At 40.2% G+C, this 72089-nt stretch overlaps 1 protein-coding gene across 13 annotated transcripts; it reads left to right on the plus strand.

Annotated features, from left to right (window-relative positions):
- The first annotated feature begins 14916 nt into the window (after positions 1-14916).
- Positions 14917-53792, plus strand: LOC130743298 (retrovirus-related Pol polyprotein from transposon RE1). Of its 13 annotated transcripts, none has more exons than XR_009021432.1 (15): positions 14917-15405; positions 17250-17359; positions 17840-17902; positions 17992-18181; positions 21237-21341; positions 21434-21564; positions 21683-22250; positions 23004-23069; positions 23241-23317; positions 23668-23940; positions 28239-28563; positions 28652-28801; positions 32665-34012; positions 36053-36223; positions 37887-38018. XR_009021432.1 is itself a non-coding variant. In XM_057595487.1 (15 exons), the coding sequence occupies exons 1-15, from the start codon at positions 15148-15150 to the stop codon at positions 53627-53629; spliced, it is 2949 nt and encodes a 982-aa protein (XP_057451470.1). In that variant the 5' UTR covers positions 14924-15147; the 3' UTR covers positions 53630-53792. The 13 variants fall into 13 exon arrangements, 11 of the variants coding, with proteins under 11 accessions (XP_057451465.1, XP_057451466.1, XP_057451461.1 ...); XR_009021433.1 differs by lacking the exon at positions 36053-36223 and adding an exon at positions 38113-38251 and having other exon boundaries at positions 14918-15405; positions 37887-38019; XM_057595487.1 differs by lacking the exons at positions 32665-34012; positions 36053-36223 and adding exons at positions 38113-38423; positions 53441-53792 and having other exon boundaries at positions 14924-15405; positions 37887-38019.
- The last annotated feature ends 18297 nt before the right edge of the window (positions 53793-72089 follow it).

Raw genomic sequence — 72089 nt, forward strand, 5'->3', positions numbered from 1 at the left:
GTGGGTAGCCATCGACGTAGATTCGCCTCAGAGCCAACTCATCAGCGAATTCCTTGACTAGCTTTACAACAACTTTCTCAATCAGCTTCATGTTGTGAAGAGTCTTGGCATTAATGGTGTAAGACCTGGATTTTCAGAACAAGTTAAGTTTCCGACTCACACGTAGAATCAGTGTAAGCGTGACAGGAGTTTGACATTTGAGAAAGATTAATGAAGAAGAAAGTTCAGGAATTTCTTGAGGAATGTTGCGTAGTTGTTTTCGGAGTTAGTGCGAGTCGTCTGCACACTTGCCTTAGGGCGAGCGTGTCCAGAATAGGCTATTTCGCTCTTAAAGCAACGTTTTGAGTGAGATTTCGAACTCAGGGAAAATTTAAAGATTCTCTTTATTTTTCCATCGACCAGCGTTTCATTTCGGAACTCTGGACTGTACGCACGATAGGTCTCACTTTTCGGATGTCCGCCGACGCTAATTTCTTTGCTTCGAAACCCTATTTTCGAGCAATGGATGAAGACTTTTTCTATTCGGGACTTCTAACAAAGATTCCGTCCGCGTTGTCAGACTTGTTTCGACATTTCCAATCTTTCTTCTGTTGGAAGTTTTGTCGTCTGAGCATCACAGCAAAAAGTAGTTTTTCGGGGCAGATTAACCGACACCGCTTTTGAGTTTTTCGATATCGTTTTTCCCAAATCCTAGATATTTGTTTTGAGTTCTGGAATTCTGACGCCAGAATCTCTCTTATAATTTCTCGGTGATCGTGCTGCAAAAATCGGAATCGCGAAATTTTCATTTTCCCGCGATTTCGCCCGCCTATAAATAGGCGAAAAAGCAAAATCCTCTTCATTTTGCACCATTGAGGCCGCGGTTTGTAGAGAGAGAGGGAGAGGAGAGATTTTCGCGAAACCTTGACCAATCTTCGTGCAGTTCGTCCCTACTTCTAGGTATCAAGGTAACTAACACGATTCCTACCTCTGATTGTTGTTTCTGTTGCGTTTCTGAAGCCGTTTCTGTGCTCTAAGTTTTGAGCTTTTTCTAAAATTGTCCGATTTCTCTGATTTCTCGCTTGGGTTATGTTCCTTATGTTCCCCTGAGTCTAAAACCTCTGTCAGTAAACTCTGATTGCGATTCAGTTGTCCAGGATCTGAAAAATTGACTCAAAACTCTTTTTGTCTCACATTTCGAAACTTTATTGTCGAAAAGACTTAATCTGACTTCGTGCCTTTAGGATTTGTTGTCACGGATGTCATGAGGATCGTTGCTGTCAAATTTGTTTTCAGAACTGATAACTTTGAAGTTTTGAGCCTTTATTTTGGACCAAAATGCCCCTGCGTAGTCGTATTCCGGCCCGATTGTCCGAAAATTGTTCTGACAGTTTCTTTGCCTTAGTTTTACCCTAAAACTACCTTGTGAATTGATTTGATCAAAGAAAAAGAGCCGAAGCCCTTTTTCCTTTGAGGCCGTGGACTATTTCCTTTAGGGGGGAGTTTTTCGGTTTCGAAAACTTGTCTTTTCGTACCTGATTGTCCTATTCTGAAGCTTTAATGCTTTGTCTATCGTTTATGTATTGTATTGCGATCGAACTAATCGATTTTGTTTGGATTCTGCTTTGTTTTTCTCCGAGGTTCAGTTGAGGGAACTTTGGAAGACTCAGAGCAATTGTTTGAGGAGAACTTTGTTTGCGAAGCTGGAACAGCTCGAGGTTAGGGCAACTTGCTATATTTAGCTATGATTGCATGATAGGCGTCGATAAACTAGACCTATGCTTTATCTGATGTTGTATATGATGATGATTTCTTGTTATGATTGTTTCATAACTTATGATATTGATGATGTGTTGAATTGAGCGTTTTGACGCAACTTCGGAGTGGGGGTTCATTGATCTGGGGATCTTTGACATTTCGGGTTGGATGAACAACCCTAGGCAAGTTCAAATGTGGGGTTTGAGACTTAGCCATTTGTTGGGATTCGTTGGAATTCCTAGACTTTCCCCGGGAAATGTATTTTGGGTGGTTGATTTTTGGAAACTTAGAATGATAGAGCTTTCGAAAAATAAAGACTTGGGAAACTTAGACTTTGAGAAATAAACTCATAACTTGGCTAATTCGAATTGAAACAATTTTTATTAACGTTTAAGCATAGGAGAACTGAAGGGGAAAATATTTACGAAAGGCGGGGAAAAGTCGACTTATGTTGTGGGTTTGGAGAGTTTGGAATTGGGGAAAGCCACTGAGGTGAGCTATGGTGATGATTGAAAGTCACCGAGTACTCTAGTACTCCTGGTAGTGTTGTTCGAGTCGTGTTGTATTGACCGGCACAGACTCTGGGTTTTGTTTGTGGGTTTTGTGGTGGGAGTTGTGTTGTATTGACCGACACTAACTCCAAGTCGTGTTGTATTGACCGACACTGACTCTGGTTTTGATAATCATATTGCACACGTGCATATACGCGATGAAGTGCCAGGCAGAGTACTTCGGTATAACAGGAAGTAACGATCAGCCATGCAGAGTTGAATCGGTCCTGACTATATCTGGCACAACAGGAGGTAACGATCATCCATGTAGAGTTGCATCGTGCCTGTTGATGTTCGGCATAGCAAGCAGAAATGGTCAAACCATGTAGAGTTTGTACCGTCTTGACTATAGCCAAAGGTGATAAGCGACGCCCGAGCAGAAATGGTTAAACATGAGGCCAGTGTTACGACCGTCTCGAGGTGCCCAGCCTATAAGTGGCAATACCGTTGGTTTGTCCCGTCGCCAAGCAGAGTGACGTCGTTGTTTTGTCCCGTCGCCAAGCAGAGTGACGTCGTTGATTTGTTCCGTCGCCAAGCAGAGTGACGTTGTTGTTTTGTTCCGTCGCCAAGCAGAGTGACGTTATCCGGGTTGTGTCAGCATATTCCGCAGTGACACAATGCATCTTATTATGATTTGATGTTGATAAACATCGTTATGTGTTTTGATGATTGAATTGTGTAAGAGATTCGATAACATGCTATGTATATACCTTAGGGTAGGCAATACATAACTTATATGTATATATATACAACATATATATATACCCCCTTTATCGCATGTTGATTGTATACCTATTGTATTCTGTAAGTTGACCCTAGCGCCTTGGCTTTGTTTGTATGTTTGTGCTTGGGCGGTCGGCCTGCCGCCAGGCGTCCGTCAGCCGGTTCGTGATGATTCGTTGTGCGGGAAAGAGCCGGAGCGGAACGACTATTACTGAAGCTTTCGACGAGGACCCGGACTTCATGACTGATCGAGGGAGGGTCGATGATAGTAGTGTGGGTTATGGGTGGTTAGAGTCTTTTGAGTTGGTTGTTACTGTAATAGCTCTGATTCGTCATTCATATTTTGGGACAGGGTAGGTTCCCGACGCATGGCTTTTGTGTGGCTCTCTTACTGAGGGATCACAGTGAGTCAGTCGGACCATAGGGGTCTTTGCTTAGGCCATTTTGAGGCCGACTTCCTCCTAGTGGTTTGTAATTATGATTTTCTCACTCACACATCTGGATCTGTAACTATTTGCCTACGGGCACACTACTTTGGAGTCACTGCGAGTGCGCGTGACATGGGAGTGCAGCTGAGGCTGTACATGTGTAAATATTTGTGTGTTGGTTGGGTTTTGTCTTTATTTTCTATTGCTTGATTTAAAAGGAATCAAACGAAAAAAATTACCTGTTTTCCGCGTAAAGTTTATTTTTGGTTACTAAAGTGACACCTGGAAATCGGGGTGTTACATTGTGGTATCAGAGCTTAGTCGAGTCTTTTGGGAGTCTTTGGGGAATAGGTCTTCTGTGCTAGGTTGTGTGACTCTGCAAAGAGTGAAAATTGATTGTCTGCAGAGCGATTTTCGCTCTAATTGTTTGCGTACTACTTAATCGGATTGAGTGGTTTGTCTAGTGCTACCGTATGGTTAGTACTAATCGGACGTTTGATGAGACATAGGATGGTGGACCTTAACCGGATGGCGGAGGCAATAGCTACACTGATCGAGGCAATGATGAACCAGGCTGCGGAAGACGCTTACATGCGCGCTGAAGAGGCTGCACGTGAGCATCATCAACGACTGATGGCGACAGCAATGTATCAACAAAGAGGAATGAACCGAACAAGAGCTGGGGGACCAATAAGGTCAGGTTCCCAAGGCTATAACGGAAGGGAGAGTTACAGTCAGTGGGGACCGTATCAGCGTCCCGAGGGAAGGGATCTTATCTCAAGAGCGTACGAACCAACAACTGCTGATACTAGAGGGAAGCCAGTTGGTGACAAAGTTGTGATATGTTTTCGTTGCGGAAAGTTTGGGCATTTTGCTAACAAGTGCTCAGTGATTGGACGGAGATGCTTCAAGTGTAACCGAGAGGGGCATCTAGCTGTGAACTGCAAGACACTCCAGGGGGAAATGTCTGATAGTAAGATGAAAGGGAATGATGCTACCGAAGGGACAGGAAACAAGACTTCGGGAAGAGCAGTGACGTGTTACAGGTGCAGGGAAGTAGGGCACTATGCTAGCAAGTGCAAGATCAAGGGAAAACTATGCTTTAATTGCAACCAACCGGGACATTTCTCCAGAGATTGTAAGGCACTCAAGGGCGAATCATCAAGGAATGTTGGGAAAGGAAAACAACTTGCTACAGAGGAAAGGATTCATATCAAGGAAGGAGCAAGAGTTGAGGAGTCGAACGAGGAAGAACGTGGGAACGATGATAATATTTTAACTGTTCTCGTATTCTAGAATAACTTACTCTTTTCTCTTCGAAGCGAGTGTGACGCGCCTAACTTGTATTTACGACCTAGACTATGATCCTATGATTATTATCCCTAGTAGGACCTTATTCGAAGTTGCTCGTGTTTTAACTATAGGAGTTACACGAGGTTGGGAATAGCACACTAAGTCTAGAAAGTAGCCTTCCACCGATGCGATTATGAGGAAGCTAGTAGCTGAAGAACGAATCTTAGGGAGATTCCGTATGGGTAGTATACGTGTCATGTTGAGGGTGTGTAGTTCCGTAGCGGGATCATTAAAGGATTTAGTATTAGGATATTTGTGACTACTGGAGGATAGGAACTCATTGACTGTTCCAGTGGGTTTTTCTAAATTTCCACCTTCGATGTATTAGGCCTGATCAACCTAATATTGAGGGGGTGATATTCGGAATCACAGCTGGTTATGGACTTTGATAGAAGGACGGGTAAGATGAATTTGAATTGATTGAGGATTAGTCGGATTTGGGAGGAAAGTTCGTGTTAAGCATTTGATTGTAAAAGATTAAGATTTGAATCTGTGGAAGTCGATGAGTGTCGTATAGACATTAATTGGTTAGTTCGTGTGATTACTCCAAGTAGAGGTAGACTAAGTCAAGAGATTTAATGCTGGAAAAGTATTAAGTAGTTTCTCGGAAGTTATGAAGTCATAGGTTATGTGATTGCTGAGGGGAGTTATTAGAGACTAAATAAGTTTGATTTAATCAGGTTTTAGATGATAGCTTGATGGTAGCAAGAGTGAGAAGAATTAACTCTGAACTAGTTTGTTATAGTCGAGTTCGAGGAATAAGTTTTGCTAAGCGTTTGATTAATATGTGGAGACATTATAGTCTTAAGAGATGAATTTTCACTTGAAAAGTGTTGAATTAATGATTAAGTTGGAGAAAGAAAGTTTTAGCATAAGTTGAATACTTGAGGTTGTTGATATGGATTCCAAAGAAATATGCTAAGATTACTACGTGAGATTTACTAAGTTGGATTGAAATCTTAGGGTTAAGATTGATCTTGAGAGTCGAGAATCGCGTACGAGTAGAAGATCTTATGGTTGTAGGTGTGACAATAGGAGTTGAATCTTAGAAGATTGAAGACCTGAAGGTGAGTTTCGGGTTAAGACCATTGAGGTGTAGTATAAGAGAGATCCTGAAGTAAAGGAATTCTGGGTGGTGTGGAGTGTTAAGGTCGGTGATCGATTGATGTTGATTATGAGGTTGCGGACATAATGACATGTGATAAGATTTGAATGATGTTAGCATAATAAGTTATGATTATGGATATCAGGATCAGGTGGTGAGTGTGGAAGCATGACGACACTTATCAGGTCGTTTGGGGTAAATGAAGGAGTTATAGTTTTAAGAAACGGATATTCATTTAAGAAGTATTGAAGAATTAAAGGTCATTAGAGGACCAAACTTGGTGAAGGTTTAGGTTTTAAATCTATGAATGTCTGTCTAAGGTGTGTAGGACTCGAAGTTTGTCAGAATTTGATTGAGAGATTAAGAAGTTGATTGACGAGATGGTGATTGAGTCACAAAAAGGAAGGTGTTAGTATTAAGACGAATACCTGAGGTTGTTATATTTTGATGAGTTTCGCAGAGTTTAAGAGTCAATGGGACTTTGTTATGGATTTTGATGATGCATATTACGGTTAACCAGAGAATTTTACTAAGTTGAATGAGAATCCTAGGGCTAAGGTTGACCTAGTGAGCTGAGATTTATGTACATTTAAGAGATTTATTGGTGTTAGCGGTTACGATAACAGTTAAATCTCAGAATGTTGAAGGATCGGATGATAAAATGGCTAGTTAAATCCCTTGAAGTATAGTTATGATTTAATCATCTAGAGGATAAGTCTCGATTTGTGCGAAGTGTTAGGGATTTCAGTAAGTGTAAATAGGTTTGAGTGAGGGAAGTTTTGAGGAAGAAGACGATAATAATGGATTGTTAGATATTAAGAGGAGGATTATCTTTTAAGTTGTTAATAAATTGATGTTGAAGGGGATAAGATTAGTGAGGGACAAGAAATAAGGACATAAGTCGAGTTTTAATTCGAATGGTGACCAAGTAGAAGTTCGATTTCTTGGTGTGTGTAAAGATAGTTACGAAGTTGGAGGTGTTTTAATGGACTAGCGGTTTCCAAGGGGAGGATTCGTCTAGGAGTTATCGAACGGACAAGTGGAGTTTTGGACTGTAGATGAAGATCACGAGGACGAGTTGAGTATTTACCTTAAGATGACAGAGAGGCACCGAGTTTAAGAAGAATTTCGGACGACCGAAAGTAAAGAAGTAAGTGGCTAAGATGGTGCGACTGCACGGAATGCCAACCGATATCATTTCAAGCAGAGATCTGACGCATGTAATCGAGTCAGACGACATGAGGTTGAATGATGTTTTGTCTTTTGAGACGCCGATAGTTAGCAGTGGGGATAGAAGAGTGAAACAGTTAAGGGGAAAGCAGATTGCTTAAGTAAAGATTATGAGGAACGATGACACAGGCACTACTACATGAGAATTGGACGATAAGATCGAGGAACTGTATTCCGGACTTTCTCAGAACTCTGAGTTTCGAGGACGAAACTTTCTTTTTGGAGGGGAGTATTGTAAGACCTGGATTTTCAGAACAAGTTAAGTTTCCGACTCACACGTAGAATCAGTGTAAGCGTGACAGGAGTTTGACATTTGAGAAAGATTAATGAAGAAGAAAGTTCAGGAATTTCTTGAGGAATGTTGCGTAGTTGTTTTCGGAGTTAGTGCGAGTCGTCTGCACACTTGCCTTAGGGCGAGCGTGTCCAGAATAGGCTATTTCGCTCTTAAAGCAACGTTTTGAGTGAGATTTCGAACTCAGGGAAAATTTAAAGATTCTCTTTATTTTTCCATCGACCAGCGTTTCATTTCGGAACTCTGGACTGTACGCACGATAGGTCTCACTTTTCGGATGTCCGCCGACGCTAATTTCTTTGCTTCGAAACCCTATTTTCGAGCAATGGATGAAGACTTTTTCTATTCGGGACTTCTAACAAAGATTCCGTCCGCGTTGTCAGACTTGTTTCGACATTTCCAATCTTTCTTCTGTTGGAAGTTTTGTCGTCTGAGCATCACAGCAAAAAGTAGTTTTTCGGGGCAGATTAACCGACACCGCTTTTGAGTTTTTCGATATCGTTTTTCCCAAATCCTAGATATTTGTTTTGAGTTCTGGAATTCTGACGCCAGAATCTCTCTTATAATTTCTCGGTGATCGTGCTGCAAAAATCGGAATCGCGAAATTTTCATTTTCCCGCGATTTCGCCCGCCTATAAATAGGCGAAAAAGCAAAATCCTCTTCATTTTGCACCATTGAGGCCGCGGTTTGTAGAGAGAGAGGGAGAGGAGAGATTTTCGCGAAACCTTGACCAATCTTCGTGCAGTTCGTCCCTACTTCTAGGTATCAAGGTAACTAACACGATTCCTACCTCTGATTGTTGTTTCTGTTGCGTTTCTGAAGCCGTTTCTGTGCTCTAAGTTTTGAGCTTTTTCTAAAATTGTCCGATTTCTCTGATTTCTCGCTTGGGTTATGTTCCTTATGTTCCCCTGAGTCTAAAACCTCTGTCAGTAAACTCTGATTGCGATTCAGTTGTCCAGGATCTGAAAAATTGACTCAAAACTCTTTTTGTCTCACATTTCGAAACTTTATTGTCGAAAAGACTTAATCTGACTTCGTGCCTTTAGGATTTGTTGTCACGGATGTCATGAGGATCGTTGCTGTCAAATTTGTTTTCAGAACTGATAACTTTGAAGTTTTGAGCCTTTATTTTGGACCAAAATGCCCCTGCGTAGTCGTATTCCGGCCCGATTGTCCGAAAATTGTTCTGACAGTTTCTTTGCCTTAGTTTTACCCTAAAACTACCTTGTGAATTGATTTGATCAAAGAAAAAGAGCCGAAGCCCTTTTTCCTTTGAGGCCGTGGACTATTTCCTTTAGGGGGGAGTTTTTCGGTTTCGAAAACTTGTCTTTTCGTACCTGATTGTCCTATTCTGAAGCTTTAATGCTTTGTCTATCGTTTATGTATTGTATTGCGATCGAACTAATCGATTTTGTTTGGATTCTGCTTTGTTTTTCTCCGAGGTTCAGTTGAGGGAACTTTGGAAGACTCAGAGCAATTGTTTGAGGAGAACTTTGTTTGCGAAGCTGGAACAGCTCGAGGTTAGGGCAACTTGCTATATTTAGCTATGATTGCATGATAGGCGTCGATAAACTAGACCTATGCTTTATCTGATGTTGTATATGATGATGATTTCTTGTTATGATTGTTTCATAACTTATGATATTGATGATGTGTTGAATTGAGCGTTTTGACGCAACTTCGGAGTGGGGGTTCATTGATCTGGGGATCTTTGACATTTCGGGTTGGATGAACAACCCTAGGCAAGTTCAAATGTGGGGTTTGAGACTTAGCCATTTGTTGGGATTCGTTGGAATTCCTAGACTTTCCCCGGGAAATGTATTTTGGGTGGTTGATTTTTGGAAACTTAGAATGATAGAGCTTTCGAAAAATAAAGACTTGGGAAACTTAGACTTTGAGAAATAAACTCATAACTTGGCTAATTCGAATTGAAACAATTTTTATTAACGTTTAAGCATAGGAGAACTGAAGGGGAAAATATTTACGAAAGGCGGGGAAAAGTCGACTTATGTTGTGGGTTTGGAGAGTTTGGAATTGGGGAAAGCCACTGAGGTGAGCTATGGTGATGATTGAAAGTCACCGAGTACTCTAGTACTCCTGGTAGTGTTGTTCGAGTCGTGTTGTATTGACCGGCACAGACTCTGGGTTTTGTTTGTGGGTTTTGTGGTGGGAGTTGTGTTGTATTGACCGACACTAACTCCAAGTCGTGTTGTATTGACCGACACTGACTCTGGTTTTGATAATCATATTGCACACGTGCATATACGCGATGAAGTGCCAGGCAGAGTACTTCGGTATAACAGGAAGTAACGATCAGCCATGCAGAGTTGAATCGGTCCTGACTATATCTGGCACAACAGGAGGTAACGATCATCCATGTAGAGTTGCATCGTGCCTGTTGATGTTCGGCATAGCAAGCAGAAATGGTCAAACCATGTAGAGTTTGTACCGTCTTGACTATAGCCAAAGGTGATAAGCGACGCCCGAGCAGAAATGGTTAAACATGAGGCCAGTGTTACGACCGTCTCGAGGTGCCCAGCCTATAAGTGGCAATACCGTTGGTTTGTCCCGTCGCCAAGCAGAGTGACGTCGTTGTTTTGTCCCGTCGCCAAGCAGAGTGACGTCGTTGATTTGTTCCGTCGCCAAGCAGAGTGACGTTGTTGTTTTGTTCCGTCGCCAAGCAGAGTGACGTTATCCGGGTTGTGTCAGCATATTCCGCAGTGACACAATGCATCTTATTATGATTTGATGTTGATAAACATCGTTATGTGTTTTGATGATTGAATTGTGTAAGAGATTCGATAACATGCTATGTATATACCTTAGGGTAGGCAATACATAACTTATATGTATATATATACAACATATATATATACCCCCTTTATCGCATGTTGATTGTATACCTATTGTATTCTGTAAGTTGACCCTAGCGCCTTGGCTTTGTTTGTATGTTTGTGCTTGGGCGGTCGGCCTGCCGCCAGGCGTCCGTCAGCCGGTTCGTGATGATTCGTTGTGCGGGAAAGAGCCGGAGCGGAACGACTATTACTGAAGCTTTCGACGAGGACCCGGACTTCATGACTGATCGAGGGAGGGTCGATGATAGTAGTGTGGGTTATGGGTGGTTAGAGTCTTTTGAGTTGGTTGTTACTGTAATAGCTCTGATTCGTCATTCATATTTTGGGACAGGGTAGGTTCCCGACGCATGGCTTTTGTGTGGCTCTCTTACTGAGGGATCACAGTGAGTCAGTCGGACCATAGGGGTCTTTGCTTAGGCCATTTTGAGGCCGACTTCCTCCTAGTGGTTTGTAATTATGATTTTCTCACTCACACATCTGGATCTGTAACTATTTGCCTACGGGCACACTACTTTGGAGTCACTGCGAGTGCGCGTGACATGGGAGTGCAGCTGAGGCTGTACATGTGTAAATATTTGTGTGTTGGTTGGGTTTTGTCTTTATTTTCTATTGCTTGATTTAAAAGGAATCAAACGAAAAAAATTACCTGTTTTCCGCGTAAAGTTTATTTTTGGTTACTAAAGTGACACCTGGAAATCGGGGTGTTACAAATGGCTTCTTCAGTTGCCACAGCCAGATCCTCTGTGCAGTTGGAGTCCTTCATGAATTGAACTAGCCCATCCTCAATGAAAATATCTGAGAGCATCCTTCCAAAAGGGATGTACTTGATGGAGGTTTTGTCACAGAAGGAATACCAAGGGGTATTCATCTTCTGATTAAGTGACCTTCTAAACTAGACAACTTTCGATAAAGAAGCATCATAGTCAGAGGTTCTGAATAAGTCTTCACACTGGAAAAAAGTCCATGTTCAGATTCTTCAGAATAAACTTAAATCTATCATCAGCTAAGGGCTTTGTGAAAATATCTGCCCATTGATGGTCAGTATCCACAAACTTCAGAAGAAGTACGCCCTTCTAAACATAATCTCTAATAATGTGATACTTTACCTCAATGTGCTTGGCCCTTGAGTGTAAGATAGGATTCTTACTTAGAGAAATAGCAGCAGTGTTGTCACAATAGATTGAGATATTGCTCTCAAAGATATGATAATCTTCTAGCTGATGTTTCATCCAGAGCATCTGAGTGCTACAAATAGCAGCTGAGATATATTCTGCCTCTGCACTAGATAGAGCAATTGTAGATGGCCTCTTGCTTGCCCATGAGACTAAGTTACTTCCCATAAATTGAGAATTTCCAGAAGTACTTTTCCTTTCAGTCCTATCTCCAGCATAGTTAGCGTCACAATAACCGAAAGCTTATACTCTGATATCTTTTTATACATCAAGCTTAGGTTAGTAGAACCTTTCAGATATTCGAGAATTCTCTTAACAACGGGGGGTTGAAAACGTACACTTCTTGAGAAATGTAATCGTTGAGGAACGCGCTCTTGACATCCATTTGGTGAAGAACTATGTTGTGATTCACCGAAAATGAAATCAACAATCTTATAGCTTCTAACCTTGCTACAGGAGCAAAGGTTTCAGTGTAATCTATGCCTTCTTGTTGACTTTAGCCCTGTGCAACAAGTCTTGCCTTGTTTCTGTCTACTTCTCCCTTTTCATTGAGTTTGTTTCTGAATACCTACTTGGTTCCAATGATATGGGTATCCTTGGGTTTCTTGACAAGGTTCCAAACGTCATTCTTGGTGAATTGATTCAGTTCTTCTTCCATAACCAGAATCCAATCTTTATCTTAAAGAGCTTGATCAATAGAAGTAGGTTCAATCAGAGAGACTAAACCCTTTAAGCTTAGGAGAGTCTCTTCAGAGGGTTTGAAAGCAGATTTGGTTCATCTTTGTTTCCCAGAATAAATTCTTCAGGATGAGAGGCAATTACTCTGCTCTTCTTATGACGTGGTGGATCAGAGGTTGTAGCAGCATCCTCTGATGTAGTTGCTTCTGGATCAGCAACTTCTGAGTCTTTGTTCTTGTATGAAATGGTTATACTCATATCTGCAAACTTTTCAGCTAGCTTTGACTTGTTAGAGTCAAGCTTATCATCAAATCTAACATGAATAGATTCTTCAATAGTCTTAAATTCAATATTATAAACTCTATAACCTTTAGAACGTTCAGAATATCCTAGCAGATAACATTTCAAAGACTTAGAATCAAATTTATGCAATTTATCCTTAGTATTCAACATATAACAAACACAACCAAATGGATGAAAGTAAGAAATGTTGGGCTTTATATTCTTCCACAATTCATAAGGAGTTTTATTCAGAATTGGTCTTATGGAGATTCTGTTCTGAATATAACACGCTGTGTTTACTGCCTCGGTTCAGAAGTGTTTAGCCATGTTAGTTTCTTGGATCATGGTTCTATCCATCTCTTGAAGGGTCATGTTCTTTCTTTCTACAACACCATTATGTTGAGGAGTTCTAGGACAAGAGAAATCATGTGATATCCCAAAGGTATCAAAGATTTTCTCAAACTCCTCATTCTCAAATTCTCCACCATGATCACTTCTGACACATACAATTCTGCAAGCCTTCTTGTTTTGAACTTGAGCAACAAAGGTAGAGAACACAGAGTGAGACTCATCCTCGTGTCTTAAGAATTTTACCCATGTCCAGCAGCTATAGTCGTCAACGATGACCATCCCATATTTCTTGCCACCTATAGACTCAGTTTTCACCGGTCCAAATAGGTCAATATGCAGAAGTTCCAACAATCTTGAGGTGGAAACAACATTCTTTTCCTTGAAAGTGACTTTTGTAAATTTGCCTTTCTAACATGCTTCACAAAGAGCATCTGAAGAATACTTCAGACTGGGTAAGCCCCTCACAATGTCAAGCTTACTTAGCCGAGAGATCTTTCTCATGCTAGCATGCCCTAACCGTCTATGTCATACCCATTGCTCCTCATTAACAGAAAGAAGGAACTTTACTTTCTGAGTTTCCAACTCAGATAATCTGATCTTATAGATGTTGTTCCGCCTCTTGTTTTTAAACAGAACAGAACCATCAATCTGACTTACAGCCCTGCAAGACTTTTGATTGAAAATAATGTCATAACCCTTGTCAGCTAATTGACTTATTGACAATAAATGATGCATTAAACCGTCAACTAAAAGAACATTATCAATGCATGGACTCTTACCAATACATTGTAGGAACAACAATCTTACCCTTCTCGTTGCCACAAAAACCAACTTCACCTCCAGGTCTAAGTTTTAGGTCTTGGAACATACGCTTTTCTCCCGTCATGTGTCGCGAGCATCCACTGTCCAGATACCATGATTGGTGTTTCAGTAGAGCTATCAAGGATATTTGCAACATATACAATCTTTTCCTTAGGTACCCACTTTCTAGGTCTTTTCTTGTTAGTTACCCCTAAGTTCTGACAACTTTGGGTCTTCCAACATGATAGTGCTAAGGAATTTGAGCATGATATCTTGACATAGAGAACGTTTTTTCTTAATAGGTACAACAACTTTAGAAGGTAAAGGTTCAGGTATAATGGTGCCAGAAGGAACAAAATGTTCATAAAGAGATTTAGGTTTAGGCATAGGAGGCTCATTTCTACATGGTCTAGAATAGCCTATATCATTCATTCCATTTCTGCTAACATCATAGATCATTGAAGCCATTAAACTTCTATCTACGCTTTTAGCTAGGAACCTCTGAAAAGATTTTTCATATTTGGTTTCATTCTTATCATCAGAAGTACTCGATGCAATAACTTCTTCTTAAGGTGTGGCCCACGAAATCATCCTCGCCGACTCGATTCGCCAACTCGTCATTACGCTATTACAGTCAAAACGACCGTAATGACGAGTACATCGTCATCTAGATATTATTAAGGTCTAATAATGTCCCTAATAAAATAGTTGTCTTTTCTTAATGCATAATATCACATATAACACAAACAATTTCCTGAATATTATTTAATATTATTATTAAAATAATATGCCCTAAAACGGGGTCTTACAGGATACGTCCAGTACTTGACCACCACCAAGATTTCCACTAGCAAGTTTCAAGCACTTTTCCAATACAAGTATTCTCTAGGACTTCTCCAAGTATTCTTCAGGACTTCTCCTATAAAGTATTGTACAAGACTTCTCATGCAATATTTTCAAGATCGTTTAACTATACATGATTTCTCTTCTTACAAGAGTAGTGGTAGAGAATTTATGACATTAAAACTCTAAGTGTTTTGGTATAGATTTGACTTTGGATCACTCAAGAGTTCTAAATCTAAGAGAGAATAATGAAGAGATTCAAATCTTTAAGTTGTTGGTTCTCTCTTTCACTTTGCAGAAATAGTGAGTAAGTTTCCAGAAGGTGAAAATAGATGTGAGAATAAGAATTACTACCTCCGGTCCACAATATAAGTAAAAAAGTACTTTTTAGGTTCATTCAATAAATGATGTATCTAGCCATTTTAATGAATGAATCAAAAAAGTAGTTTTTTTTGCTTATATTAACCGGAGGGAGTACCTTATTTCTAGAGATATAACTGCCAAATCAAACTCCCACGAAGTGCAGGAGGGTGGCTCCCACAAATCAGAGTTCCGTTCTAAACTATTGGATATTCCTTTCTTTATCCCCGTTCTCGCCTCTCGGCATCAAATCTAATCTAATCCTAAAAGCAAAGGAAGCACATTCTTTGTCTCCTTCATTTTTTCCATTTTAATTTATTTGTTATAATAATTAATTATCTCGTCCCACGCCGCACATGCATTTTGGGAATCTGCAACAATAGGTATGGAGTTCATCCAGAATCGCGTGGAGCCATGGATGAGGGAGCAAGGAGCAAAGCTGATGAATGTGTCGTGGGGCCCACTACAATGGCGGATGCGGTGGCCGTGGTCCACCCACCGCGAGGAGAAGAAGCGGATGAAGGAGCAGTACGAGCGGCGGAGGAAGCAGCTCCACGATCTCTCCCTCGCCCTCAAGGCCGATTCGATCTCCGATTTGCAGGATCTTCTCTGTTGCATGGTTCTCTCTGAGTGCGTTTACAAGGTCTTTTCCTTCTAACGATTCTTTAACTTCCGCATTCACTCCATCGATAATTGTTATTTTATGTTCATGTTGAACTTCAATTTAACAAATCAAAAGAAACAGTTGTTTAATTCTCGAATGGGTTCTCAATGTGACGAAAATGACTGATTTATTACTACATTGGACCTTTTGAACTGTACTTATTAGCTTAGGGTAGGTAAGAAAGAGAATCTGAAAGGGAAAGGGTGTATTCTGTAGTCAATTGCTGTGTGATGAGTACAGTTCTAATGTATATAGTTGTACTGACCTGTAACATATCAGTCAAATTCAGTTAGGTTAGGGTAGTCGTAGGTGATACTAACAGGTAAACTAACTTTCAAGGCTAGAACCTTCTACAATACTCGAGTGCTATTCTGTATTACTCCTCCTGCCTCAAGATTGAGGAGGGTGTGAGATGGAAGCCAAATCACTCACATTGAGCCACTAGTAGGACTTCAATACTGACTTCTTGTGCCATTAGTTGGACTTCAATCTTGAAGAGGCTCAACTATACACTTCCAATTTGGCTGACCAGAATAGAGACTCATACTTCTCGGAAGCCTTTCAAGGTTCACATCCCACACTCTTATGGAGAGAGAAGGTCGGAAATTGCCAAGAGTGAATATACTCTCTTTAATTCGAAGAAAGAATTTCTAAACTGATTGATTGCCAAGTTAGGTGTTCAAAAACCAGTGCATAGTTGACGCATCTTGGTGTGAGTCCGCGAATGAAAATATGTGCCTATTTTGTCCTAGAGTTCCCAATATTAATTGCAGCCAGTGCACTCACATTTGGATAGGCCCCCCTGAGAGATGATTGAAGCCATGCGAGAAGGACGTCCATCTTGCCAAGAGTCACGATCTTCTTCGGAAGGTAACTTAGGATGAAATGATGAATGACCATCGATTTAACTTGTTGCTTCCAAAGCTAAAATTTCTTGTCATCAAGCTTCTTCGAGATGATGTGGCCTGTGGAACAAAAAAATCAGAATGAACTTCTGGTGAAGCAAATGATATCGGCGGGCGAGTGGAGTCATGGGCCTAGGAGTTGGGGGCGATGGTAGAGGGTTATAGGAAGCTATGATTTTTTATTCATTGACGTGATATGAGTATACTTCTTACATATATAGTTGGACTCATGTGTAGCAGATCAGTTACATTCTGTTTGAGAACTCTGACTGGTACTGACTGGCTAAGTAACATTCAAGGCTAGAACCTTCTACAATACTCAAGTGCTGTACTCTAATACAAACGTTGATATTCTACCTCTTATGGGTCCTGTCAGGCTAGATAAAGATTTATTTGAATTCTTTTTTTAAGTGTCCTTCTGGGAACTTTATTATGCTTTAGTTTCTAGTTAAGTACATCATCATTAGAAAATATGTCGTTAAGCAATGATTAGGTATGTACTTGCATAATATAAAATGTTATAAAACTTAAACCAATGATCGACTTAGTCGGGATATTCAGTCAATGCGTCATTAGTTGATATAGTGAGCGACTTGTTGAACCAGTGATAACTAAACACAAATATAATAGTAGAATGTGAATTTTTGGTAAGGGTTTCATTGACAAATGATTCCAAATCGGGTTCAACACAAACACCGGTCCAATGCTTTGAACATATAGACCATGGTCTTGTTCAAGGTTGAACAAATCAGACTGGCTGGTTCGGTTTAGATTATACAACATGATATTATATGCCCCCGTAGTGTTTTATACAGACGCTTAAAACAACTTTGGAACTTTTGTGTACAATTCTTGCTTGAATATTTGTACGTTCGCTACAATCAATATACGCTAAATTTTATCTATGACTTCAATTAGAGGCCTGCTTCTGAGATGATTCGAGCTATAAATAAATTTAAGGCTGATTTTGGAGGACAAGTTGTTGGCTTGGAGCGGGTGCAACCTTCATCAGATCATGTTCTTCATAGGTTTGTTATTTATTATTTATCCAATTTAATCATGTCAATGGAATCTTTCTTCTAATTATAATTTCATAAATACCGTTAAATATTTTATATCTAGAGACTCTTACCCTCTTCAATTTATTGTTCACATTGGAATTCTTGAACACATCAGATATATAGGATTGTATTTTGGTAGTTAAAGAAGTTTTTCGGATGTCTTGACATTATTTGGCATGTTCTTTGATTTTAATGCTCGTTTTTTGATGAAGTTGTTTCATTTTATTTATTTAGTTTCTTTTAAAGTATAAGTAAAGCATGTGAATTCCTTAACAGCTCACATTGCAAAAAAATATTTAAATCATGCAATTACTTGTTTGGGTTTTCTGTCAATGTCGAACTTTGCTTTCAAGTGTTTTATCTGTGTTTCTTCTTCTTAGATCTAGAAGATTATGTAGTTTAGGGTTTGACTTTTTGGGACTCATACTTTTTTGATTTGTGTCACAGGTATTTGTTGGCTGAGGCAGGAGACACTTTATTTGCTTCATTCATAGGAACTAAACAGTACAAGTAAGCTATTTAGTATTTATATATTTGTCTTTTAAGCCTTTAAAATCATTACAACTTCAAGAATCTTTACCTTTTTATTTTGCTGAAAGGGATATTATTGCTGATGCAAATATACTTCAAGGTGCCATATTTCATGAGGATGCTGTTGCAGAATCTGATGCAAATGCATCAACTGAATCTGATAAGGGTGAAAACCAAAATGGAAAAGAATATAACTGGAATCCTCTAGAATCAAGGTCTAAACAACTGAAGAGTAAATATAAGCCAGCTGCTCATAGGGTAAAATATCCTTTTCTCCCTCATGTATTTTTTTAATTAAATTAATTGCTAGATTCTTATACCCTGAAAAGTTTCAAATAGCCTTGTATAGTAATTGGCTAACATCAGAATTTTTTTGACGGGGTCCTTGAATTTTGATAGGAACCGAATTTATTACAGAATATTTATGGAAGTACTGGTGTTCGAGAGCCAGTTCTCTCCTACAAATTCTGGAATTTTGAGAGTCCAGTCTCTCCCTATGACAACCACCCAATTTCTGAATGTCTAAACTAACAGCCACAACTCCTATTTATAACTAGAAATTTAATAACCACCCCTAGGCAGTTTTGATAGAACATAACTAACATAAACTGATGTAAATAACTAACCCAATAACTACCCCAACAAATAATCAAATAATAACTTTCTAACTGCTACTGTTCACGAGCACTGTTCATGCGCACTGTTCATCCTATCAATACCCCGCCCTAAAAGATCCACCTTGTCCTCAAGGTGGGAAGTAGGCAATGCTCCTTCAATGTAGGTTGGCTGCTCCAAATGTTCTGCAGTTTTAATCAGTACTTCTGGAGTTTGACTCTGAAAAATACCTCCTCCTGGATCCCACTGTTTGAAGTTGGTCAAACCACTTAACGCAGCCCATTTTGTTCCTGTCTTCCCCTCTTTCAACAAGATCATCTCTGCAGATGCCAAGTGTTGCAGTCTGTTCAATGCCTGTGGTGGAAGATGCTTGATCCTTGAAAGACATTTGACCCACATACCATTCCTCTGTCTTGGCTCCCCTTCTTTATTCAGAGACTTGCGTCTCTTCATCGTCTTCGGTTGTTGATGGATCTTTCGATGCTTTCTCCACCGGGGTCCAAGACTCACTCCATCACCTCTTCTTACAACCTCTGCTTCAAGATTGGGTCTTTGCATCTCAAAGGTTAAGGATTTCTCCGCCTCTACTGTGGTCTCTATCATCTCTGATTTTGATTCTACTAAATGGCCTTCTCTTGCATTCTCCAAGACTTCATTTATCCTTGGGCTTTCTTCCTCTCTAGAATCTTTAACATATACTGGTATGTCAGGATCCATTTCTGGTTGGAATTTCTTCAGTAAAGCCTTCACAAAATCCCACCATTTTGCATTCTGGTTTCTTCTTTTCCAGAAATACCACCAGAAGAAAGCATCTCCCGTCAAAGCCATCTCAGCCTCCGAGAACTTCTTCTCTTCAGCCATTTCCATGGCCTCACAGTGCTGCTCCACTTTGATCAACCACCAGTAAGCCTCTTTACCATCAAAGGTTGGAAACGCCTTACCTTCCCTTTTCTTAATTGTTGTCTTCTTCTCCATTTCTTCACGATTCAATTGCACCACAGCACCTGGATGGTGCTCTGATACCAAATTGATAGGAACCGAATTTATTACAGAATATTTATGGAAGTACTGGTGTTCGAGAGCCAGTTCTCTCCTACAAATTCTGGAATTTTGAGAGTCCAGTCTCTCCTTATGACAACCACCCAATTTCTGAATGTCTAAACTAACAGCCACAACTCCTATTTATAACTAGAAATTTAATAACCACCCCTAGGCAGTTTTGATAGAACATAACTAACATAAACTGATGTGAATAACTAACCCAACAAATAATCAAATAATAACTTTCTAACTGCTACTGTTCACAGCACTGTTCATGTGCTTTGTTCATGCGCACTGTTCATGCGCACTGTTCATCCTATCAAATTTATCCTACTGTTTGAGCCCATACGGACCCAATTAATTATTTTATTGATTAAATTTTTAAAATAAAATTATAGGTCATGGGCTTGCTGTGTTTTTTTGTTTTTTATTTTTGTATTTTTTGTTTTTTAATATTTATATCTTATGTGGATGCCACAAGGAACATCCCATGTGTTATATAATGTGACACATGGGCTTTGCCGTTCCAGGGACGAACGGACAAAGGGGAAAAGGATGAACGTGAAATGACTTTGCAAGTTAAGGGGCTTCTGAGACTATTTTTCAAGTAGAGGGACCAAACTGCAGCAAGTGTGCAATTTCAAGGACCAAGTTGGGTATTCACTCGATTCATGTGGGATAGATATATAGAGGAGTGCTTTGGGTGTTATTTATGATAGAAAACTATCAGTCAAGTATAAGTGGAAATTTACCATTTTCCTGTAAGATCTGTGATGTTGCATGGGATTGAATATTTGGTGGCAAAGACCGATAAGAAAATAAGCTTTATGATGGAAATCGATGTATAGGACATGATACGGTTGCGAATGAATGCTTTAAAGAAAAAGTTGGGGTAGCACCTATTATGGGAAAGATGGTAGAATCTTAATTTAGGTGGTTTGAGCATATATGGAGAAGACTGTTATGAACCTTACTACAGGGTCTAGTCACGGGTCTGGACGCAGAGAAATTTTTCTTAGGACCCAATTTGTAGAAAAGAAGCGTGCTCATCCTTGACAGAGTCTCTTCTAATTTACGGTTCTTAAGAAACACTTGTTGATTTATTTTATTGAATTCTGAAATCCCCCTTTTATAAGGGCTGAAATACAAGGAAATAGGAAACTAGAAGTCTAGAATCCTACCTAATTAAAGAAAAAGATCCTATATCCAATAAGATAAGAAACAATCAAATCTTATCTAATTTAGAAAAAATAACCAAATCCCAACTAATAAAGATATAAAAATTCCTAACTAATAAGGATATTATAATAAAAATAGAAGTATGCTAAATTAACCTAACAAATCAAATCTGTCTAAAATCAGCATCTATATTATCATTATCGAATCAAATCTGCCTCCATATCAAAGACATGTAGATGCCAATAGTTAAAGACAACTTACTTAGAAAAGCTATATGTCAAAGCATTGCAGAGAATTTAATTTAAATGGAGTCTTTAGACATGATTTAGGATTGGATATTTAATGTTTTCTGATCCATACCGCTGAAGCTACCGAGTAGAAAGTTACTGTTTTTTTTGTTGCTGGATATTTTGACATGTCAATATCATTTATGTAAGTGTATTTTGGTTTCAATAATTTACTGCATATTTCATCTCAGGGTTTCATGGCTCGTGCTAAAGGAATACCTGCATTAGAATTGTATAGGCTTGCTCAAAAAAAGAAACGCAAGCTTGTTTTATGTGGCCATTCACTTGGTGGAGCTGTGAGTTTGATTCATCCGTCTGAATTTTAAAACATTGCTTGAAATGCATTTGACTATTTTGCATATACTTAAGTTCCGAATATTCAACACAGGTAGCTGCATTAGCAACTCTTGCCATCTTGAGAGTAATTGCTGCTTCATCTTCATCAAAGGAGAATGAGAATGTCTCTATCAAATGTATTACATTTTCTCAACCGCCTGTCGGAAATGCTGCCTTGAGGGAGTAGGTTTTCCTTGTAATTCTTTCTTCTATTCAAATTTGATTCGTTCCTGGTCCTTTTTTCAAGCAAGAAAAACTATGATTTTCATTAGTTATTATCCCTATATTGTTTTCTTTTCAGCTATGTTAACAGAAAAGGTTGGCAGCATTATTTCAAGAGTTACTGCATCCCTGAAGATTTAGTTCCCCGTATTTTATCTCCAGCTTATTTTCACCATTATAATGCGCAGCTTCAGTCAATTCCTTCTGAAAATGAAACTAACAGCTTATTATTGAGAAAACAGGAGCAAGGGGTAGGGAAGCCAAAAGAGAATGATGGAGAGCAGTTGGTTTTGGGGGTAGGTCCTGTGCAGAGATCCTTTTGGAGACTCTCAAGATTAGTTCCTTTGGAAGGATTACGAAGACAATTCAGTAAACACCAAGAAAGACGGATAAATTCTGTTGAAACAAATTCACTGCCTGATTCTCTTGCTAATACTTTGATTGAGGAGGACGTTGTTGAACCACAGTCGCTTGAAATACAAGAGGGTTCTGATGGCATATCACTCAAGCCTTTTCGTGAAACTGATAAACATTCACTGGAGATCCCAGCAAATGGGAAAACATATACGATGAGAAATTCCATGACTGAAGATGAAGGAAACTGGCGTAAGGTGCCTTATTTACCTTCATATGTCCCATTCGGACAGGTACATATATAGACTGATGCTTCATTTCATTTCAGTTTCTTTTGCATTCACGTCACCAAAGATGCTACAGATTTTTATTTTCTTGGTGCTTTACTTTCGCATGTTATTGCAATCATGCTCGCATGTAAAAGCTGATTGATGTGTCCGATGTCAGTTATCTACCTCTTTTGGTTTGTAGAATTGTTTAGGTTATTTTCTTATTTGATTTTATCCTTTACTGTTTAATCTTTTTCATGACTAGCATAAAAGTCGTGCTTCTGTTCACCCCACCACCCCATTCTTTTAAATAATTAAATTTAAGCACCAAGTTAGATAGGCTTGAGCATTCCTCATGCTTCAAATCCAAATGGCTCTTGCATTAGAGAACATGCTTAATATAAAACCACTCATATTCTTTTCAGGGTTGTTAATGGCGGATAGCGTAGTGTAGCGGCAAGCCCAAAAAACGCTATTTCAAGCGCTATTGTGGCGCTATAGCGGAAAATAGCGCAAATAGCGGTGAATAGTGGAATAGCGGTGAACCCCCAGGCCGCTACGCTATAGGCTATTGCGCCGCTATAGCGCGCTATTAACAAGCCTGATTCTTTTACCTAATGGCTTAAACTTAAGAATAGTAAGTTCATAACAATGGTCATATAAAAACTATTTTTCCTCAATAAATCTACAATCTTTCGCAAATTCTTTATCTTCTCACCATACTTTGTGTCTTCTATTAACTTTTGATCTCATCAGAACCTGTTTTATGTAACACAGCTTTATTTATTGGGAAATACCTCCGTAGAGTCACTATCAGGTGCTGAATACTCAAAGTTAACATCGGTATGAACTGCTTTTCATTGCTTACAAAGCTCCACTCTCCCTTTTGGGCTAAGGATTTATCATCCAACCTATCAATATCAATGAATGCAGTAGTGTTACTTCAAGAAAAATGAATGCAGTAGTGTAAGTTGTCTCATTTTGTTTGCTTTCTTCTGGCAAAGACATTTTCAGGTCAGATCAGTGATTGCTGAATTGAGGGAAAAATTTCAATCACATAAAATGAAATCATATCGATCTCGGTTTCGGAGGTAATTGCCTTTTTTATCATGGTATATATAATATATATTTTTTTGAACAAATCATGGTATATATAATAGATTAATAGAGTTGTGCATATATAGTTTTGAAAGTTTTTACACACTTAAATGACCACATCCTCACATTTTCCCTAGACCAAATCATGTCCAAACTAATTTGTCTTGTACTCGTGCCTGTTGTATTTGTGTCTATTTTCAAGGATACATCGTCCAAGATCCTTGAATCCCGAATTTGTGGGATAATTATTGGTTGTTGAAACCTCTCAAAATGCTACATCATTTACTGAATTATTTTTGTTTCAAATATATATAATCCTTTTCTTCCCCAATTTTGGTTGCAGAATCTATGACTTGTATATGAGTGATGATTCATCACCTTTCTTAGGGGCCGAACAGTTTCCTTATCTACAGCAATTGCTTGGCGTTGCAGCTGCAAGCACTGTGGAGGTTGGACATATAGTAGAGTCTCCCGTTATTCGTACCGCAACTTCCATTGTTCCTCTGGGATGGAATGGGGGGTCTGGAGCTAAAAGTGGAGAACCTCTTAAAGTTGATATTACTGGTCATGGGTTGCATCTCTGCTCACTTGTCCATGCTCAAGTGAATGGTAACTGGTATTGTCATTACCCAGTAAACTATCATGATTTATGAGTGTAGTTTTCTTTTAATAAACAATTATTTGAACTAATTAAATCTATTTTGATTTCTGGGTTAAAATTGGGGGCAGGCCCAAAAGTCCGGAATTATTAGTTAATATTTAACGATCCATTCTGAAGTTGTTTCGTTAGGAACGTTTACAGCACTGGAAAAATATCAAGGTTTTTCGTATTTCACCAATATGGCCCAGTTTGGAAGAGCTTATTTGAGCTTATCTGACAGCATAAGCTCTTATGCCAGTGTTTGGGAGGGCTTATGAAACCTAACCCAGAATCACTGAGATTCTAAGCTAGAGAGAAAGAGTTGTATTGACAATTTGGGGAAGAACACAGAATTAGGGTTAGAACTGATTCCCAATGATCAGCTTCTGGTTCCACAATCAGTTCCAAATTCTACGTCACCAAAGATAACTTCCTCTAGAAGTTATTGCTATTTATAGCCTTACTGAACTAACAACTCTAACTGCCAGCTAACAAACTCTAACCGCCAGCTAACAAACTCTAACCACCAGCTGTATATTAACTGGCTTATTACAAATAAGTCCCTGTATTATTTCATTGTACAGCTCTGGTCCTCTTCCTAACATACACATGCTTAAAAACTGGTTTAACCATAGTTCTATCAATACCCCCCCTAAAAGTTTAACCATGTCCTCTAGGGGAAACAAAGGGAACTTGTCCTGAATCAGAACAGCTAACTCCCAAGAGTTGTCACAAGTGGGCAGATTTTCCCACTTAATGAGAACCTCCAAATTGCCCTGGGAATCTTCTCTATGCTCAATCACTTCTTCTGGGACAACGTCCAATTCAAGCTCTTCATTCAGCACTGGAGGTAGAGGGTGTAGTTGTTGAGTAGGCTTCAAAGCATGTTTCAGTAGAGAAACATGAAAAACTGTGTGGATCTTAGAATGTGCAGGCAATTCCAGCTTGTAAGCCACTGGACCCACCTTGGTCATGATCTTGTAAGGGCCATAAAACTGAGGAGCTAGTTTAGCTCAGGGTCGGGTTGCTAGGGACTTCAACTGGTAGGGTTGGAGCTTAAGGTACACCCAATCCCCCTCATTTTTTTTTTTTGATAGGCAAATGTTAGTTGTTAGAAATGTTAGTAAATTAGTCTCTCCTCCAGGTTCGAACCCGGGACCCTTCACCCTCACCCCACCCAACCCTTAAGGTACACCCAATCCCCCTCATTAAACTCCACAAGCCTTCTGTGCTTGTCAGCTTGAAGTTTCATCTGGTGTTGTGCCTTTAACAAGTTCTGTTTAAGCTCCTCCAAAACCCCATCTCTTTGCTGATTTACTTCCTCAACCCTGGATGGAATAGCTCCAACCTTCAATAGTAGTGGTGGATCCCTCCCATATAAGGCCTTGAAGGGGGTCATACCAGCTGAACTGTTGAAGTTGTTATTGAACCAGAATTTTGCCCAAGGCAGCCAATCCAACCACAGTTTGGGCGTAGGCTCTACAAAGCATCTGAGGTAAGTTTCAAGGCATCTATTGGTAACTTCTGTCTGCCCATCTGTTTGTGGATGGTAAGAAGTGCTAAGCTTGAGCTGTGTTCCTGCCATCTTGAATAATTCTCTCCAGAAATTGCTCAAGAACAAGGGATCTCTATCTGAAACTATGGTAGTTAGGAAGTTAGGAAGTTACTACCTCCCTTTTGTAAAGGAAGACTAGTTGTTCAGTTAGGGCATTCTGTTAGAATCATTTGGTTAGGGAGACACTGGCTTTTCGAATTGCCAGAACCAGTTGTAACTTTCTCAGTCTCAGTATCAATTTCTCATTCTGTTCTTGGTTATCTCTTCCATTCTTATCAAAGAATGTGAAAAGGCCTGCTGAAACAGAGATTGAGGATACCAATTAAACTGCTGTGGATATGGTGAAGGCCTAGAGAACTGAGACTGGTTCTGCGAATTGTATTGCTGAGGATAAGGTTGATTGAAAACCTGAAAGTTAGACTGATTTGGGGGAAAATTCTGAGAAAATGCGTGGCCAAAGCGGTGGTAGCACACAGCAGCAGTGTGACCATACTTGAAGCAAACTTGGCACTGAACCAAATTCTGGCCCACACGATCACGTCCATTCCGGCCTCCGCGGCCGCGTGACTCATACTCGGTAGGTTATCCCTTAAGAACAATGTCAAGTTGCTCTATAGAAGAAGTTTGTTCACCAATCGCACACAGCGAATCAAAAACAAATTTGGTCTGAAGCAGGTACTCACCAATTGAACGATTCAAGAGAACTGTATTGCGAAGCTCACTGCAAATTTGGTGAGATTTTGCCTGAGTAACAGTGTGATAGTAGGCGTGAACTTTCTCCCAGAACTGATAGGAATGGCGACACCCTATCATTCGTGTGAGTACTGAACCAGAAAGAGTGGATTGAAGCCACGGCAGAAGGAACGCAGCTTGCTGTTCCCAAGCAAGATAGGTTGAGGACACAGTATCGGAATCACGATCGGCGTCAGAAGCGTACTTTGGTGGAATTGTTGGATTCACCAAAAGAAGATGAAGTTGATGCGCAATGATAACAGGCTCTACCTGCTGTTTCCAGAGAAGAAAATTCTTCTCGTCAAGCTTAACAGAAATCGCATGCGGAAGCGAAGAAGTTGGGAGAGATGAAAACGCTGCCGGAGGTGACGGAGAGCCGGTTTTGGCCATGGCTTCGCCGAGAATTAAGCTCTGATACCATGTTAGGTTTCTGTGAGAGAAAGATTGAAGAGATAGAATGCATAAACTATTAAACTGAAATTGTATATTGATTGAATCACAATATAACTACCCGTGTAACTAACTGAGGTAACTAACTGAACAGCCTCAGTTAGTTACACGAACTTAACTACCCGTGTGCATGTGCTAAGCCAAAGCTACAGTGGGAGTAGTACAACAAGGACTAACTTGAACCTGGGACATCTATGATGAGGTATCTCAGCTATAATAGGAGAGAAAGGTAAAGTAGAGGAGATAAACTCAGGTATGGAAGATCCACCTAGGATACTGACCGAAAGAAGGAAGCATCAGTTGAGTCCAAGTATCTGCCGTGAGTAGGAGACTATTAGCGATATCCCTTTTGGGATCAAATGTAACCATGGAAGATAAATTTGAGTGATTGGGCAGACAACTTATCAATTCCAAAACATATTTTATATCCTGCATTTGCACTTGAACTTGCTGTCATGTCTTTTCTCAATCGTCAAATCGTTGTTTCAAAGAAGAACTGATACAGTGTAATTTTCATATGCATTTAAAATCTCTGCAATATATCTTTGCGATCTTCGTTCATTAAGACTTTAACGTTGTACCTCATGAAAGAATCTTAGTTTCTTTATGAAAATCCTTTAATTGTGTTATAAACTGACAATTTTCTTTGATGCTGAATTATTTGAAATCTGTTGATTCATAATACTTTCCCATCTTTTTAGTGTTGTGTTTAGGTGATGATTTATGAGCACTTGGTCTTCTGTGGAAGTCTCCATGCCATTAATGTCTTCATTCAGGGAATTGAAATTTGACATATCTTGTCAAAATATGGATCTTTTGCCTTGAAATTGTTGAACTGTATTCAGAAAAGCATTTTTTTCCAAGTGTAATTATTTATTGCTATGTCAGTAATATTATGGTGAACAATTAATCAGATATCAGGCTAAGTGAGTTAAGGCTTCTGAAAGAGTGGAGTGGGATGGGCAGAAGTGGATAGCTAAAATTTTGAGATTCTCCTTATTAATATTATGTGTTTCAACAATATCTAGAAGTTAGAAGAGGCATTACATACTTTCTAAGTTGCTAAAAATCTCTTTACTATTCCCAGGGGGATGGGTTTCCCATGTTGGAGGATGCTCTAGCTCTCTTCATCCTACTCCACTGCATGATTAAATTTTACCAAAGTTTCCAACATCATCCCTCTCTGGTTTATTTATTCATGCAAAGCTGTCGTTACATTGACTGTAACAGATTATGGATGATTGGATAGACATGCTTCTGAAACCCTCAACAAACTAGTTTTATAGAAATAGAATAGTTTTGCCAATGTCTGTCTTCTGTTAAACGATGCAGCTCCTAAGTGAAATTGTGCATCATATTTTCCCCCATTTGATCTGCAAAATATAATCTAATATTATAATCTAGGTTAGTTGATTATTTTCAAAGGATAATGTGTTAATAGTGCACTACCACGCAACTTAGTACTTAAAATAGCAAACATTTACGTAAGCTGTTTCTCATTTCTTATGTTTCTGACGAATATGTACATCTTAATTAGGTTTTCAACTACAGTTGAATCCTTTCCTTCTGCACCAAATTACTCTTTGAATCAAGGAGTCCAGTCTGAGTTACAGAAGATGAGAATATCAGTTGGTGCTCCACTAAGAAGTCCTCCAAAGCATCAAACTGTGTTAGATTCATCGATGCTTGCTTTTACTTCTGAGGATCCAAAGACAGCTAGTAGTGCTGCAGCTATTGACAAGGATAAGTTCGTCCGTCCAGAAAGTTTAAATAATTTCTTAATATTCTGCACCAGTGATTTTAAAACTGTTTCCAAAGAGGTTCATATGAGAACTCGTAGAGTACGATTAGTTGGGCTGGAGGTATAGACAAGTTTTTCCTTGGACTTAAAGTATATGTAACTCTTTTTATTATTCATACAATGACTTACATGAGTTGGCCGATGTGCAGGGAGCTGGTAAAACTACTCTTCTAAAGGCAATCTTGACTAAATGTAAGCAAAATACTACTACCAATGACGATGAAGTTTCAGAGGTTGATGTGAAAGACTATATTGCTGATGGTTTGTGCTACTGTGACTCTGCCGGAATAAATATGCAGGTTTCCAGTGCTCATTTTCCCCCCTTCTTTTGTCTTGCTTTTTGATAGGAACTAATAATAGATGAAGTTCTATTGATAGTCACCGTTTCTGGTATTCGAGAGCCAATCTCTCCCTAGTGCCCAAATACATAATTCCCTGCCTTCTCTACAATGTCTTATACCTCTTATATAAACTGCCCAACATTCAGTTTCTAGTAAAAACTTAACATAACTGCTAACTGTATCATAAATAACTGACAATTAATTAACTAACCCAGACTAGAAACTGTCCTATGGGTTTACTGTTCACTTTCCCTATCAATACCCCGCCCTAAAAGATTCACCTTGGGAATGTTTCTTCTATTCTGGCCACAAATTCCCAATTGTTCTCACACAAAGGATGCCTGAATCCGGTGGCTTTGGCGGGGGTCGCAGGAAAAGCTTCTTGCACTCTGTCCACGGGATCCCAACTGTTCTTACATGAAGGAAGCTTGAATCTGATGGCTTTAGCGGAGGCCGCCTGGCCAGCACCTTGGTTGGTTGCGTCCGTTGAACTCCGAGATTCAGCCTAACACTTCTCCTTGCAAGTATTGTGATAGATACTCGGGGTTATCTAGTTAGTAGTTAAGCGGGGTCAGTAGTTTGTTACTTAGTTATAGGGTTTAAGAGGCATGTTGCCTATAAATAAGAGTGATTAGAGAGCATTAGGTTATCTTTGTATTCACTTCGAAATTAGGGTTTAGAGAGCGTTGGGTCTCTCTAGTTTTAGGGAGAGTGTTTGGGATCCCTTTCCTTGTACCTTTTCCCCAATTCCTATTTGGGAATTAGGGTTTTACAATCAAGTGTGTTTTGCGTTGCTTTGAGCTGGTTTCAGGGTTAAAGGTGAACTTCTTGAAGAGCAAATTGGCTGCGGTGGGTCTAGCAGAAGGTGTGGTCAATCAGTTTGCATCCTTCCTGAATTGCAAAGTTATGTCAATCCCTTTTACTTATCTAGGGATCCTAGTTGGTGGCTCACCTTCTAACCGTAGCCTATGGGACCCTGTTGTTTGCAAAATCAGAAATAGATTATCCCAGTGGAAGAAAAAGACAATCTCCTTTGGGGGAAGGGTTTGCCTAATTCAAAGTGTTCTTTCATCGCTACCGTTATTCTTCCTTTCCTTTTTCCAGATGCCAGCTTGTGTGGTGGATAAATGCACCAGTTTGACGAGGAACTTTCTTGGGGGGGGGGGGGTAGTGAGGAGGCGAGAAAAATTGCGTGGGTCAAGTGACAGGATGTCTGTAAGCCTAAGGACTCCGGGGGTCTTGGCCTGAAGAATATTTCTTGCTTTAACCGTGCCCTCTTAGCCAAGTGGTGGTGGCGGTACCGTACAGAACCGGGGAATCTTTGGTGTCAGATTCTGGAGAAGAAGTATGGGGGTGAGAGGTGGCTTAAGGAGTCTGCGTGGTGGAGGGGGGTACAGACCGCTTGTGGTGTCGGGGGAGAGAATTGGGTGGAGGCTGGGTGCTCGAAGGTTGTGAAGTGTGGAGATGCGACTCTATTTTGGTTGGAGGATTGGACGGGTAAGGGCTGCCTGAGCATCAAATACCACAGGTTATACAACCTATCGCGCCAGAAACGTGCTCGTGTATCCGAGTGTGGGTCGTGGGTTCAGCAAGATTGGCTTTGGGACTTGCGGTGGAGGAGGCCACTTCATGGGAGGGAGGTGTCTTGGCTACAGGCGCTGCTCTTAGATGTGAAGACAAGTTCTTTGGTTGAGGGAGCCCGGGATAAATAGATTTGGAACCCATCCCCCGATGGGTTATTCTCAGTGAACTCCTCATATCTCTTCCTGCAGGAACCGCAGGACTTGGTAGTGGATCACGTCATGGTTTCTGTTTGGCATTCGTTCGCTCCATCAAATGCCAAAGCTTTTGCGTGGTGATGCATTCTGGACAGGATTGCAAGTGGAGAGAACCTTCTCAAAAGAAATGTGTTAGGCTCTGTTAGTGATGCTTCTTGCAGGCTTTGCCCAGGCTTGATTGAATCGTGTTCTCACCATATCTGCACGTGTCCCTTTGCGTCGGCTGTGTTGAAGGGGTGTTTTAATTGGTTTGGGTTGGATACGGTGCTCCCTCATGAGCCACGCCCACACTATCTCCAATTCTTGTTTGGTTGGAATATGTCAACAGACTGTGAAATAGAGCATTTAATGCTCTTAATTAGCAGTTATATTTTTGTTTGTATATAATTATGTTGTTTCCTGTTTGTACTTAGTTTATTTTAGGTAGTTTCTTATTTTCATTCATTCTCCCTAATTCACTCTTTAGTCAAGGATTTCCTTCTTTGACTTTGATCAATCACATTATGTAATTCCCTCTATAAGAAGAGGAATCCCTGTACAGTTTTTCATATCAATAATATTACCAAATATTTCAACTTGGCATCAGAGCAAAGATCTCTGCGCATCTGATTTGCATCCATGGCTGACAGTTCCTCAGCCAGCGATGATCAGAATACGGAGGAGATTGTGGTTCCCAAAGTCTCGCAGCCTCCAAGGCAGGAGCAGCGAGTCCTGTTCGGCGAATCTCATTCTGTGCCTCCAAGGCAGGAGCAGCGAGTCCTGTTCGGTGAATCTCATTCTGTCCAAATCACCACTTTTCGACTCAATGGGTCGAACTATTTCCGGTGGTCCCAATCTGTCCAGTTGTATATTCGTGGCAGAGGAAAACTTGGGTATCTCACTGGTGAGAAACCCATGCCAGATATTGCTGATCCACAATATGCTGTTTGGGACGCTGAAAACTCCATGGTGATGACATGGCTGGTAAACTCCATGGAGGAGGACATTAGCAGCAATTACATGTGTTATTCCACAGCCAAAGAGCTATGGGATAGTGTCACGGAAATGTATTCAGATCTTGAGAACAAATCTCAGATCTATGAACTCACCTTGAAAGTCAGAGAAATTCGGCAGGGAGGTAATAACGTGACAAAATACTTCCACTCTTTGAAGCGAGTTTGGCATGATCTAGATCTCTTCAACACTTACAAGTGGAACTCTGCAGAGGATGCCAAACACCATCGACAAACCGTGGAAGAAGGTAGAATATTTCAGTTTCTTGCTGGTCTGAATGAAGAGCTAGATGAAGTTCGTGGCAGAATCATTGGGAGAGCAACCTTACCTTCATTGGGTGAGGTCTTTGCTGAAGTTAGAAGAGAGGAAACTCGCAGAAGTGTGATGATGGGAAAGACCAAAACGGATGCACCTCCTTCTGAGACCAATGCTCTTGCTGTAGAAACTGCTGCCCTTAAGACTTCTACTAACCAGAAGAACTTCTCAAACCGCTGGTGTGATCACTGCAACAGACCCGGTCATACTCGGGAAAGTTGCTGGAAAATTATTGGGAGGCCAGCACATCTAAAGGGTGGCAAGTCAGGTCCTAAAAATCAAAAATCTTTCCCTACAGCTCATGAGGCAGAAAAGACTTCCTTGAAAAAGGAACAAGTTGAGGAACTCATAAGGTTGTTAAATTCTAATTTTTTATCTGGTACTCCTAGTGGTTCTGTGGCACAAACAGGTAATTTTTCTACCCCTAGCTCCCTTAATTGCACCTCAAATATTCATGCACCATGGATCATTGATTCAGGTGCTTCAGATCATATGACTAGCCTTTCTCCTTTATTTAAAACCTATTCTCCTTGTTCTGGAAATGGAAAAATTAGAATTGCAGATGGTTCTTTTTCCGCAATTGCAGGGAAGGGGAAGATTACCTTATCCAATAACATTGACTTAGGAAAAGTTTTACATGTGCCCAAACTATCTTGCAACCTTCTTTCTATTAGCAAAATCTGCAAAGATTCCAATTGCAGTGTGACATTCTTTGACACTCATTGTGTTTTTCAGGACCGGATTTCGGGGAAGATGATTGGCAGTGCTAAGATGAAGGATGGACTTTACTACTTTGAGGATACTTTCAGAAATAAAGCAGCTCAGGGTCTTTGTGGTATGAGTTGCACCTCTGTTAGGGACCAAATAATGCTCTGGCATAACAGACTAGGGCACCCGAATTTTCAATATCTTAGGCATTTGTTTCCAGATTTATTCAAAAATGTTAATTGTTCTTCTCTTGAATGTGAAAGTTGTGTTCTTGCAAAAAATCAAAGAGCTCCTTATTATTCTCAACCTTATCATGCATCTAGACCTTTTTACTTAATCCATAGTGATGTTTGGGGGCCTTCAAAAATTACAACTCAATTTGGAAAAAGGTGGTTTGTAACCTTCATAGATGATCACACCCGGTTGTGTTGGGTCTACCTTATGCATGAAAAATCTGAAGTTCCTAATATATTTAAAAGTTTTTCACAAATGGTAGAAACTCAATTTGATACAAAGATCTCCATTTTGAGGAGTGATAATGGAACTGAGTACTTCAATCAAAATCTCAATGAGTTTCTGAAAAATAAAGGCATTCAGCATCAATCGACATGTCCAAATACTCCTCAACAAAATGGCACCGCTGAAAGAAAAAATAAACATCTCCTTGAAGTAGCTTGTGCCATTATGTTTGAGAGTAATGTTCCAAAGTATTTGTGGGGAGATGCTGTCCTAACAGCAGCCTATCTTATAAATAGAATGCCCACTCGTGTGTTGAATTATCGCACACCTTTGGAAAATTTCAAAACCATTTTTCCAGCATGTCGATTACATACTGATATGCCTTTAAAGGTGTTTGGTTGTACAGTTTTTATGCATAAACCTTCCACATCTCGGTCCAAACTAGACCCAAGGGCAGAAAAATGCATTTTTGTTGGTTATTCTCCAAACCAAAAAGGATATAGAGTCTTTAATCCTATCACAAAGAAGCTTTGTGTTAGCATGGATGTTACCTTTCTTGAACATCAACCTTTTTTTCAAAAAAATTCCCTTCAGGGGGAGAATAATAATGTGAGTGAAGACAATTTTTTGCATGAACCGCTGCCCATTCCTATTGTAGACACAGAGAATACAAATTTTATTGATGAATGCAACAAGGAAGAACATGTGGAAACAAGTTCTGAAATTTCTAAAGAAAATCTTATGCCAGACTTAGGTGGAGCCCAAACAGAGAAAGAAATACCACAGTCAAAAAAGGAGTTCCATGTTTATACTCGGAAGTATCCTAAAAGGACCAAAGACCAATCCATCATCTCTGCACCAAGCCAACCAGAAATCCCGGAAGAAGGCCAAGTAAGAATACCACAAGAAATTCGAGGTAACACTGACATTTTCACTTCTACTATTGAATTACCCATAGCTATTAGAAAAGGAACCAGAACCTGCACCCAAAAATCAGAAAAATCTAGCACAAACCATCCCATTTCCCAATATGTTTCCTACCAAAATCTTTCACCGAATCACAAAGCTTTTACCTCTAAAATAACAGATCTGTTTGTGCCTAGAAACATTGAGGAAGCACTAGATGATCCCAATTGGAATTTAGCAGTCTTAGAAGAGTTGAGTGCACTGAAAAAGAATGAAACTTGGGAAATAACAGACCTGCCACGTGACAAAAAACAGGTGGGTTGTAAGTGGGTATTTACCATTAAGTGCAAGGCCGATGGAAGTGTAGAGAGGTACAAGGCGAGATTGGTGGCAAAAGGGTTCACTCAAACTTATGGAGTAGACTATCAAGAGACGTTTGCTCCAGTTGCTAAACTTAACTCTGTTCGGATTCTTATATCCCTTGCTGCAAGTTACAACTGGCCTTTACATCAATTGGATGTAAAGAATGCTTTCCTGAATGGGGAGTTAGAGGAAGAAGTGTTTATGAGTCTTCCCCCCGGATTTGAAGAAGAACTTGGAAGAAATAAGGTGTGTAGACTAAAGAAGTCATTATATGGGCTGAAGCAATCTCCAAGAGCATGGTTTGAGAGGTTTGGAACAGTGGTAAAAGGGCTTGGATATATCCAAAGCCAAGCTGATCACACATTGTTCTATAAACATTCAGCAGATAATAAGGTTGCTATCTTGATTGTATATGTTGATGATATTATTCTGACAGGTGATGATAGCTTGGAACTCAAAAATCTGAGGGAGAAACTTGCTAAAGTTTTTGAAATCAAGGAACTTGGCCCATTGAAATACTTCCTTGGAATTGAGTTTGCAAGATCAAAGGAAGGTATCTTTATGAACCAGCGAAAGTATATTCTGGATCTTTTAAAAGAAACAGGATTACTTGGATGCAAAGCTGTAGAAACACCCATGGAGCCCAACTTAAAGCTGCAACCAGCTGAAACAGAAAATATGGTGGACAAAGGAAGGTATCAGCGACTAGTGGGAAGGCTAATATACTTATCTCACACCCGTCCAGACATTGCCTTTGCTGTAAGCATGGTAAGCCAGTTTATGCATGCACCAGGTCATGAACACTTGGAGGCAGTTTTTAGAATCTTAAGATACTTGAAGGGATCACCTGGGAAGGGGCTTCTTTATAAAAACCGTGGGCACCTTCAGGTAGAAGCCTACACTGATGCAGACTGGGCAGGGAGTGTGACAGACCGAAGATCAACATCAGGCTATTGCACCTTTGTTGGAGGAAACTTGGTTAGTTGGAGAAGTAAAAAACAAACCGTTGTAGCAAGGAGTAGTGCAGAAGCTGAATTTAGAGCAGTTGCTCATGGAATTTGTGAGGCATTATGGGTGGAAAAGCTTCTACAGGAATTAAAGGTTTTCAATTCTCCTCCAATAAAGCTTTATTGTGACAACAAGTCTGCAATATCTATTGCACACAACCCGGTCCTACATGATAGGACCAAGCATGTCGAAGTTGATAAACACTTCATCAGAGAGAAGATAGAAAGTGGGCAGATTTGTATTACATATGTTCCCACTGCAGAGCAATCGGCAGACATCCTAACCAAAGGATTACCCAAGAAATCCTTTGACAACATAACTAGCAAGCTGTCTATGGAGGATATCTTTAGGCCAGCTTGAGGGGGAGTGTCAACAGACTGTGAAATAGAGCATTTAATGCTCTTAATTAGCAGTTATATTTTTGTTTGTATATAATTATGTTGTTTCCTGTTTGTACTTAGTTTATTTTAGGTAGTTTCTTATTTTCATTCATTCTCCCTAATTCTCTCTTTAGTCAAGGATTTCCTTCTTTGACTTTGATCAATCACATTATGTAATTCCCTCTATAAGAAGAGGAATCCCTGTACAGTTTTTCATATCAATAATATTACCAAATATTTCAACTGAATAATACACAGAATGTCATTCTGAGTTCAATTTGGGTTGCTGCTGTGTGGAGTCTTTGGCTTCAAAGAAATGACAGGATCTTCAATGGAGGGCAGCAAGGTGTTTCAGAGACTCTGGAATTGGTAAAGTGGAGAGCTTGGCAGTGGATTAAAGTGAGACGGAGGGGATTTTGTTACTCTTGGTTTGAGTGGCTTAACAATCCGTTGGTCTGCATCCAAGCTATGTAATTCACTCTTGTAGCTTGCTTGTCTTGTCTTACTTTTGGTTTTTTTTCTCTTCTTTGCTTTTGTTTTCTATTGTGTATTGGGTTGAAGTACCCCTTGTACTTCCTATTCAATACAATTTGGCTTATCAAAAAAAAAAAAAATCAGATTTGGCTGGGTTCTATCATATTTTTCCATGTTTGATCCTCTGCGTCTCAAGGGCTAAGTTTATCTGAACCATTGAAGTGCCCCAAGTTTTCTACAATTGTAGGGCATCCCTCTTCTCTGGCCACCAATTCACCATCAATGGTACCTGTTTCACCAAGAAAGGGAATCTCGGAGTCCTTCTTTCCTGGTTCCTTTGGATTCTCCTTTGAAAGAAAACCTTTATCCATTGAATTAACAGAATCAACTTTTATCTCTGGTTTTGCTTCCACCAAATGACCCTCTCTTCCATTCTCCAAAACTGCATATGTTCTTGGGCTTTCTTCTTCCTCAGAATCCTGAACCCAAACTGGAATATCTGGATCGAATTCTGGCTGAAACTTCTTAAGAGCCTTCACAAAATCCCACCATCCCACCATGTTGCATTTTGGTTGTTGTTTTTCCAGCAGTACCACCAAGGAAGAGCTTTCCCTCTCATCGCCATCAAAGCCCAAGAAAGCTTCGCCTTCTCTGAAACTTCCATAGCCTGAAAATACTGCTCGACCTTAATCAGCCACCAGTACGCATTTTCTCCTTCAAAGGTTGGAATTGTCTTACTTCCCCTGTTGTATCTGCCATTTCTTCAAGATACTTGGTTCCACGGCACCTCGATTGGTGCTCTGATACCAAAACGATAAGAACTGATAATAGATGAAGTTCTATTGATAATCACAAAGTTTATAGTATTCGAGAGTCAGTCTCGTTAGAAACTGTCCTATGGGTTTACTGTTCATTCGTACTGTTCATTTGCCCTATCACTTTTCTTTGCAAAGTGACCTCTTCTTTATTGACTTGGTTATCTTCAGAATGATATTATTCATGAAAAAGAATCCAGCATTTTCTTCCTCATGTTTCAATTAGTGTGTACAACCTGTGTTGATAGTACTGGTTCCATTCAAAATTTTCTTGTACCCAAAGACATGAATCCCAATATGAATTAAAATTATGGCATCGATGCATCATCTAATGGATGTAACTAACCTTATCTAGTAGAAAAAGGTTTTTGTTGTTATTGTATATTGTTGATATTTGGTCATTACTTCATCTTACTTCCATAGTTTTCCATGTCGTGCTTCCTTTTTTTAATATGGTTGAAACACTTACGAAATATATTCATTTATGTATAAATATATATAATTTAATTCAGGAGAGTTATGGTGTTATAAGTCTATCTACTTGCATTATATTTTTATGACATGTGTATGTCTTTTTAGTCAAAAACGTTGATATAATGTCAATATCCTCTGTTCGTGTTCTTAATAGATAAATACTCGTAATGCATATAGGTACAATTTAATTGGATCCTGTAGAAAACTCCTATAGCCAGGTGGTATCAAATATTGTAGTTAGGCGAATATTTCCTATTTTTATGGTTTGGTTTTAAGAGCATGGCTTGGAGTACATGCAACTTTCTGTTCATATTATTAAAATTTATTCAGTGATGTTCATTTGTTTTTTCTCTTTTAATTGTTTTTACAGGAACTGACTATGGAGACCTCTCGCTTCAGGGATGAACTATGGCTTGGCATCCGTGATCTAAGTAGGAAGACAGATTTGATTGTTCTTGTTCATAACCTATCCCATAGCATACCTCGATATAACAAATCAAACGGTACTCAACAGATACCAGTCCTATCACTTTTCTTGGATGAAGCTAAATGTCTTGGAATTCCTTGGGTTCTAGCAATAACAAACAAATTTGCAGTTAGTGCTCACCATCAAAGGGCAGCAATTGATGCTGCTTTGAAAGCTTACCAAACATCGCCTAGCTCAGCTGAAGTTATAAATTCTTGTCCATATGTTATGCCTGGTTTTGCTGGGACTTCTCTTTCATGGGACGCAGCCAATGCAGATTCCAGTAGAAGCATTGGTGCTCAAAAGCTTATATTTGCTCCTATTAACTTCGTTAGGAGGCCTTTCCAGAAAAAGGAGATTGTCCTTCCAGCAGAAGGTGTCAACTCTCTCTGTCAGCAAATTCATCGTGTACTTCACAGTCATGAGGAGTCTTCATTTCAGGTAGGAAAATCTTAATTTGATTGTCCAGAAAATACGGTGTTTTCCTTAATTTGATTGATCGCAAGATAGTAGTATTAGACTATATGTATGACTGCTAAAAAATGATAAATAGGACTCAAGTCTGAAATGATTAAGAAAAATGAGATGGAAAACAGAGAAATATGAGTTGGAGAACAAAGAAAATCAGAAAAAGGAGAAAATAACAGAGAAAAGTGAAAGAATGACAGAAAAAAGAGGAGGAAGAAACAGAGGATGAAAATAACCTCAAACAGAAGCACTTTCTCGCAGGTGTGAGGAAGAAGGTACTTAGGAAGATCATGAACCTCTGGTCGCCGGCAAATCTGCCAGAATTCGTGCGGGTGTGGAGGTGAAGAAGAAACGTGAAGAGGAAGAAGAAACAGAGCGTGAAAGGAACTATAGGTTTCTTGTGAGCGGGATTAATTTCATTAACCTGGGGAGAAAATACCATTTTGCCCTCAATTTTTAAACTAATGTGTCTTAGGTAGGGCAAATCATCACTTTACCTTCTATCCATCCCGCTGAAATCGCGCCGCACCAGACGCGATTTTGGGCGCAATTGTGGGTGCTACAGCGGTCTGCGTCACGACCAACCATTGTGCCGCCACGCTTCGCCGCTATTGCACCGCAGTAGCGCGCTATGAACAACCCTGCTACTAGTATAAATAGGGAATTAGCCATTAGGGTAACCGTTGTATACTATTCTTGTCCAAGAAGATAAGGAGATAATCTCATCCCAAATTATATAGGGAATTAGCCATTATGGCTTATGTATTTGTTAACAGATAAAAGATTACGAGAGAGAGAGAGAGAGAGGAGAGAGAGAGAGAGAGAGAGAGGTAAATATTGTAATGGGATACATTGCTAGGTACAACCTCCCTCACATATATAATATTAGGTTAAGAGTCAAGTACAACGTGTAGTACAAAGTACGACCTTAAAATACACATGGGCCTGACTCATAGACTCTACGTCTAACACTAACCCCTAACAATCGCCCTCAAGCTGGAGCATAGATATTAATCATGCCCAACCTGTTACAAATGAAAATATGAAGTCATTACCCACCCCATTAAAACCCTTCCCTCTGTAAACACATCTGCAAGCTGACCACCTGTCCTAAACATAGGATGTGGATATAAGAATCTGTTGAAGTTTCTCACAGATGAAATGTAAACCCACCTCAATATGTTTAGTTCTTTCATAAAAAACAAGATTTGATGAGATATGTATGGCAGCCTGATTTATCACACCAAAGTTTCACCGAGATATACCTCTTTTTGGAGCTTTCTTCAAATACTTAATGGACGGGGCGGGACATAAGTATCCCTTATTCCCGCCCAAATCGAGCATTTAGATGAACGAAAGCAGCCATGGCGGGGTTTGTGGAACAACGTCGAAGCCCGCCCTTCTTTTGGATGGGTCCACGCGCCAGCTGGAAGTATTCCTTTAGTTTTGTCTTATATGTATAGAGGCTTGAGCCCCGATTGTCAGGCCCAAGTACTGAGAAAGTCCACGTTATGACCATTCCCTCTATAAAAGGAGAGGTCAACCCCTTGTAAAAAGCACCTTTCGAACATTTAATGAGAATATTTCTTTTGTGATATTTTTAGTACTCTGCTAGGGTTTACTTTCTGTCAGTTTCCGACGTCAGATCTCCCTAGTACGGAACATTGGCGCCGTCTGTGGGTCTTACTTCGATCTACTACTTGACATAGAAGGTGCGTTTTAAGATCCATGGAAACTCGTTCGTGTGGTGTGGGCCGCCGCGATCATCGCTGGAGGGGTGGTCGTCACGGGGGCCGCGGCGGTGGACAGTACAACAACCGCGAAGTACCTCAAGAGCCGGAGCAGGAGGCTTCTTCGGCGGGGGTTCACTCGGTGGCGCAGTCACCGGTCTCGTTGGTGAATGCAGCTCCAGGAAGACCTTCAGATCTGATAGCTAGATCAGATCCAGGAGTCAGGCAACGATCAGCGCCGCCTGAATATGTAAATCTGGATTACCTCAAAACCAGCGTTCCGAGAAAAGCGCCAGAGGTGGTGACGGGAATCACTCCGGCGGCCTTGCAACAAATGTTGGACACTTTGCAAAAAGTACAAAGCCAGAACGAGCAGTTGCAAGCCCAGGTGCAATACTTAACTCAGCGACAAGACTATAAGCAAGAACAACGGCTCAAGGCCGAAGACGTTGTTGAATTCCAGCCTTTTGTTCCCGCCATCACACGGGTGGGCATACCAAAGCATCTGCAAACGATGGCGTTGGACGCCTTTTCAGGCGACTCAGACCCCATGGAACACTTGCGTTATTTTAACACGAAAATGGTTATTGGAGGAGCAACAGATGAGGTGAAGTGTAGGTTGTTACCATCAACATTCAAGGGGATGGCGATGCAATGGTTCATCCGTCAACCGCCCTTCTCCATTGACAATTTTACTGATTTGTCCACAAAGTTCTTAACTCAATTCTCCGCCAATAAAACTACCAAGGCAACCATATTTGATCTTATCAGCATACATCAACAGCTAGGGGAGAAGCTCAAGAACTACATGGCGCGATTTAGTAAAATGGCGGTTCAACTGGAGGAGGGCAATCCGGATGTTTGCCTTGCGTCTTTCAAAAATGGTCTTCGGGCGGGTGATTTGAATCGGGACTTGACGAGGCGACCAGCAAAAGACATGATGGACCTTCGTGCTCGTGTTCAGGAATTCATATTAATTGAGCAGGATGATCAGAAAAAACAAGAAAGAGAGGAAGGACGCAAGCAAGCCCATTCCGGCGGGGTTTCGCAGGATAAACCTAAGGCGGGGAAGGAAACCAGGGTAGCACAAACCCCCCGTGTACCAAGACCGGGACCATATCAAAACTCCAAACCAGGATTTCAAAATACATGGCACCGCAATTCTCAAGGTCCCGCTGCAGCCACAACTGGTCAGCATGGTACTACGCCAGCTCCAGTTCCACTTACAAAGTTAAATGCGCCCTTAAGCACCATTTTAAGGGTCGTTGGGCAAACAAATGTTGTGCAGTACCCGCCACCACCGCGGCGACCGCCAGCTAATGTAGATACCAATAGGTGGTGCGAGTGCCACAAAGCGTTGGGGCATACGACGGATAATTGTTGGAATTTGAGGCGGGAAATTGATCGTTTGATTAAGGCTGGTCATCTGGCAAACTTCGTTAAAGACACAGCAACGCCAGAAGTCGCTAGGATCACCCAAGGAGACAAAGGCAAAGGCAAGGAGATAGTGGAAGAGTTGGGCGATCCTGTTGGGGAATGTTCATCTATTGCAGGAGGATTTGGCGGGGGTGCAATTTCAAGTAAGGCTAGAAAACGCTATGTGGCGGCAGTACACTCAGTACATGAGGCAAGCGAAAGTGAGTGTTGGGTGAATCACTCCCCTATCATATTTACCCCTCAGGATTTTGCGCACGTGATTCCCCATGACAACGATCCAATTGTGGTAACAATCAGGGTTAACAATTATGTCACGAAGAAAGTATTTTTAGACCAGGGGTCTTCGGCGGATATCATTTATGGAGATGCATTTGATCGCCTGGGGCTAAAAGAGTCAGACTTGAGGCCGTATAAAGGAACCTTGGTAGGGTTTACAGAGGACCGTGTCACTGTTCGAGGATATGTGGAAATACCAACTGCTTTTGGCGAAGGAGAGTTTGTAAAGAAATTTCAAGTGAAGTACTTAGTCCTGGCGTGCAGAGCCAACTACAATGTACTCTTGGGACGAGACACCCTCAACAAGCTATGTGCGGTCGTTTCAACAGCTCATTTGACTGTTAAATATCCAGCCTGCAATGGAAAGGTTGGGGTATTACATGTGGACCAAAATGCAGCAAGAGAATGTTATCTAAGAAGTGTGGCGCTTTATGGGCGTAAGGCCGCCAAAGAAAGTCACAGAATCACAGAAATCTTTCCGCAAGAGGGATTCAGTTTGGATCCAAGAGACGATGCTGATGATTTCCGCCCACAACCTCTGGAAGAAACCAAGCAAGTGCAAATTAAGGATAAAATTTTAAAGATTGACAGCAGTTTGACAAAGGAACAAGAGGAAAGGTTGATCACGCTGCTAGGTGATAATTTGGATCTCTTTGCATGGACCATCAATGATGTACCAGGGATTGACCCCAATGTGATCACTCACAAATTGGCTATTCGACCAGGGGCGACCCCAGTCATCCAGCCAAGGCGGAGAATGAGTGATGAAAAGAATAAGGCAGTACAATTAGAGACTGAGAAACTAATCAAGGCCCGCTTCATCCGTGAGGTGCAGTACCCGACATGGCTCGCCAATGTTGTGATGGTCAAAAAATCCAATGGGAAGTGGCGAATGTGCACGGACTACACAAGCTTGAACAAAGTGTGTCCTAAAGATTCATATCCACTTCCCAATGTTGATAAGCTTGTAGATGGAGCGTCGGGAAATGAACTTTTAAGTCTCATGGATGCTTACTCGGGCTACAATCAAATCATGATGCATCCATCGGATGAAGAAAGTACAGCATTTATGACCAATCAGGCGAATTATTGTTACAAGACAATGCCTTTTGGATTGAAGAATGCAGGAGCTACGTACCAACGGCTCATGGATAAAATCTTTTCAAAACAAGTGGGCAGGAATATGGAGGTGTATGTGGACGACATGATCGTAAAGTCCGCCAGGGCTAGTGATCATGGCGGCAATCTTAAGGAAGCGTTTACTCAATTAAGAACATATCAAATGAAGTTGAATCCTGAGAAGTGTTCTTTTGGGATCCAGGGAGGAAAGTTCTTGGGATTCATGTTGACAACGAGAGGAATAGAAGTGAATCCTGATAAGGGAAGGGCGATCTTCGAGATTAAAAGCCCAACAAGTGTCAAAGAAGTTCAGCGTTTGACAGGACGAATGGCCGCCTTGTCACGTTTCTTGCCAATGGCGGGTGACAAAGCGGCCCCATTCTTCACATGCTTAAAAAAGAATTCAAAGTTTCAGTGGACAGAGGAATGCGAACAAGCTTTTACCAAATTAAAGGAATCATTGGCCACATTGCCAGTACTTTCCAAGCCAACACCAAGCTTTCCATTAGTGCTCTATCTAGCTGTTACTGACAAGGCGGTGAGTACAGTGTTGCTCCAGGAAGATGGAAAAAAGCAGAAAGTTATATATTTCGTGAGCCATACTTTACAGGGGGCAGAGTTGCGGTACCAAAAAATTGAAAAGGCTGCATTGGCGATTATGAAAACTGCGAGGCGCCTTAGGCCTTATTTCCAAAGTTTCCAAGTTAAAGTTAAAACTGATGTCCCCTTAAGACAAGTACTTCAGAAGCCTGATTTATCGGGGCGATTGGTTAGCTGGTCAGAGGAATTGTCAGAATATGATATACAATATGAGCCAAGGGGCCAAGTCACAGTTCAAAGTTTGATCGACTTCGTGGCGGAATTAACACCCACGGAAGGCGAGAAGACTCGAGGAGAATGGGTCCTATCTGTGGATGGATCCTCTAATAAGACTGGAAGTGGGGCTGGGATAACAATTGAAAGTCCAGACAAAATGATCATTGAACAGTCTCTCAAGTTCGAGTTCAAGGCGAGCAACAATCAATCTGAGTATGAGGCTTTGATCGCCGGCTTAAGGCTAGCCATTGAGCTGGGGGTCCAAAAGTTATTTATCAAGGGAAATTCGCAGTTAGTGGTTAAACAGGTGAAAGGCCAGTACCAAGTAAAGGATCCGCAACTTTCCAAATACTTGGAAGTGGTACACAGATTGATGATGGAGGTCAAAGAAATTAAGATAGAACATGTCCCGAGGGGCCAAAATGAGAGGGCAGATGTGTTAGCAAAATTGGCGAGCACAGGGAGATTGGGCAATTACCAAACAGTCATTCAGGAAACCCTGCCTCGCTCGAGCATTGATTTGGTAGAAATAAAGTTGAAAGCAGTCAAGTCTGTAATTGAAGGCGAGCCTTCTTGGATGGAGTCAATCAAGATCTTCCTAGAAAACCCTCCAAAGGATGACGATGTGAACACGAGCGAAACGAAGGGAAGCTAGTTTTTACACAGTGGTGGATGGTGAGTTGTATCGGCGGGGAATTATGTCCCCTATGCTCAAATGCGTTGACACCAAGAACGCCCATGGAATAATGGCGGAGGTCCATGAAGGTGTTTGTTCAAGCCATATAGGCGGGAAATCCTTGGCGGTGAAAATTGTGAGAGCTGGATTTTATTGGCCGACAATGAAGAAGGACTGTCTTGAGTATGTTAAGAAATGTGAAAAATGCCAAGTCTTCTCTGACTTGCACAAGGCTCCGCCAGAAGAGTTAACAACCATGATGGCGCCTTGGCCATTTGCTATGTGGGGGGTTGACATTTTGGGACCATTCCCAGTAGCGAAGGCACAAATGAAGTATATCATCGTGGCGGTTGATTACTTCACTAAATGGATAGAAGCCGAGGCGGTGGCAACTATCACGGCCGCCAAGGTCAGAAGTTTCTTGTGGCGAAGGATTGTTTGTAGATTTGGGGTCCCCAGGGCGTTAGTAATGGATAATGGAACACAATTCACAAGTAATGTTACCCGGGAATTTTGTACAGAAATGGGAATCGAGATGCGATTTGCCTCTGTAGAACATCCACAAACCAATGGGCAGGCTGAATCGGCTAACAAGGTTATCCTGAAAGGTTTAAAGAAGAAACTGGATGAAGCAAAAGGGCTTTGGGCGGAGGAACTACCAGGCGTTCTTTGAGCATACAACACCACTGAACAGTCAAGCACAAAGGAAACCCCGTATCGTTTAACTTATGGGACTGACGCCATGCTCCCAGTTGAAATTGAAAACCAAAATTGGCGAGTGGTTCGGTTTAATGAGAATGACAACGGGGAAAATTTAATAGCAAATCTAATCATGCTGCCCGAGGAACAACGTGAGGCTCACATAAGGAATGAGGCGGGAAAAGTGAAGGTTGCAAGAAAATTCTCAACGAAAGTAGTGCCTAGAAAAATGAGGGTAGGAGACTTAGTGCTCCGAAAAAATACAATACCCGATAAACACAATAAACTTTCACCCAACTAGGGCGGGCCTTACAGGATTATAGGCGATGTTGGAGGAGGAGCTTATAAGTTGGAACAACTAAATGGTCAAAAGGTTCCACGAACATGGAACGCCTCTCATCTGAAGCAGTATTTTAGTTAATAGAAACAACCAAAGGTGAATGAAGCCGCACTCTTTTTTCCTTTCTTTGGAGAGGTTTTTAATGAGGCGGCATGTAAAAAGAATGGGACAATTGTTCTCACGTGAAAGAAAATTAATGAAAAGGTTATTTCAACAGAATCGCCTGTATTTTTTAATTCAATATAATTTATATTACGAGTTCATGCAATGCAAATCGTATCAAAGTATGCAATACTGCGAGTAAACCTTTCGGAATAAGAAAGTGTCGCCATCAAATGTTAAAAGTCTTGGCAATTCTAGTGGCCACTAGAAACCAAGCCTCGTCGAAAAATCGGCTAAGGTATGCAAACCAAAGTAACAACAAAAGTTGGTAACAACTCAAGGTAACAACGAATGAACTTAAAATGATATTCATTAAAAGTAAGGCAAAGGGGGCGACGCCCATACATGATTTGGAATGATGATAAAAGACAGGGCAATGCCCAAAGCAAAATTTTAACTTCATGAAATAAAAGAAGAAATTCAAGCCAGGTTCTCATTGTTGGCGTTGTTGCCCTGGCTTGTCCCAGCTTGAGGGTCTTCCTTCTCGTGATCCTCATTCTTGTGCTGCTCATTCCCATCATCGCCATCTTCTTCAGGCTCACTTTCATCATCGAATTGGGGAAGGAGGTCGAGGCTAATGTCATCATCACCAACTACTTGACCATCCTTGATCTCCTTCAGCCACCCAATACGGGAAAGATCAAAGCCCGGCTCAACCACACTAATCTGCTCTTTGGCCGCCAGAAAGCCTTGAGCAAACTGGAGAGAAGCACGCCCCAAGATGGAAGCATTTAGGCGTTCGTACTTCTTTTCCAATTTTTGGCACTTGGCCTGAACAGCAGTGTGTTTGTCGTTGATAGTTTCTTTCAGAGATTTGGTCTTTTGAAGAAGCAAGTCAGAAGCCGCCAAGTCATCAGTTAACTTAGCACACCTCTCCTCAGCAGCCTTCAGGTTTTTGTTGGCGGTCTCAGCATCGGCTTTTGCTCGCTCATAGGCAGTCTTATAATCAGCCGCCTTCTTTTCATAACGGTTCTTGGTTGCTATCAACTCCTTCACGCACTGAGCCATTCCCGCCACAGTACTGGCGGCAGAGAGCGCATGATGGATCGCCACAGAAGCAATGTTGGGGGGGCCTTGACCGGAAACATCCTTGTGAATCCGGTTGTCAAAGGTACGATTCATAAAATCCAATCCGTTGAAGCAAGGATCAGATAGGCTCAGCAAAGGGGGAAGAGCCTCGCCACCAATAGCTGAGCTAGGGCCAGCTTGGATGAATGGAGTTGATGGGCGGTTGATCAGTGCGCCTGAATCCGGTTGAGGTGGCGGGACATTGTCATGCCCCTTCTTTTTCTCAGTCGGACGACCTTTTGGATCAAGAGTTGATTGGTGAAGAGGTTTACCACCAGCAGCGCTCGAAGTTTTTTGGCGCTTTGGGTCCCTGGCGTTATCAGAGCCCGAAGTACCTTCATTCTTTTTCTTTTGCTCAGTCTCGACGGCCCTTTTCTTCGCCGCCGCAGCAGACTGGGCGAGGTATTCCTTCATCTTGATGGGGTTGGCATCAACCTTGCTTTTTCCCATCGTGGCTGCATGGAAAACATCAATTAGGCGAGGTACATGAACAAAAAGAAAAACAAGTTGTGCAAAAATTATAAACTTACTAAAAAATTGATTTAAAGTGCCGGATTTTGACGCTTCAATCAAGTCTTGACCAGAGATTACTGGTAATGTGCGGAGGTAATCGGCGATGGCCTGCTCGGATTCATCCAAGGCGTCGCATGAAACGGATATTTTTCGGCGAGAGTTTTTTGTCCAGTAAAAGGGGAAGAGAGGGTTGTTATTAGAATCTCGAAACAAGTTATTCATTTCAGGCGACTCCATGACTTTGAAATATTTTTTTTGCCACACTTTGTAATGACTTTTAAGGGCGGTGAATCGGCTCATGTTCTTGCGAGCCAAAAGAGGAACCCACTTGATAGATGTAGGTTTTGTGGTGACTGTCTTATAGAAAATGAAAAACAAGGGATAGGTGGGAGTGCAACTCAACTGTTCACAGAGAATTTCAAAGCAGCGTATAAAGCCCCAGACGTTGGGTTGAAGTTGACAAGGCGCCACGTTCAAAAAGGTAAGAACGTGACATATAAAGGGCGAGAAAGGGAGTTTGATATTCAAATCCAAGAAAAAATAACCATAAACAAAAAAGAAATCGGGCGATTCATCAGTAGGTTCCTTGCGTAAAAGAACGCAATCATCCTCGCCACAGGGAAGAACATTCAACAGGTGATCTTCGTTATTAGAGGTGGCGGGATTTATCTTTGTAAACCCTTGAGAAGATATTCGAAGCGAACTGATGCTTCCAAGGCTACCCCAGATGGAGCGCCAAAGACACTTATCTTCAACCAAATGCACGTTGGAACGCCATTCGGGTGAAGACAAATCTCCATTAGAGGAGAGAATAGAATCAACGGAGCCGGCGGGACCGGAATCCTCGTGAGTGGAGGCGAGGATTGTATTTCGATAACGGTGGGGGCAGAAACTTCCCCCTCCGTAGAAGGGGAAGTGAGCTCTAAGGAGGAAATGCTAAAATTTTGTGTCGACATGCTGGGTAATTTCATAAAAATAAAAAAGAAGATGAACAGGTCCAAACACAAAGAAAGAAGAAGACACAGTGTCAAGAAAAGAGAAAGGGGAAGGACTCACCGGAGGAAGAAGCGGAGGATTGAGTAAAGATAACGTCGGCGATGGGGGAGCACCGCGCAATGACGACGGCCGGAGTGAGCAAGGTTCACCGGAGAACAAAGAAGAGAGTGAAAGCTACGATGAAAAGTTTTTTTTTTCAGAGTAAAGGTTTTCAGAAAAGTGAAAAGTGAAAGGTGAAAAGGGTATTTATAGAAGAAAAAGGAAGAGAGAGAATGAGTGGGAAACACTGCGAAGGGTCGTGGGATCGTGGGATTTGAAATTTGAAAATGTATGAAACGAAAAGACATAACTCCTCGAGACGCACAACTGCATTTATGGCAAATGATAACAAAATCCCGGAAAAGAAGGATACGTGCGTCAGTTGAAAAGACGTGATTGACAGGTGTGATAACGGCAATGTATCGACAAAGATAAAAAATGGCGACATATAAAGGAACATGAAAAGGCGAGAAAGCGACGACAGGCCCATGACTACAAAGGATGGCGAAATACTTTTAGCGGCTATGGAAACAAAGAACATGATGAGAACAAGGAAGAATAAGGAATAACACCATTAGAGGACATGCGATTAATTAAATATGCAATAGTAAGAACTCCATTTACACAAAAAAGTGTAAAAAATTGGAGACTTCTCTTTGAAACATTAATGCTCAAGCAACTTCCATAAGATGCTGGTTTTTATGCTTAGCCACCCATTTTGTCGTGTAACAATGCAAGGTGATTGATGAATCATGTCTTTTCCATTCATAAAAGTACGAAACGGTGTGGAGAAGTATTCCTTATCATTATCACTATGAAGAATATGCACTGGACAATTAAATTGAGTGCGAATTTTAGCACAAAAGTTACAAAACATAGTGAATAACTCAAATCTGAATTTCATTGAATGTAGCAATGTTGCACGAGAATAGTCATCCTCAAATGTAACAAAATACTTATAACTTTGTTTAGAAGTCACAGGGTAGGGCCCCCACATAATCAGAATGGACAATATGAAATAGAGATGTAGCTCCTTAACTCAAACGAGGTAAATAAATACTATGATAGTTTTTAGCAAATTGACATAACTCATAACACAAACTTGATAAAGACTCTAAGGACATAACTTCCTAAGAACTCCTAAAGATGGATGACCAAAACGACAATGAAGCTGAAAAAGAGACACACTACTTGTACGAGAAGCTAGTGATGCCTTTGAGACTCTTTCTTGCAGTAGATATAGTCCATCAGATACTTGTCCTCTACCAATAATCCTCATGTCGATAGATCCTGAAACACACAAGAATTCAAAAAGAAGGTTACTGAACAATTTAATGTACGTGTTATCTGGCTAATTGAGAGGTGATTGCAAGGAAGCTGAGATAACTTTACCATCGAGGGCAGAGGTACGGTAGAAACCGGGGTAGTATACCCACTCGCCTTAATACTAACATTGGACCCATCAACAGGGGTTTCAAATGAATGAATACTAGAGGCAGTGGCGGAGCTTCTTAGGGACATAGGAGGCCTTCAGCCCTCCTAAGATTTTAGGAAAATCTTACGATAAGGGTAGTATAAAAATATTTTTTAATTTAGGTATATATATACTATGTTGCGTAAAAGAACGCAGAGTAAGCCTTGTCTCAGTGGAAAGTCCGTGAGGTTAAATCCCTGATGTTCTGGGTTCAAATCCTCTGAACACCTGTTTGGGAATTTTATTAATTTTGTCAAACTTTGGGCCTTGCTTGGTCCAACTTGGGCTATTGTTTCTTCCTTAAAAGAAAAAACACTTTTGACCATTTTTTGGCCTTTTTTTTAATACTTCACATAATTTTTTTTTACCATGGCCAAACTTCATCTACATCTTTTTACTAATCACAAATACTTACATTATAATAATATGATATAATTACTTTCAAAATAATGATACATTTATCAGAAAAAATGAATAACTAAGAGTAAAAGAATATTTTTTGTTTCAAGAGAAAGGTTTTTGATAGTTAAAAAGTGTAATTTAAAAGTAAATAATTTATTGAGATCGAATCCAAAAATTGAAAAAGAATATAAAACAAACTTTCAAGATATTTTTTTTGTTCCTTCGGAAAACTCACTTTGAAGATTATTAATATCATTTATAATAAATTTATAACATGTATATAAATTTATTTAATCTTTACTTTTTTGTCAGTATATGTGTTGCTAATAAATATATTTTAAATTATGCAATGAATTTTGCTTTGGTCCTCCCAAATATGTACTCCAAGCTCCGCCACTGACTAGAGGAGCTGAAAGAAGAAAGATACATGAATCCCTCATCATATGATCAGTAGTGTCGGAATTAATGGCCCTACGGCCTGAAGTGGAGGATGTCACATAGTAGGATTACTTGTTTGAACAAATTTAGTTGTGGAGGAGGAAGGCCAGGCTCACTTCTGTGAGAAGTGGAATTGAGTATATCTGCAAACTCATCATCACTCAATTGTATGCCCTTCCTGTTGTGCATTGGCAACATCTGCCTCCAACGCCTGCCATGAAAGTTTGAATTGATTGGTAAAGCAGAGGGATAATCTTTGTTTACAGCTCATTTTTTAGGTGTGAAGAGCTAGAGGAAGAGATAGGAAGAAATGAGAGAGAAGGTAAAGATGTGATAGATGTTTTAATTGATAGAGAAAAGAGAAATAAATAAAAAATGAAGGTGGAAAAGAAGTGGAGGTGTGTAAATCAAACTCAAAGAAAAGCGATCAAAAGTTTGATGAGGTAGTTAATTTACTTGTCGAAATCAAGTTAAAAGAGAACTTTAGAATCAAAATAGCAAGAGTTTAATGATTGTGAAGAAAGCAGTGATAACTCAGTACCTTGCATTCATCTGCAAGAATAACACAGTGAAAGTGGTAATAAGTGAGAAAAGAGATGGATTAAGAAGTCATACCCCAGAATCGAAGGCCCAACAAGCACAGAAAGAGGGAGACAAAGGGAGACAAACTGTAGAATGAGTATTGATCAATGGGAATGGACATGGGTTTTCTTCTAGTTAAGTACTACTTCTGTTCTTTATTAACTGTCCACTTTGAAGAACTTTAGAATCAAAATAGCAAGAGTTTAATGATTGTGAAGAAAGCGGTGATAACTCAGTGAAGGTATGAAAAACGGTAGAAAGGGGGGGTTTGAATAACGTTTTCAGTACAAAACTACCACCTTAAAGATTTTGACAAATCTTTCGAGAACTTAAGTGCTAAAGATAAGAGATAGAAAAGCACACAAGGATTTTATCCTGGTTCACTTGATGAATCACTCAAGCTACTCCAGTCCACCCGTTAAGGTGATTTCTTCCTTCTTAGAATGAAGGCAATCCACTAATCAGGTAAGAGTTACAACTGCACTTGAAACCTACAAGTGACTAACAATTACACTAACTTAGCTCACACTAAGATTCACTCTCTTAGTCTTCTCTAGGATCCGATCAACCTTGATCTCCTAAAGGAACTAAACAAACTGTTTATCAAAGAAATGTTTACAAGAGATTTGCTTCTAAAAAGCTGATAGTAAACACAATGAATTTCAGATGAAAGAAAGCTTAGAATATTTTGAATATGTCTTGCGCGTATGTATTGCTTCTTCTTTTCTAGCCGCTTCTTTCAATCTTCAGCCTCTATATATACTCCAAGGATTAGGGTTGAGCGTTGCATGGGAAATGCTACCGTTGGAGGGCAGTTCTGGAAAATCCAGCTTCTGCTGTGGCTGAGAACGTTAGGTAGGTCGTCAGGAAGGTACACTTTCTTTTGTACTTGGATAGCGACTTGACCTTTTAACCTAGGAGACTTCTGATCAGGGGAATACTTCATATTGGAACTTGTGAAGCCGGTTGATCAGAGTCAGAGGGAAAGCACAGATCCTCTGACCATTGTATCTTCTGATTCTGAACTCAGAGGGAAGAACATGGCCTTCAGAGTTTCTTGCTTCTGGACTTCAGAGTTTCCACTATTCAGCTTCTGGATCTTCAGAGTCTTCTACACCATCAGAACATCTGAACCTTCAGTGTTTCTTAGTTATAAGAACTTCTGGATCTTCAGAGCTTCTAGCGACTGAGTCCACATCAGAGTTTGTATAGCTTCAGAACTTCTGAAGCTTTTCCACTGTTCATACTGAACATGGTGAATGCGAAAGCGTTGCTTGGGTTACCCTTTATACACAGTGCTTCTGATTTGTGTGAGATTGAGTTGAGGTCAGAGCCTGTAAATAGCACACTCAGAAAAACACGTTAGAGTACCACAATTGTTCATATCAAAAGGTTAACTTGTAATCATCAAAACATAGAGTTGTACTACTAGATCAAAACTTGATCTTACACTCAGTACCTTGCATTCATCTGCAAGAATAACACGGTGAAAGTGGTAATAAGTGAGGAAAGAAATGGATTAAGAAGTCATACACCAGAATCGAAGGCCCAACAAGCACAGAAAGAGGGAGACAAAGAGGGAGACAAACTGTAGAATGAGTATTGATCAATGGGAATGGACATGGGTTTTCTTCTAGTTAAGTACTACTTCTGTTCTTTATTAACTGTCCACTTTGAAGAAAAAAAATTGTTCCTATATATCTATCCACTTCGAGTTTCAAGAAAGCATTAAATGATGTTTTTCAAGAAATGCCCTTGCAAAAACGATAAAATGCATTCTAAAGGGTGAAATTGGAAAACAATAATACTTTCATGAAAATTAACAAATTTAATTGCACTCCTTAATATGTGTGTTTCTTCTCTCTCTTAACCGTTATATAAGAACGGAGGTAGTAAGTTTTTGCATCTCAAATACTGAATTTGGATTTTTTTTGTTTAAGTTTGAAGCTAATAACACTGACCTTAATGTTAATGGGTTTCTTGAAAATTTGAATTCGATGTAGCTCAATAACGTTGTTTGATGTATCTGATGATAATACTTCACCGTTGGTATTGCTAAACCCGGGAAGCTATTGTGTTTTGAGCTCAATTGTTTATAGTCTTCCAGGTTATGTTTCAAATGAAACTCGATATTTTGTCAACTTTTGTTAATAATTTCCAATATATTTGTTATAATAATGCGCACGAACAAATTTGGCTTCTTGTTTAATGCTTCTTTCACAGGAATTTGCCAGAGATAGACTAACAATGGAGTTGGCACGAGAACAAGCGATGTCAATTGATGCAAGTAGTCAGGCTCGAGCTAAGACAGCTTCATTTAATTCTGCTGCTGTGGGTGCATCACTTGGGGCTGGTCTTGGCGTTGTCCTGGCCATAGTAATGGGGGCAGCATCTGCCCTGAGGAAACCCTAGGGATCAAATTCCTCTTCTAATGTTTTTGTTACTAGGATTTCATTCTTTTCTTGGATTATAGATAGAAGAAATCAATGTGAAGGAAAATTTTAACTATTCTGTCCCGTGAGTAGCATATAATTACCCATTTATTTATTTAATTATGAAAATCCTTGACTTTCAACTTATTTTATAAAAGATAAAGGATTAATTAATTAAAGAAGTTGGGGAAGCTCTTCCAACTGGGATAAGAGAAATACAAAACCTTCCAGACCAAAAACCAACAAACCATAAAACAACAAAATTATCTCCACCAGCCACAAACCCCATACAACAATCAGATATCAAATTGAAATTAAAGTTAAACTAGTGTTTTTACCCGTGCGCTGCACGGTGAAAATCGATTCTAAATTTCTTACGTTATTAACAGCATCGTTTCGACAATGAAAATAAAAGCTTAAGATTTGAACTACAACATATATGTTTTGTTGATTACGATGCGTAAGATACAAAGAATTTTAAAATCTAAGTTACCAAATCTAACCATTCATATGTTCTAGAAAACTTCTTCGTACACGACATGCCGAGTGCAATTAGACTACCCCTTTGTGATCCACAATATGTATCTTTAACCCTTTTCTAGATTTAACTCTCGAGAGGGCTACATATAACTGACCGTGCGTGAAAACAGACCTAGGAAGATATAATCCAACATGGGATAAAGATTAACCTTGGCTCTTATTTATCATGGTTGTAAAAACCGGACCGGACCAGCCGGTCCAAAGCAAGCACAAAATCAGCTAGGTATAAAACCGGTAGTGAACCGTCCAAACCGGACTTGAACCGCTCTAACCGGTGAAAACCGGCCGGTTGGCGGTTTTGGCCGATTTTACGTTTTTTGGTTTTTTTCCGTTTTTTTTTTGTTGCTTTTTCACGTGTTTTGGGCTCGGCCCACACCCAGATGTAGATTAAAAAAAAAAAATGAATACAGAAGGTTTTCAAAAATCAAAATAGAAACCAAAGGTTTTTCTTCAGTCTTCAATTCATCACGTATCTCAACGTGAACGGTTGTGGTTGAACGCCAGTGAAAACAGGAATGGTGAGGAAGAACCCAGAAAAGGCAATCGAGTGAGGATTTCGTATTTGGGAGTTTGATTCGATTTGAGAAACAATATGCAACAATAAACAGATACTAAGAAGATATATTTCACATGTGAAACAGAGACAACAAGTTTTTTTTTGTTAAGCACAGAGACAGCAAGGTGATGAGGAACAGAGGAAGGATGAAGGAGCCGCTCCTATCATCTTTCTATACGGTATGAGGAAGCAAGAAGAGTAAAAGGAATTAGGTTTTCTTTTAAAAATTAATTTAAAGCTGTACACAATGCTGAATTTGCGTGGCCAATGCTGAATTGGTGGCACACTGCACGATACATTTTATATATTGGAATTGATATTTAATTGAAGTTCATTTAATTTCATTTTAAATTGAGTTCAAAAAACTTTCCTTTTAAATTTAGTTTTACAAGTAACGGTTTGATCATTTTAATTATCAGATAATTGTTTTGACTTTTTTATTCATTTATTAGATGATTGCTTTAAATATTACCTTTTATATTATATATTTATTTATGTTAAAATAATATTAATGCGGTAATACCGGTTGAACCACGGTTCAACTACGGTTGAACCAACGAACCGTGAACCGGTGCCCTCACCGGCAGTGGCGGACCTACCACAGGGCTTGGTAGGTCCAATGCCCTGGCTCAAAGTAAAAAAAATACAAATTTCTTTGGACTAGGTAGGTTTTTTGGCCCAAAAAAAAATTAGAGAAAAGGCAAATTTATAAGGAAATGCAAAGTTTAGGGACTTAATCATAAAATTTGCCTAGGCTTCCTAAAATTTCTAGTTCCGCCACTGCTCACCGGTTTGATCATCGGTCCGGTTTTAATAACCTTGTTATTTATAGTCATAGCAAAACACACAGTTATAGGGAACTATCTTCTTGAGAATTTGAATGGAAGGCCAGTGTCAGGAGAAGTTAAGCTTAATCTAGGAATATAAACCGGTTAACCTGATTTTGTACCTGATAGAGCGGTAGCAACAATAATATACGACGTCAAAGCAGTAACCATCAATCTAGTGCCATTACACAATCCAGCAGACTGATCTAAATTCCGAATCAGCATGATAGGATCCCCAACTTTTAATACAATTCGGTGGTTTGGAATACCAGAGCATTTAACATCATTTAGGAATTCAGAAGTGAACCATTCTGAATCTATATCAGAATCTTCATCCGATCTACACGGAGTATCATAACTCAAATATTTTGTTTCCTCTCCAAGAATCATAGACAACATGAAATTGTTAACCTCTTCAACACTTTCAATAGTAGGTGCAAGGAGTGCTCTTTGTTCAAAATATGCATGGTTTTCCCGATTAGCAACAACATCGGGATAAGCAAAATCTACTAATTTAAGTCAATGATTATCAGACTCCCTTGCCAACAAATCAGAGAGAATCTCTATATTAGAATCATCATCATCGATTGGCTTAACTGTTTCATCCCCTACTTGAAGAAGCCAATCAGCAAATTCTTTGATTTCCATAGATGGAGAAGAGGAAGCAGCATGTTGTAATCTCATGTTGATAGTTAACTTAATTACTTTACAATACTTCCATAGGTAGGTTGAATTTACAGCAGAAGAAAAGATGTCAGATCTACTTCCTTTCAAAATGACTGGAAGAATCTGCCTGAAGTCTCCCCCCACAACAACTACTTTTCCTCCAAAAGGTTTATGGCCAAAAGTTGCTTGCGTCTTCATAATGTCATTTAAAGTTCTGTCTAGAGCTTCAAAACAGTGTTTGTTTAGCATTGGGGCTTCATCCCAACTGAAACTCAATTCTAATGTTTTGTCTCATAAACCTATTTAAAATTATAAAAAAAATGCTGAAATTATATTGAATTTTTTCTATTACTTTATACATGAAATTATTTTATGTAAAATGCTCCTTCCCGTGATCAGTTATCATGTTAGTTTTGTATTAGTTTTGACATGAAAATATTTTCATATAAAATGTCATCATATAAAATGTTCCTCTTCATGACAATTTTTTAGCAAAAACGATATATATAGGATAGCAAGCTTTCTAGCCATGCCATATCAACTATGATGTTGTCATATAAATATATTATATGAAACAAATAGAATCACAAAAAAGAAAGATAAAAATAATCAAACTTATAAGGCTCTATTCAGGTGGTAACGTGAACAATAAAATTTAATGATAATGTTCATAAAGGTGGTTGCAATAGCACAGTGGAAATACTACGTATGGTCCAAAGAAAGAATAATGATTGTAATAAAATACATGCTTATAGATACTTTATTTCATACCGAAAATTTCTCTCTAGTAAAGAAATAAATTATATTTATCAAAAAAAAAAAAGTTATATCATGATTCTTGTGCATTAAAAGCATTGTTCATCTCAAACGATGAGACTCTCTACTATAAAATTGACTCTTAATTCTTTCATTCCTCATAGAAAAATCACTTCCGCTACTATTCTTGTTGTTTCTCTTGAACCCCCTTTTTAGAAAGAACACTTGCTTCAGTGCATACAGAGCCTGGCCATGTATTGGAAAGGGTTTAACTAACAATATTGAAAAAGTGGAGTTATTGAAAAAGTAAGGGTATAACTGACAAATTGTAATCTTAAAACATCAAAATGACAGTTAAATATGAACAAAAGAATTATTTTAAAAGGACACTTAAAAAGGAATAATCTACCTTCCCATTCAATTGACCAAACTACACACACATGAATAATCTACTTGCAAATAAAAGTATGAGCTATAATCTAAGAGAAGACACTGACTGATTAGAAGTTGAGAATACTTCACCAGGGTAGTAAAGAACTCCATCTCTCATGTTTGGATCACATGTTTTATTTGGATCACATGTTTTATTTCTTTGAGCTAAAATCATCCGCTTACACTTTCAATGGTAAAGTACAGTTTTTTTTTTTATAATGGAGATCAACTTGCATATCCAAAATAGAACAAAAACGACAAATTATTGGCCGGGTACAGGTTTATATATGCATCAATGTCTTCTAATCTCGGTTACAAAAAATGTCTTATAATCTCTACACGACATATTTTCATTATCAAATTATCATATAAAATTATGAAAAAAATACTAAAACTATATTAGAATATATTTTTGAATTAGTTTGGTCATGAATTTATTTTGATGTAGAATATTCCTCTCGTGGGAACTTTTTATCTGTGCGTTGCATGATGAATTTAATCTCGGTTTTAAAAATATGTCTTCTAATCTCCGCACGACTTAAAGGGAGTAGAGTTCGTATGTGGCTTAAGATTGAAACATAAAAACAAAATGCATTTATATTGAAGGTCAAAGGTCTCCTTAAAAAATGAATATAAAGATATATTCATCAAGCAATATTTTGAATTATCATTAAATTTCGTCCCGGATAAATTGAAGGTCAAAGGTCTCCTTAAAAAAATGTTTCTAACATTAACCTGAGGAGACCTAGTCACGATCACATCACGTTCAATGCCTCACCCCTAGACCAAATTCAGCAACTTGCTGAATTATCATCCGCTCCCAAGTATTGTTTCATTGTTGTTCTCTTACAATTCACTATAACTTTTCCATTCTCAGTGTAACCAATAATAGTTGAAAAGATAAGAAAGCTTATTTAAGAAAAATCTCTAGAAAGAAACTTCTCAAATAACATTCCCTTCTTTAAAGAAATGTTATAGAAGCATGAAAATATAGCATTTTAACACAGGGAATCCCATTGTTAGAAAGTGCATGGTAAAGCTAAACTACAAAAGTGAATCATAATATTTGGCCAATATAAATGAACTTTTGGAGCCTAGTCCTCATGAATTTGGAAGCTTAACAACACTCAATGATGTAATTACATTATGATTCTCTACCTACCGTCCTGGCCATCTCATTTGATCCAGAATCTTTGGTATGTTTTCCAAAGCACCAATTCTTGAAGCCTTCCTCCTAGCTGGCTAAGTTTTAGCATGCTTCTCAAAAGCACCAATTCTTGAAAATTTGATCCTAGCTCAATCAGGGCTGCTAGAGAATAGAACTCCTAATTCAAGTGACTAAGGCATTTGAATAACCTCAATGGTCAGTGTCATGCCATGACAATTTTTCCATAATCCTTCTCCCTCCCTGTATACCATTCTAGCCATCATTTTGTAACCAAAACCTATAGTGCTGACCTCAAATAAGGCAATACTATTTATTAGCAGAGCTGGGGATACTAACCCTTCTTATCCGTACTATCATCCTCTTGAGAATCAAAACCAACAACTTGTACAATTTCTAAATGCATCATGTCACTTGCTGTAAGAAAATGATCAGAGTTGATTAGCATATGAATCTTTCTTTCCACTACCTTTCTTGTCCTTCACTTTGTTGCTGCCTCTGCTGGCTGAGCACTTTGCTTTCTTGTTCTGGAAAAACTGAAGTTCATGCAGCCTAAAATCACACATTTTAGCATTTTTCTGTCCCAGTCTTCTCTCTCTTCTGATCTGCTCACATAATATTTTTTTTACACAAAAATCAAACTAATAAGCTTCAAGCTTCATACAACCAACTTGAAAAAATATTTAATGAAGGATTAAACATAAAGCAGATAACAAATGAATTAAAAGGAGAATTTAAACTGAGACAATGTAGTTTCATCATTTGGGTAGAGAGAGAGAGAAACTAATGACTTTCTCTCCTTAAATCATTGTTTGAAATTTTGCAAGTGAAACAATTGGCCGTCAGGTAAGACTTAAAACAACAATAACTTTGTAGTTGTCGCATGAGGTGGGGAGAAGGAAGTGGGAATGTAAAAATTTACAAATAACATCTTACTTTTCTTTTTACAAAAACACAATTTAGACATCAAATCAAATCCATAATCCACAATAAGAGATATAAAGAAATTAACTAATGAAGCTGATAGAATTTATTTAAAAATGGTATTAGCTCATTAGAAACAACAAATCACGATACCTGCACATAATAGCCAATTTTAGTGGATAGTTAACAATAATATATCAACAAACAATTGGTGATACAATAATATAATGGACTGGGCGAGATCCTAGGGTCCCTCGCCAAGGCGCGCCAGCCCGGGGCGACGTGCAAGCCAGGAAATTGGGCATTCTCCCGGGAGGCCCAACTGGCCCATTAAGAGAAACTAGGGGCGCCAAGCCCAACCCCCAAATCTATAAATAGGGGACGGTTACCAATTGTAAAGGACTCTTAGCTCATTTGAGAAATACAAGCTTGAAATTCAGTTACTTTCTCTTTCTAAGCGGTTACGCTCTAAATTCTCTCTAGATTCTCTCATCACGATCCTTTCACTATGGGTACCGTACCTCATCTCTATGTTCTTGGATAGAACATTTGGCGCCGTCTGTGGGGACCGGTAGATTTTGATTCCCGGACTACGAGGATTGTGATTTGGTTGAGAGAAGTTCGGTTTTCCGTGCAATTCTCTTTGGTTTTTAGGATTTTTGGTTGAATTCCTAGTTCGCCGGTGAAGCTTAATGGAAACACATCGTCGACGAAGTGTGTAACACCCCGATTTCGGTGGCGTCACTTTAGTAACCAAAAGTAAACTTAATGCGGAAAAACGTGAAATATTTTTTTTTTTGATAATAACTAAGACAAGACTGAATTAAATAAAACCCAAAAGCGAAAAGCAATAGAATTAATATACAATATATAAACAGCCCCCGCTGTAAGTAACAACCTCGTCACGAGTAACCTCCAGTGACGGAAAGAAAAGTACAACGCCCGTAGGCAATATATACAAACCAAATGAAAAGGGTGAAGTGCCCGCAACACCATCCCTCAAAACTGAGAATCAGCTGACCCAATGGCCTGAAAATAAGACCTCCTAAGTCCAACCAACTCTCTGTGATTCCCGTAAGGAAACCACACAAAAAGCTATAGGCGGATCTACCCTGTCCCCTAAGTAACAAATGAAGCAAGACTGTCAGAGCTACAACTCTACTCCTACACTAATCCTAACTCGAGGAGCTCATACCAACACTCAAAACTATGTGCTAGCATGATCGTCGTCTGAATCAGAATCCAGAACGACCAAGTCTACTAACCCTATCCGTCCTCCCCTCGCAACCGCAGTGCGCTCCGATGCTGGACTCACGGGCTTAGGGCCCGAACCCTGATCATCAATGATCGCAACAGAGGGTGCACTAGACCCTGCCGAAGGCACTCCCACTGGAATCTCCTCTGAGGGATCCTCCTCCTCTGAAGATGACGGTGGCGGTGGTGCTCCTCCGAATCCTGGTCCGCAGTGAACGCCTGGTGGCAAGTTGAAGCTGATAGAGCATCGCCTCAACACTCCTGACCTCAGAAGTCCTCCACTATCCACGTGATCCTCCATGATACGCCCCGAATACGTCGCTCGGTGGCTCGCGGGGTCAACCACCCACGACCCGGGGTCGTCCTGATCGATCATCTCATACCTAATCCCCCCCGAAGGGTGGACCATGGTGTACCAGTCCGCAATATTCATCTGACAAAAGGCGTTGTCCGCCAAAACACACACAGAAGACGCGAGGGTCAACTCTAAAGAACTATGTAGATAATAAACCCAATAGGTACAAATAATAGATAGCCACTTAGGCTTATAACTAGAGATATCATTCCTAGGGTTGCATGTTCCACAAAATCATAACGACAATAATAACAATTAGCATGTTCCAAGTAAGTTCATCAAATAGCAACCACACTCATCAACTAAGTCAGTATGCATGTTGCGTGATATGTATGCAGGTTAACCCAGTCAACCAATATGCAATCCGGAACGGATGGACATCATCGGATCAGCCCTTCACCAGCCACGGTGGTGCCATTTCGGCCCGTGATGTCTCTTACTCCCACAGGGTAGTCAGATCAGCAGTAAACCCGTAGGTCTGCCATTTCGGTCTGCTACAAGAGACGTCTACAAACGCTCTTTCACGGCATTCCGGGTCTTATGACCATTTTGGAAACCGACGAGGTCCAGAGTACGTCCTGTGTTAATACCTCATTAATGTTGCATGTATGCAAAATGATTAGTCAAACAACGTCTCCGACCTCACTCGACACGTCGCCACGTGTTCTAGGGAAGTTAAAGTCTCTAAAAGCTTACCCTAAGGTAAAGTCGATTCTGCGACCAAAAGACACATAGCTGCTCCAACAGCACAATAACACATGCTGCTCCAACAGCACAAAAACACACGCTGCTCCAACAGCACAACAATAAACGCTGCTCCAACAGCACAACATCAAACGCTGCTCCAACAGCACAACCACGACATACTCAACACTTGGATCCGACGACACTCCTCGTTTTTTTTTCCAAAACTAAGATTTGACTTCCAATGCCTTCCTTCGAGGTTATTATCATTACTTAAAGATTTAGAGGTTATTTAAGGTCTTATGAGTTTTCTTTATAAAATAGATTCCATTTTGTCTTATCGCCAGTCTTATACATTTGCAGGATCTCCCAATCCCAAGTCGCTTCCAGAGGATGTCTCGATCCACTAAACAAAATCAAGGCCCGAACCTCGTTCGTCCTATCAAACTTTCTCAAAACTCTCAAAATAAAATCGGCATGACCTGCCCGCTATTCTCACCATTCAGAATCTCAGATTTCCAGTGTAAAGCATATTTAAATCATCACAATCACAACATGTCATATATCAAGAAATCTCAACATTAACACTTAGCACTTAGCATATAAAGCATGCACCACACATCCTAGATTACCCACATAGCACATAGCATGTAAGTCAATCTTCAAAAACATTCAGTAGATGAATCATCTACATTGTCAGCCGAAGCCTCAGAAAACATTTTCAATCACACACAATCTCAGTGCATAAACAGTAAACAATGTCGAAACATCGACCCTAAGCATTAACTAGAGATTCAGTGAGAAGCCCTCACCTGAAAGTTCTCCAGAATGATCAACTAGTGCTTCCTCGCACTCAAAGTGTTGGTCCTCAGAGAAATCCTCAAAAGCACCTTTACAACAAAATCACAGAATACTATAAGAATCTATCGAAAACTAAGCTATTGATACTTACTAAGGTTACTCGAAGTAATCTATACTCTAAGGTACGATAATCTAGCGCGAAAGACAAGTTTTCGGAAAAAGGAAATTTCTTCCTCCCCCTTAATAGGGCTCGGCCACTTTGGCTAATTATGGGGCTCGATTTTTCTTCCATCAAACTTGGTTCCTATGCTTTCATAAGCCGTAACTAAGGGTATTCTGAACTCGGAAAAAATATCGGATCAAAAACTGTCGCAGGGGTATTTTGGTCATGATTTTTAACTTAGGATTTTCAAAACTGAAATCCCAAAAATAAAATTTTGCAGGGACGTCACCAACGACGTTTATGACAACTAATCCTACTAGCACTAAGCTAAGGCGATAGTTTACAGCCTAAAAGTCGGAACTTTACTCAAAAACTACATAAATGGGTATTTTAGGTTCAAATTGATTCCGGTGGAATTCCGGCGACATAACGGAAAATCTAATCCGGCAGAAGTGATCTTGGGCACATATAGAAGAGGTTTAGAATCAGAAATGAAAGATTCAGGATAGTTTTGCAAAAACCCATAAACTATCCACTCAGAAAACTCTACAGAAAAGCTATGGAAAAAGCGATCGGAGGTAAGGATTAGCGACTATACCTCGAAGCCTTGAAGCAGCAACTGATTAATCAACGATCAAGCAAGAAATGAAGAAAACCTCTTCTCCTCCTCCTCCTCCAAAGCTCGCGGCCTCCTTGAGAGAAATGGGTAAGATATTTGTTTTTTTCTCATTTGCTTGCTATATATAGAAAATGGTAATTCGCGGGAAAATGAAGGTTTCGCGAATCTGATTTTTCCGGCATCATTCTCCATCAATTCTAAGATAGGTTTTGGCAAAGGAATTCCTAAGCTAAGAAGATGTCTCCTTGTATTTTTGGCAACTAATGTAAAGTCGGTGCAAAGTCGGTGTAAAACTATTTTACCCGATAAGTTGCTTTTTGCATCGAATGTCGGAATGGAAAACTTCCTTCTGAAGAAAGATTGAAATCATCAAGAGAAATGGGTGTACGCGTGTAGAATAATCATTTGAAGCTCTGAATAGATAAAGTCCCCATAGTCGGGTGATTCTAGGGTTTTGAAATACCAGGGATTCGGTTTCGGCAAACTTCCGATGATTGGAATCGGACGTTCGTAGATCCTAGAGTTTCGCCTCGAGACGATCGTGATATATGGAAAAAGAGAAGTTCTAACATTTCTCTGAAGATTTTTGGAATTAACTTCCATCGTGCCTAAAAGTGAAAATTAGCTATATACTAGGGTTTCTGATCTAGGTTTAAGCGTAAAACGATCGTGCTATGACTTTTATCGACTTCGATAAAATCCTTTGACTTTACCTGAACTTTCTCCTTCATAAATCTATTTCATTTACTAAACTCTTGTTCAGGTTTCCCTTCGCCATGCATCAAACCTACTGGTGAATAAGAAGTTTATTCACTTAGCATAAGCTTAAAAACTTGGGTCTTACAAAGTGAAGGAAGGCTGGGACACCCGTGCGGTCCGCCATCGCGTCGCGCATGTGGAAGGCAGCGCGATGAATCAGGAGGTAAACTGCTATCATTTCAGGCACTGGACGCTCACAGAGATTGGAGATGGTTAATTCGCGACGTTAATAACTGCCTGGAGCAGCAGGATATGGAAGAATGGTGCGTTTACCACCAGACAACAGGCCACGTTACAGAGGAATGTCACGATTTGCAGCGCGCGGTTGAGCAGCTGATAGCGGTAGGGAGACCTATTAGAGCTCAGGGCGATAAGGCCACAAGGACTAAAGAAGTGAGCACGACAACAGGAGGATTTGGCGGCGGTGGAGTCACTAGTGCAGCAAGAAAGCGATACGCCAGGGCGGTGAACGCGGTCACGGAGATTCCTTTCGGTTTTTCACACCCAGAGATTACATTTTCGTCCGCGGACTTCTGCGGAATAAAGCCGCACCTAGACTACCCGATTGTGGTCCTACTCCGTGTCAACCAGCTCAATGTACAGCGAGTGCTTCTGGATCAAGGAAGTTCGGCGGACATCATTTACGGTAACGCGTTTGATCGGTTCGGTTTGAACGAAGGAGACCTCACTCCCTACGCAGGGACTCTTGTGGGGTTTGCGGGCGAACAAGTATGGGTAAGGGGCGTCCTCGACCTTGATACTACATTTGGTGAGTTTGAGGACGCTAAGACGCTGAAGGTAAGATACTTAATCCTGGGAGCGGTGGGATCCTACAACATGATAATCGACCGGAATACCTTCAACCGTCTGTGTGCCGTGATCTCAACAGCACATCTGGCGGTCAAGTATCCGTTACCAGATGGGCGAATTGGGAGAGTTGTTGTGGACCAGAAAAGTGTAAGAGAATGCTATTGCAACGCGGTGGAACGATATGGGAAAAAGAATGCCTCGACAGGACACCGATGCAACAAGGTCAATGTGCAGAAGAAAACCTAGATCCGAGAGGCGAGAGGCGCGTCAACAGGCCCACACCGATCGAAGAAACTAAGGAACTGAAATTTGGCAAGAAAGTCCTCAAAATCGGGACCAGGTTAACTGAGAATCAAGGATAGAGGTTATCGAAGCTATTGGGCGAAAATATGGATCTCTTTGCTTGGAGTCACAAAGACATGCCGGGAATAGACCCAAACTTCATTTGCCACAGGCTGGCACGAAATCCCGGGATCAAACCAATAACCCAGACACGCCGGCGAATGGGCGATGAAAAGGAAAAAGCGATTCAACAAGAGGTAAACAAATTGCTGGCGGAAGACTTTATTCGAGAAATCAAATATCCGACATGGTTGGCGAACGTAGTGATGGTGAAAAAGGCAAATGGGAAATGGCGCATGTGTATGGATTACACGGATCTGAACAAAGCATGTCCGAAGGATTCTTACCCGCTGCCAAGCATAGACAAACTGGTGGATGGAGCGTCCGGAAATGAGCTACTGAGTTTGATGGATGCCTATTCAGGGTATCACCAAATCAAGATGCACCCGTCAGATGAGGACAAGACAGCTTTCATGACCGCCAGAGTGAGTTACTGCTATCAAACAATGCCTTTTGGATTGAAGAATGCCGGGGCGACATACCAACGGTTGATGGATAGGGTTTTTAAAGATCAAGTGGGAAGGAACATGGAGATTTACGTCGATGACATGATCGTAAAGTCTGTTTTAGGAACCAATCATCATGAGGACTTGTCGGAAGCTTTTGGCAGGCTCCGAAAGCACAACATGAGACTCAATCCGGAAAAATGTTCTTTTGCGATACAAGGTGGGAAGTTCTTAGGCTTTATGATAACATCGAGGGGAATTGAAATCAATCAGGATAAGTGCAAAGCAATTCAAAAGATGAAGAGCCCAAGCAGTGTGAAAGAGGTGCAGCGCCTGACGGGGCGGATTGCGGCCCTTTCCAGGTTTCTCCCTCATTCGGGCGACAAGTCAGCTCCGTTCTTCAAGTGCCTTAAGAAAAACACAGCTTTTGAGTGGAGTCCAGTATGCGAGGAAGCCTTCAATCGCCTTAAGGAGATGTTTTCTGCACCGCCTGTTCTATCGAAACCCATCCAAGGTTTTCCTTTACATTTGTATTTCTCTGTCAGCGACCACGCAATCAGCTCAGTAATTTCCAAGAAATAGATGGCGAACAAAAAATAGTTTACTTTGTAAGCCATACACTCCAGGGGGCGGAAGTCAGATACCAAAAGATAGAGAAAGCGGCTCTCAGGCAACATAGGTCTTCACAATAGCAACACATATTACAAACCATAGCAGATAGAATCTTCAAACATCAAACTACTCCCCCTTTTTAGCACAAATTTGGCAAAGAGGCACAAATACATCCAAAAACAAAAGGAAATAGCAAAAGAACATAGCAATATAGTCTTCAGAACTGGATTCCTCTCTAGACTCTTCTACACTTTCCTCTGCACTCTCATCCGACCCTTCCTCCTCTTCATTGCTCCCAGCCTGAGCAACAATAGCAGCAGCACTTTGCTCACCTCCTTGGCGTTCTTCTTCTTGCAGCTTGAGAAGCAAAGCATCAACCTTGAACTTTCTGGCAGTGCTCACCCTAATTGTCTCCTGCAAAGCCTTGGAGACTTCCTGTAATTCAGCAATGATGGCCTGAGTGCCAGATTTAGTCACAGGAGGGGCAGATGTCCTGCTGGTTGGCATGGCAATGTCAAGGACATGTGGCTCCATAAACAAACGTTGATCCAAGGTGATTGGAACTCCACGAGACATAGCCACTTCATCAGCCCTGAGAATTTGAGGATGCTGCTTGAGAATGATCTCAGTAAGAAGTGAGGGAAATGAAACAAGCAGCTTCACAGCACAAGTATCAGCATGCTTCAATGTCTGCTCAAAAACAAAAGCACCAAAATCAAATGCAATAGACTTGCCAATCCTATAGATCAATTTGGCAAGAGTTGCAGAAACACCAGAGGTATGCTGAGTAGGAATCCAATTCACAGCACCAATCCTGTTAAGGATTGCATACTTCACACTGAGATTTCCAGTGGACAACAATTTCTTGCTGGGCCACTTCTTCACAAAACCAGCAGTAAGTTCCTTGGCAACATCATCCATGGACTTCATCAGCAAATTCAATAGCACTTCTTCCAAGTGCCTGATTGATCACAGCAGGTGAGAACACAACACATTCAGCCCTCACAAATACATTCCTGAATTCATCACTTTCAGGAAGTCCAACATCCACAGAGAGATTCACTAAGAATTCTCTCACAAGCTTCTCATAGCACCTTCCAACATTCTGAATAGTCTTCATCAGGTCTGCTTTCTCAGTAAGAACAATAACATCTTTACACTCAAGAACATCAGAACCAACTTCCCTTTCCTTGGTCATTCTCCTCTTGCAAACAAACTTCCACTTCTGAACACTCTCTTCTAAATGAAAAGACACTCTATCAATAGGAACAGCAGGAACATTTTGAAGAATACGCTTACCAGAAAACTTCTTTTTCTCAGAGGGTCGAATGTCTTGGACATCGGCTTCAGCATCTGACTTAGAGTCTTCAACATCAACTGGAATCTTCCTTTTCTTCTTCTCACTCGGAGTCTTGACAGCCTTTTGCTTTCCCTTATCCTTCACATTTGTTTGTCTAGACTTGTAGGTTACAGGAGATGACTTTGGATCTCTTTGGTGGAGTAGGAGTGACTTCAAGAGTAGAGACCCTTCATTTTTCTTTTCATCCTGGCAGCAACACTATCAGGAATGGACTTAACCAGGGGCACATCATCAGAATCATCATCAGAGATGTCCTGAACAGGGGCTGGAGCCTGGGTTGGCTCTGCAGAATTGGTATCCTCAGAATTGTCATTCTTTGGATCAGCTTCCTTCGAAGAAGACGACACAGAGACATCATGCCGGGTAGCATTGCCTGAATCTTCAAGAGAAGTGGAATCCTTTCCAGTATTTTCTTGAACAGAAATTTCCTGAGACACAGATGTCTCAACATCGAGCACAACATCAGGAGGAGATTTCACAGGAGAGTCTTTAGCATTGATTTCCTCTTCATCAGTAACATCCTCACAGAGAGGGACATTGGTGGGTTCTTTGTTCTGAACCTTGGACATGTAGGTCTTTCTTGCTAGGTTTCTTGTCTTCGTCTTCCCAGAAGTTTTCTTTGACACAGAAGATGGTTGAGAAGACCCACTCTTCAAACCCATGCATTTAACTCCTTTAGCAGTTCTTTCAATCTTTGCCTTGACAGAATTATTCTTTCCTGAACTTTGAGACATGATGAAATGAGAGCAAACACAACCAGAGCACAGAATGATGAAGAAGAATTGAAAATTAGAGACAATGAGACTTGAAGAAAATAGATGCACAAGCGGTTGAGGAAACACAATTTGCCCGTTGGAGGTAGTTATAGGATGAGTGAACCATAAAGTAACCTTCTCTCTGCTGATGTCACAACGGCAGTTAATGATGATCAAGGATAAACTAGTCGTTAGCACAATGTGGCCCGCTAATTGCTATGCCTTAAAAAGGCAAATCCTTAGATTTCCTCTTAATTTTTCAAAGGTGATTGCATCAAGAGGTTTTGTGAAAATATCAGCCAATTGCTTGTCAGTTGTAACATGCTCCAAATTGACAGTTTTATCCTCCACCAAGTCTCTAATAAAATGATGTCTAATATCAATATGCTTGGTCTTGCTATGCTGTATGGGATTCTTGGAAATATTGATTGCACTGAGATTGTCGTAGTACAATGTCATGACATCCTGTTCAACATCATACTCCTTCAGCATTTGCTTCATCCACATGAGTCGAGTACAACTACTTCCTGCTGCAATATACTCTGCTTCAGTTGTAGACAATGAGACACAGTTCTGCTTCTTGCTAAACCAAGAAATCAAATTATTCCCTAGGAAGAAACATCCACCAGATGTGCTCTTTCTATCATCTGCACTACCTGCCCAATCTGCATCACAGAATACAACTAAAGAGGATTTTGTATCATGAGTATAGAGAATACCATAGTCACTTGTCTCATTGATGTACTTGATAATTCTCTTGACTTGTAGCAGATGACTTGCCTTAGGAGCTGCTTGGTATCTTGCACATACACCAACAACAAAGGTGATGTCTGGTCTGCTAGCAGTAAGGTACAATAAGCTACCAATCATGCTTCTATAGAGACTTTGATCAACATCCTCTCCTTGCTCATCCTTGGACAATTTGATGTGTGTAGCAGCAGGAGTTCTCTTGTGCCTAGCCTTTTCAAGGCCAAATTTCTTGACTAAGCCTTTAGCATACTTACTCTGTGATATGAACATAGAATCCTCCATTTGTTTGACTTGTAGCCCTAGGAAATAATTCAATTCACCAACTAAGCTCATCTCAAATTCAGATTTCATTTGTCGGACGAAATGCTCCACCATCAAGTTCGACATTCCTCCAAAAACAATGTCATCCACATAAATCTGTGCTATCATGAGCTTACCTTTGTCATTCTTCACAAACAGAGTCTTATCAATTCCACCCTTACAATAACCATTGCTTACAAGAAACTCAATTAACCTTTCATACCAAGCCCTAGGTGCTTGCTTCAACCCATACAAGGCTTTCCTTAGTTTGTACACATGGTCTGGATGATGTGGATCTATGAATCCTTTAGGTTGCTCAACATAAACTTCTTCACTCAAATAGCCATTCAGAAAAGCACTCTTCACATCCATCTGATTGAGTCTGAACTTCAACAGACAAGCAACACCTAACAAGAGTCTTATAGATTCCAGTCTAGATAATGGAGCAAAAGTCTCATCAAAATCAACCTCTTATATCTAAGTATATCCTTGAGCAACTAGCCTTGCTTTGTTCCTTGTGACTGTTCTAGTTTCATCTGATTTGTTCTTGAAGATCCACTTGGTGCCAATGATGTTTACTTCTTCAGGTCTAGGCACTAACTCCCACACTTCATTTCTCCTGAACTACTCTAGCTCTTCTTGCATAACATTTATCCAGTATTCATCAGTGAGTGCTTCATTGACATTATTGGGTTCTATCTTAGAGATGAAACAACCATGAGCAATAAGACTTCTGGATCTGGTAGTCACCCCTTCTTGAAGATTACCAATGATGTTTTCTTGAGGATGATTCTTCTGAACCCTGATTGATGGAGCTTTGTTTGATGGGATCTCTTTGTCTTCTTGTTCATCTGCACTTGTCTCAGAATCATTGTCGAGGACGGTTGTTGGAGCATCGGCTGAAACATCTGCACCATCATCATCTTCATTCAAATTTGTCTCTTCCTTCTTACTCGGTTCATCATCCACAGTCACATTCACAGATTCCATCATGGTCCTTGTGCGAGAGTTAAAAACTCTATAAGCTTTGTTGTTCATAGAATACCCCATAAAAATCCCTTCATCACTTCTTGGATCAAGCTTCCTCCTAGGATCACGATCTGCAAGAATATAGCATTTACTTCCAAATATGTGAAAGTATTTAACAGAAGGCTTTCTACCATTCCAGAGCTCATACTGTGTAGAGGATGTCCCTGCTCTGATTCTCACAATCACACAGTTCTTCTCATTCTGAAGCCTCAAACATAGGTTCTTGAATATTTCAAAAGTTTCTGATTTTTCTCTCATAAATTCAACCCATGTATACCTTGAAAAATCATCTACACAAACAAACACATATCTTTTTCCTCCCAAACTCTCAACCTGAATGGGACCCATAAGATCCATGTGAAGCAATTCCATAACCTTTGTCGTGGTCTGATGCTGGAGCATCTTGTGTGACACTTTGGTTTGTTTTCCAATCTGAAATTCTCCACAAAGCTTTCCTTCTCCCAAGCTTAATTTGGGCAACCCTCTTATTGCTTCATCAGCAATAACCTTTTGCATGCTCTTGTAGTTGAGATGTCCTAGTCTTTGATGTCATACATTCACCTCATCTTCCTTGGTTATCAAACATCTAGAAACATGAGCCTTTTCCTCTGATGTCCACATATAACAATTGTCTTTTGATCTGACTCCTCTCATCACAATTATGTCATCATCATTGGTCACAACACATTCTATTTTATTGAACTTCACATCAAACCCTTGGTCAGAAAGTTGGCTTATGTTGATTAGATTTGCAGTTAAACCATTGACAAGTAACACATTATTCAAATTAGGAGATTCTGTGCTGACAAGCTTTCCTACTTCCTTGATCTTTCCTTTCGCTCCATCTCCAAAAGTAACATAATTGGTGGAGTGACTTCTGATGTCTTGTAAGAAGCTCTTGTTCCCTGTCATGTGCTTTGAGCAGCCACTATCAAAATAGTAATCTTCCTTTGATGATGCTTTGAAAGATATGTAGGCTACTTGACATCTGACTTCACCCTTGGGCTTCCATTGCTTCCTCATTAGATTAGCCTTTTCCATAACATCAGCATTATTAAACTTACTTTGCCATTCCTCCAGATCTTCCTTTAGCTTTGTGCTGAGCTCTTTCAGCCTTTCATTCTGAGAGACAAGTTGTTCTATCTCACTTTGCTTTTCTCTCACAAGTTTACATGCTTCTTCCCACTTGTTATGTAGCAGCTTGTAAGTCTCAGCCAGTTCCTCATCTGAAATATCCTTATCACTTGTATCAGACTCATAGATGGTTCCAGAGAAAACATTGACTTTGTTTGCAGATATCTCCTCCTCATCTTCAGTGTCTTCATCTGACCAAGTTACCATCATACCTTTCTTCTGCTTCTTCAGATAGGTGGCACATTCAGACCTGATGTGGCCATATCCTTCACATTCATGACACTGCACTCCTTTGTTCTGACCAGATCTTTCTTCTTCCTAGGTCTTCCTCTGTGAATTAG

The sequence above is a fragment of the Lotus japonicus genome, chromosome 3 (assembly GCF_012489685.1).
Source record: "Lotus japonicus ecotype B-129 chromosome 3, LjGifu_v1.2".
Taxonomy (NCBI): domain Eukaryota; kingdom Viridiplantae; phylum Streptophyta; class Magnoliopsida; order Fabales; family Fabaceae; genus Lotus; species Lotus japonicus.

Bases quoted from the DNA above. Each gene is read 5' to 3' on its own strand.
- LOC130743298 (XM_057595478.1), top strand. From the start codon at position 15,148: ATGGAGTTCATCCAGAATCGCGTGGAGCCATGGATGAGGGAGCAAGGA. The intron at 21,565-21,682 runs GTAGGTTTTCCT...TTTTCTTTTCAG, and splicing joins GGAAATGCTGCCTTGAGGGA to CTATGTTAACAGAAAAGGTT. The intron at 23,070-23,240 runs GTATGAACTGCT...AGACATTTTCAG, and splicing joins AATACTCAAAGTTAACATCG to GTCAGATCAGTGATTGCTGA.